Raw genomic sequence first — 72,089 nt, 5'->3', positions numbered from 1 at the left:
GGGTCCTCTACGAGCATTCCATCGAACCTTAACAATTGGTATCTTGTTTTGCTTAAGTCTTTTAACCTCACGATCCATTATTTCGACGGGTTCTTCGATGAATTGAAGTTTTTCGTTGATTTGGATTTCATCTAACGGAATAGTGAGATCTTCTTTAGCAAAACATTTCTTCAAATTCGAGACATGGAAAGTGTTATGTACAGTCGCGAGTTGTTGAGGTAACTCAAGTCGGTAAGCTATTGGTCCGACACGATCAATAATCTTGAATGGTCCGATATACCTTGGATTTAATTTCCCTCATTTACCAAATCGAACAATGCCTTTCCAAGGTGCAACTTTAAGCATGACCATCTCTCCAATTTCAAATTCTATATCTTTTATTTTTATGTCAGCGTAGCTCTTTTGTCTACTTTGGGCGGTTTTCAACCGTTGTTGAATTTGGATGATCTTCTCGGTAGTTTCTTGTATTATCTCTGGACCTGTATTCTGTCTATCCCCCACTTCACTCCAACAAATCGGAGACCTGCACTTTCTACCATAAAGTGCTTCAAACGGCGCCATCTCAATGCTTGAATGGTAGTAGTTGTTGTAGGAAAATTCTGCTAACGGTAGATGTTGATCCCAACTGTTTCCGAAATCAATAACACATGCTCGTAGCATGTCTTCAAGCGTTTATATCGTCCTTTTGCTCTGCCCATCAGTTTTTGGATGATAGGCAGTACTCATGTCTAGACGAGTTCCTAATGCTTGTTGCAATGTCTGCCAGAATCTTGAAATAAATCTGCCATCCCTATCAGAGATAATAGAGATTGGTATTCCATGTTTGGAGACGACTTCCTTCAAATACAGTCATGCTAACTTCTCCATCTTGTCATCTTCTCTTATTGGCAGGAAGTGTGCTGATTTGGTGAGACGATCAACTATTACATAAATAGTATCAAAACCACTTGCAGTCCTTGGCAATTTAGTGATGAAATCCATGGTAATGTTTTCCCATTTCCATTCCGGGATTTCGGGTTGTTGAAGTAGACCTGATGGTTTCTGATGATCAGCTTTGACCTTAGAACACGTCAAACATTCTCCTACGTATTTAGCAACATCGGCTTTCATACCCTGCCACCAAAAATGTTTCTTGAGATCCTTGTACATGTTCCCTGTTCCAGGATGTATTGAGTATATGGTTTTATGAGCTTCTCTAAGTACCATTTCTCTCATATCTCCAAATTTTGGTACCCAAATCCTTTCAGCCCTATACCAGGTTTCGTTTTCCTGAATATTAAGATGCTTCTCCGATCCTTTGGGTATTTCATCCTTTAAATTTCCCTCTTTTAAAACTCCTTATTGCGCCTCCTTTATTTGAGTAGTAAGGTTAGTGTGAATCATTATATTCATAGATTTTACTCGAATGGGTTCTCTGTCCTTCCTGCTCAAGGTGTCGGCTACCACATTTGCCTTCCCCGAGTGGTAATGAATCTCAAAGTCATAATCATTCAACAATTCAATCCACCTACGCTGCCTCATATTCAGTTGTTTCTGATTAAATATGTGTTGAAGACTTTTGTGGTCGGTATATAATACTTTTGACCCCATATAAGTAGTGCCTCCAAGTCTTTAATGAAAAAACAACCGCGCCTAATTCCAAATCATGCGTCGTATAATTTTGTTCGTGAATCTTCAATTGTCTAGATGCATAAGCAATCACTTTCGTTCATTGCATTAATACACAACCGAGACCTTGCTTTGATGCGTCACAATAAATTACAAAATCATCATTCCCTTCGGGCAATGACAATATAGGTGCCGTAGTTAGCTTTTTCTTCAATAACTGAAACACTTTTTCTTGTTCATCCTTCCATTCAAATTTCTTCCCTTTATGCGTTAATGCAGTCAAGGGTTTAGCTATTCTGGAAAAGTCTTGGATGAACCTTCTGTAGTAACCAGCTAGTCCTAAAAACTGGCGTATGTGTTTCGGAGTTTCCCACTTTTCAACAGTTTCTATTTTTGCCGGATCCACCTTAATACCTTCTTTGTTCACTATGTGACCGAGGAATTGAACTTCTTCCAACCAAAATGCACACTTTGAAAACTTAGCGTACAATTCTTCCTTCCTCAATACTTCTAAAACCTTTCTCAAATGTTCACCGTGTTCTTGGTCATTCTTTGAGTAAATAAGTATGTCATCAATAAAAACAATGACAAACTTGTCAAGGTATGGTCTACACACTCGGTTCATAAGGTCCATGAACACATCTGGTGCATTAGTTAAAACAAACGGCATGACCATAAACTCGTAATGACCGTAACGTGTTCTGAAAGCAGTCTTTGGAATATCATCTTCTTTCACCCACATTTGATGATACCCGGAACATAAGTCAATCTTTGAATAAACAGACGAGCCTTGTAGTTGATCAAATAAGTCGTCGATTCTCGGTAGTAGGTATCGGTTCTTGATGGTAAGTTTGTTCAACTATCGGTAGTTGATACACAACCTGAATGTACCATCTTTCTTCTTGACAAACAAAATAGGAGTTCCCCACAGTGATGTGCTTGGTCGAATGAAACCACGGTCTAAAAGTTCTTGTAATTAGCTTTGCAGTTCTTTCATCTCGCTGGGTATGAGTCTGTAAGGAGCACGAGCTATTGGTGCAGCTCCTGGTACAAGATCTATTTGAAATTCAACGGATCGATGTGGGGGTAATCCCGGTAATTCTTTCAGAAATACATCAGGAAATTCTTTTGCGACGGGAACATCATTGATGCTCTTTTCTTCAGTTTGTACTTTCTCGACGTGTGCTAGAACAACATAGCAACCTTTTCTTATTAGTTTTTGTGCCTTCAAATTACTAATAAGATGTAGCTTCGTGTTGCCCTTTTCTCCGTACACCATTAAGGGTTTTCCTTTTTCTCGTATAATGCGAATTGCATTTTTGTAACAAACCATCTCTGCTTTCACTTCTTTCAACCAGTCCATACCGATTATCACATCAAAACTCCCTAACTCTACTGGTATCAAGTCAATCTTAAATGTTTCGCTAACCAGTTTAATTTCTCGATTCCGACATATATTATCTGCTGAAATTAATTTACCATTTGCTAATTCGAGTAAAAATTTACTATCCAAAGGCGTCAATGGACAACTTAATTTAGCACAAAAATCTCTACTCATATAGCTTCTATCCGCACCCGAATCAAATAAAACGTAAGCAGATTTATTGTCAATAAGAAACGTACCCGTAACAAGCTCCGGGTCTTCCTGTGCTTCTGCCGCATTAATATTGAAAACTCTTCCGCGGCCTTGTCCATTCGTGTTCTCCTGGTTCGGGCAATTTCTAATAATGTGGCACGGTTTTCCACATTTATAACAAAATACATTGGCATAACTTGCTCCGACACTACTTGCTCTGCCATTACTCGTTCCGACACCATTTGTTCCTTTCGTTCTGTTAACCCCTGGTCCGTAGACCTCACACTTTGCCACGCTATGACCATTTCTTTTACACTTGTTGCAAAATTTGGTGCAGAACCCCGAGTGATACTTTTCACACCTTTGGCATAGCTGCTTCTGATTGTTGTTGTTGTTGCGGTTGTTATTGTTGTTGGAATGATTGTTGTAGTTGTTGTTGTTGTTGTTGTTGTTTTGCCGTTTGCTGTAGTTGCGATTGTTGGGATAGTTGTTGTTGTTTTGGTGACTCTTATCACCGTTTTCCTCCCACTTTTTTTTGACTAGCTTCACGTTGGCCTCTTCGGCCGCCTGTTCTTTAATTCTTACCTCAATCTGGTTCACTAGTTTTTGAGCCATTCTACATGCCTTTTTTATGGAGGCAGACTCGTGTGAACTTATATCTTCTTGGATTCTCTCCGGTAACCCTTTCACAAACGCGTCGATCTTCTCTTCATCATCTTCGAACGCTCTCGGACACAATAGGCACAATTCTGTGAATCGTCTTTCTTACGAAGTAATATCTAATCCCTGTGTCCGTAACCCTTTAAGTTTTGACTTGAGCTTATTGACCTCAGTTCTAGGACGGTAGTTCTCGTTCATCAAGTGCTTGAATGCTGACCACGGTAGCGCGTAAGCAGCATCTTGTCCCACTTGCTCTAGATAGGTATTCCACCATGTTAACGCAATACCTGTGAAGGTATGCGTAGCGTACTTCACTTTGTCTCCTTCAGCACACTTACTTATGACAAAGACCGATTCAACTTTCTCAATCCACCGTTTCAATCCGATTGGTCCTTCGGTCCCATCAAATTCTGAAGGTTTGCAGGTAGTGAATTCCTTGTAGGAGCATCCTACACGATTTCTTGTGCCGTTAGCTGTATTGCTAGATTCAGAGTTATTGTTGGTATGTAGCGCGGCCTGTACTGCGGCTATGTTTGAAGCAAGAAAGGCACAAAATTCCTCTTCGCTCATATTCAAGGTGTGTCGAGTAGTCGGTGCCATTTCCTTCAAAAATAGTCAAATTAAACGAGTTAGTCATATAGAATATCAAGAGTAGTCAATAGTATTTCGTAGCATAATATGAACTTATTTATAAAAGCTCTTTCTTCATATTAGCGTTTTATACTCTTTAATTTGGGTAGTACCTACCCGTTAAGTTCATACTTAGTAGCTAATATACCATTTCAACTACTACAATTCTATATGAAAAACTAATCACAAAAAAAAAAAAAAAAAATCATATTCAAACCTTTATATAATAACTTGCAAACTTACAATACCGATATTTTACATATAGCATGAAATATAGCACATAAAACTTTGATACAATGTAGTTGCGAAGATAATTCTAGTTAATAAATAAGGCGTTCAGCAAAGGCAATAAAGACACGTAATTCATACGTCCAGAAACAAGTCATGCATTCTGGTTTTACTAATACCACTTCCCATCCTTGGTTTTGTGGAACATAACCGTTGTGACCGATAGTAAGACAATGTGTTGTAACGTCGTCAAAAGGATGAAGGTTACGTAATGACCAACAGTCTCGTAATAACCTAAAAACCTCATTTCTTACCCCAATTACTGACTCCGTCACTTTTGGGAACGTTTTGTTTAATAGTTGTAGCCCGATGTTCTTATTCTCACTTTAGTGAGAAGCGAACATTACTAACCCGTAAGCATAACCTGCTTCTTTATGTTGCATGTTAGCCGCTTTTTCTAAATCACGAAGTCCTATATTTCGATATATTAAGTCAAAATAATTTCTTAACCCGTTGCGTAAAATAGCATTTGGGTTCCCCGCAATATACGCGTCAAAGTAAACACATCGTAACTTATGAATTTTCCAATGTGATATCCCCCATCTTTTGAATGAAAGCCTTTTATAAACCAAGGCATTTTTGGAACGTTCTTCGAATGTCTTACAAACTGATCTCGCCTTAAATAGTTGTGCCGAGGAATTCTGACCGACTCTAGACAAGATTTTATCAATCATGTCTCCGGGTAGGTCTCTTAAAATATTGGGTTGTCTATCCATTTTGTGTTTTTATACTGTAAAATAGACAAGAGTTAGATTCATAAAAAAAATACTTATTAATACAAGCAATTTTTACATATATCATAAAGCATAAGCACACTATATTACATATATTACACCACACAAATACAACTATCTTATTCCGACTCGCTCGTTTCTTCTACTTCGATTTTGGTTCGTTTTGCCAAGTTTCTAGGGATATATGATGTTCCCCTAATACGAGCCGCCGTTTTCCACATTGGTTTAGAAAAACCTGGTGGTTTAGAGGTTCCCGGGTTATTGTCACAACTTAAGAAATACGGGTGTTGACGATACATATAAAGTTCATCGGGTTTGGAATCAAATTTCTCTATTTTTATGCCCTTTCCCTTATTGTTCTCTTTTGCCTTATTAAATTGTGTTGGGGTAATTTCTATAACATCATCGGAATCCTTGTCGGGATCCGATTCATCGGAGAATTGGTAATCCTCCCAATACTTTGCTTCCTTGGCGGAAACACCATTGACCATAATTAACTTTGGTCGGTTGGTTGAGGATTTTCTTCTACTTAACCGTTTTATTACTTCCCCCACTGGTTCTATTTCTTCTTCCGGTTCTGATTCTTCTTCCGGTTCCGACTCTTCTTCCGGTTCCTCTTCGGGAACTTATGAATCAGTCCACGAATCAATCCAATTTACATTTGACTCTTTATTATTATTAGGTGAGTTAATGGGACTTGTTCTAGAGGTAGACATCTATCACATAATATCAAACACGTTAAGAGATTAATATATCACATAATATTCACATGTTTAAAATATATAGTTTCCAACAAAATTTGTTAAGCAATCATTTTTCAAGTAAACACAGTCGAAGTCCAGACTCACTAATGCATCCTAACAAACTCGATAAGACACACTAATCTAAAATTCTAGTTCTCTAATACCAACGCTCGGATACCAACTGAAATATCCCGTTCTTATTGATTAAAAACGTTCCATATTAATTGATTTCGTTGCAAGGTTTTGACCTATATATGAGACTTTTTTCAAAGACTGCATTCATTTTAAAACAAACCATAACCTTTATTTCATCAATAAAGGTTTAAAAAGCTTTACGTAGATTATCAAATAATGATAATCTAAAATATCCTGTTTACACACGACTATTACATAATGGTTTACAATACAAATATATTACAACGAAATAAGTTTCTTGAATGCAGTTTTTACACAATATCATACAAGCATGTACTCCAAATCTTGTCCTTATTTAAGTATGCGACAGCGGAAGCTCTTAATAATCACCTGAGAATAAACATGCTTAAAACGTCAACAAAAATGTTGGTGAGTTATAGGTTTAACCTATATATATATCAAATCATAACAATAGACCACAAGATTTCATATTTCAATATACATCCCATACATAGAGATAAAAATCATTCATATGGTGAACACCTGGTAACCAAAATTAACAAGATGCATATATAAGAATATCCCCATCATTCCGGGACACCCTTCGGATATGATATAAATTTCGAAGTACTAAAGCATCCGGTACTTTGGATGGGTTTGTTAGGCTCAATAGATCTATCTTTAGGATTCGCGTCAATTAGGGTGTCTGTTCCCTAATTCTTAGATTACCAGACTTAATAAAAAGGGGCATATTCGATTTCGATAATTCAACCATGGAATGTAGTTTCACGTACTTGTGTCTATTTTGTAAATCATTTATAAAACCTACATGTATTCTCATCCCAAAAATATTAGATTTTAAAAGTGGGACTATAACTCACTTTCACAGATTTTTACTTCATCGGGAAGTAAGACTTGGCCACTGGTCGATTCATGAACCTATAACAAATATGTACATATATATCAAAGTATGTTCAAAATATATTTACAACACTTTTAATACATTTTGATGTTTTAAGTTTATTAAGTCTGCTGTCCTCGTTAGTAACCTACAACTAGTTGTCCACAGTTAGATGTACAGAAATAAATCGATCTATATTATCTTGAATCAAGCCACGACTCAGTGTATACACGTCTCAGGCTAGATCACAACTCAAAGTATATATATTTTTGGAATCAACCTCAACCCTGTATAGCTACCTCCAACATTACTGCATATAGAGTGTCTATGGTTGTTCCAAATAATATATATACATGGGTCGATATGATATGTCAAAACATTTGCATACGTGTCTATGGTATCCCAAGATTACATAATATATTAGAATACATGTATAATACAATATAAGTTAGCTAGGATATGATTTGTATAGGATTGTTAATATTTCCCGTAGCTACAAAAATAAAAAATATCCAATCTTGTTTTACCCATAACTTCTTCATTTTAAATCCGTTTTGAGTGAATCAAATTGCTATGGTTTCATATTGAACTCTATTTTATAAATTTAAATAGAAAAAGTATAGGTTTATAGTCGAAAATATAAGTTACAAGTCGTTTTTGTAAGAGGTAGTCATTTCAGTCGAAAGAACGAAGTCTTGATGACCATTTTGAAAAACATACTTTCACTTTGAGTTTAACCATGATTTTTGGATATAGTTTCATGTTCATAAGAAAAATCATTTTCCTAGAAGAACAACTTTTAAATCAAAGTTTATCATAGTTTTTAATTATCAAACCCAAAACAGCCCGCGGTGTTACTACGACGGCGTATGTCCAGTTTTACGGTGTTTTTCGTGTTTCCAGGTTTTAAATCATTAAGTTAGCATATCATATAGATATAGAACATGTGTTTAGTTGATTTTAAAAGTCAAGTTAGAAGGATTAACTTTTGTTTGCGAACAAGTTTAGAATTAACTAAACTATGTTCTAGTGATTTCGAGTTTAAACCTTCGAATAAGATAGCTTTATATGTATGAATCGAATGATGTTATGAACATCATTACTACCTCAAGTTTTGTGGATAAACCTACTGGAAAAGAGACAAATGGATCAAGCTTCAAAGGATCTTGGATGGCTTGAAAGTTCTTGAAGTAGAATCATGACACGAAAACAAGTTCAAGTAAGATTTCCACTCGAAATAAGATTGTTATAGTTATAGAAATTGAATCAAAGTTTGAATATGAGTATTACCTTATATTAGAAAGATATCTTACTATAAATAAGAAAGATTTCTTGAGGTTGGATGATCACTCTACAAGATTGGAAGTAAGCTAGCAAACTTGGAAGTATTCTTGATTTTATGAAACTAGAACTTGTAGAATTTATGAAGAACACTTAAAACTTGAAGATAGAACTTGAGGGAGATCAATTAGATGAAGAAAATTGAATAATGAAAGTGTTTGTAGGTGTTTTTGGTCGTTGGTGTATGGATTAGATATAAAGGATATGTAATTTTGTTTTCATGTAAATAAGTCATGAATGATTACTCATATTTTTGTAATTTTATGAGATATTTCATGCTAGTTGCCAAATGATGGTTCCCACATGTGTTAGGTGACTCACATGGGCTGCTAAGAGCTGATAATTTGAGTGTATATACCAATAATACATACATCTAAAAGCTGTGTATTGTACGAGTACGAATACGGGTGCATACGAGTAGAATTGTTGATGAAACTGAACGAGGTTGTAATTGTAAGCATTTTTGTTAAGTAGAAGTATTTTGATAAGTGTCTTGAAGTCTTTCAAAAGTGTATGAATACATATTAAAACACTACATGTATATTCATTTTAACTGAGTCGTTAAGTCATCGTTAGTCGTTACATGTAAGTGTTGTTTTGAAACCTTTAGGTTAACGATCTTGTTAAATGTTGTTAACCCAATGTTTATAATATCAAATGAGATTTTAAATTATTATATTATCATGATATTATGATGTACGAATATCTCTTAATATGATATATATACATTAAATGTCGTTACAACGATAATCGTTACATATATGTCTCGTTTCAAAATCATTAAGTTAGTAGTCTTGTTTTTACATATGTAGTTCATTGTTAATATACTTAATGATATGTTTACTTATCATTATATCATGTTAACTATATATATTACCATATATATGTCATCATATAGTTTTTACAAGTTTTAACGTTCGTGAATCACCGGTCAACTTGGGTGGTCAATTGTCTATATGAAACCTATTTCAATTAATCAAGTCTTAACAAGTTTGATTGCTTAACATGTTGGAAACACTTAATCATGTAAATAACAATTTCATTTAATATATATATAAACATGGAAAAGTTTGGGTCACTACATTACTTGTGTTACTGATCAGTTTCTGATACAGAATCTAGTTTACCGAATCTTTACCAAATCTGCTACAGTACCGAACCACTTACCGAGTCTGCTACAGTACCGAACCAGATACCGAATCTGACATTTTGTTAGATTTTTGTAAATATTTCATCCTAGATTTGTGTAATACCGAATCTTTACCGAATCTACCTCAATTTCAAGATGTCTACTCAAGATACTTTGATCATTAGATCAGATTCCCGTCCTCCAGTGTTGTTTGATGGAAGTACACTCAGTGGATTCACCGTATCACTCAGTACATAGACTACAAGGGTGAGAAAGCAAAGTACATATGGGCTTCTCTGAGAGATGGTCCAGTTGTGGATTATCATCCAGATACTGGTATGCCAATTCCAGTCTATGAAGTTTCTGGTGATAAACGTGAGAGAGCTTAGGGTGACATAGAGGCAAAGAACATTGTTATGCAAGCTATCCCGTATGAGTTATTTGAAAATGTTGATATCAACACCACATCAAAAGATATATGGGATGAGATCAAACGACAGCAAGAAGGTTACGACATGTCAGATGTTACTAAGCTGAATAAGGCTCTGAGATTTTATGAAGATTTCAAGCAGGAACGCGAAGAATAACTCAAGGATACCTATCATCGTTTCAATGGTGTTCTCAATGAGTTGAAAAGGTGCAAGATCATAAAAGTGAATGCTGAAGTCAACATGAAGTTCTTCAAAAAGCTCAATGATGATTGGCTTCCTTATGGAACCATTGTTCGATCTACTAAAGAGATTGATAAGATGACTTTTCATGAGCTTGTTGGAGTTCTTATGCATTACCAACTTGAAGTGTCTAAACTTCAAGAAGGAAGGAAAGAGTCATCTCCAAGTGATCCTCTTGCTCTCATTGCCAAAAAGAAGAGCAAATCATTTACAACTTCCAAAAGCTTGTCCAAGAAAGTGCTTGTTGAAGAGTCAACTGATTTTGAAGAGTTGAATCTCTCTGATGTTGATGATTCTCACCTTGAATTGGTCAAGATGGCAGCCATGTTCACAAAAGCCTTGAACAAACACAAGTTTAAAGGCAAATCAAGCCATCAACGCAAGAACTCATCGTCTTCCTCTTACTACAAAAAGGCTGATCAATCAAAACAACAACGTGCTGATGATTCCAAGAAGGATGATTCAGTATGTTTCAATTGTGGCAAAGCTGGTCATTACTCTCGTGAGTGCAAGATGCCTAAGAAAAAGGATGCAGCTTACTACAAGAAGAAATGTTGATGGCAAAGATTGTGGAAACAGGAGGAGAGCTGAAACCGGTTGATGATACTTGGTTTAACTGGACTGATGATTCAGATTCAGAGGTGGAACATGCAAATGTTTGCAAGGTAACCAAGCTTATCAAAGCAAAGGAAGCAATAGAGAATTCTGACTCAACATCTGATGATGATGAGGTACAATCAAATGAAATCTCAACTGATTTTATCAAAATGCAAAATGACCTGATGAAGAACTTGGTCTCAATGTCAAAAGAAGTTAAAGGTTTAAAATCTGAAAACAAGGTTTTGAAAGATAAAATCAAACTAAATGAGACCAAACCTTCATCATCTAAACTATAATCGGAGTTGGAAAGATTGAAAGTCCAACTCAACTCTACGGAAACTCAGTTGGAAGATTTCAAAAAGTCAATTCATCCGATTAAAGTCGAAAGGATTGATTATCATCTAAAATCGGAACAACTTGCAGAAAAAGTTCAATTTTTAGAAAAAGATCTTTCTGATTTGAAAACTCAACATAAACCCACACTTTCAAAGTTAAACAAGAAAATTATTCAATTGGAAAACACCATAATTGAGAAGAACACTGAAATTTCTTCATTGTCAAAAGAGTCTTTTCAGGAAAGCTCAACTTGCTCGATATGAGGAAAAACTCTATCGTACAGAGCAATCTAAAGCTATCATTGATATGTAACTTTCAAAACAGACAATTTTCATGAATAGACCAAAAACGATTCATGGTGAAAAGTGGGGGTTGGGTTATGAAGATCCTAAGATTTTAGACAATGCTTCCAAAAAGATTTCAGAATTATATCATTCTGATTACTTTCAAGCTGGTTTACCATCTCATTTTGTGCATGCTTCTGATGCTGATTTTGATGATATTATTGTTAATCTCAAATCTAGAAAATATCATCAAATTAGCTTAATGTATGAGAAAATCAATGCTAAAATGGGTAAATCAAATCCTGATTTCTTGAAGGAACTTGTTGAAACTGAAAAGAATATGCACCGTAAAAATTATGTGCCTAAGCGTAGACTGGTTTATATCCCTACACTCATGCTAGAGAAATACATTTTAATGCTTGAGAATGAAGTGTTTAACAAACCTAGTTCTAGCATTATTACAATAGATGAGGTGTTTGATGAACCAACTTTTGATGTGAAACTAATTCTACCGGTCTTACTTGCATGTTCTGATGATGTTTTCTGTAAAGACCTAGCACATGAACTAACTGTCTTCTTTGAGACAGAATCCCTAGGTCAAACTGCTTTAGATGTAAAGGTAGAACCACGAGAAGAACCACCTGTTGAAAACTTGATAGACTTTAACACAACAATTGATCCTTTGAATGAATTCTATGCAAGCATACCTACTGTACGAATTTTGAGTCGTAAAGTAGATATACTGGAAAAAGAAAATGTTGAATTGCAACTTAAGTGTCAATCATTAGAACAAATCTTGCTTTATGTGATAAATTGCCTCCACTTTCTAAGAAAGAAAGTACTTATGATTTTAAGGAAGGTGAAGTGGTAGTTTCTGCTGAGAAATTATGTCTTGAGATTAAAATCTTAAAATAAAAGATAATTCAACTGAAACAGGCTAACACACTTAAGCAACCATCTTCTGTTGAAACCAATGTGTCTGAATGTGTTGGTGGTGGTGTGGGGTCTTCATCAACTTCTCAAGCTCAACAGGTTTAAACAGAATCAGAAACTATTTCTATTCATGATGATATTGTTGACAAGGAACCTGAGCAAGTCATAATTCCAATTATTCAATCAGAGGCTGAAAGTGGACCGGTAGATGAGGATTTGAATTTAAGTGATTTCTATCTTGAATAAATAGATGATGATGGATTTGTCGTTCTAAGTAAATTATCTGCAGTATCTTCTATTCTTGAAGATGTAGAAATTGTGGATGAAGGGAATCCTGATCCGGTAACGGAAAGTGATGACGAAATGGATTCTACTGATGAAGATGGAGATAATCTTTTTGTTAATCCAAATGATGATGACATCTTTAATCATATTAAAGAAGATAATGCTCCAACAGATGACACAACAAATCCTACAGATCATTCATCAAATTCTACACCATCATCAAGTTCAAATCCAACAAATGCAAATGAGAGTTCAACTTCTGGTACCTCTACTTCAAGTGAAACAGTGAATTCCAGATTCAAATACAACAACGGTATATTCTTTAAGAATCGGGAACAAAGATTGTTATTGGGAGTTGAACATGATTTCATAACGTTACGAAACACATTCATCGAGGAAAACGCGTATAAGATCTTCCGCATTCACGAAACGTCAAGACGTAAAAGGTTTACCTATATAGGTTCACGATTGCTTCCAGTAAGTGAAAGAAACTGGTATGAGTTTATGTGGAGAAAACATATCAACAAGAATGAAGATGATTTGTGGCTTCAAAGAAAGTATCGTATTTCAGAAGTGTTAAATATTACTCGAGTTGGAGTAGAAATAAGTGAGAAAAAAGACATCATCAGTCAGTTCCACGTTATTAGAGAAGATGAGAAGGAATACAAGTTCACAGAAGCTGATTTTCAAAATCTACATATGCTTGACATCATTCACATCTATAATGAGACGACCCGTCCTAATCCATAAGAACGAATACACTAACATATGATTACATCGCGAGGTATTTGACCTATATATGATACCTTTTATAAACATTTCATTCGTTTTAAAAGACAAACTTTCATTACATCGAAGGTTGACTGGCATGCATACCATTTCATAATATCCATCTATAAATGATCTAATCTGTCATTTACTTAATCATAATCTTTACTGAACTCAACGACTTGAATGCAACATCTTTTGAAATATGCCATGACTGACTCCAAGTAATATCTCTAATATGAGCAAATACACAGCGGAAGATTTCTTTCATACCTGAGAATAAACATGCTTTAAAGTATCAACCAAAAGGTTGGTGAGTTCATTAGTTTATCATAATCATTCATTTTCATCATTTTAATAGACCACAAGATTTTCATTTCCATTTCTCATAAATATACGTCCCATGCATAGAGACAAAAATAATCATTCATATGGATTGAACACCTGGTAACCGACATTAACAAGATGCATATAAGAATATCCCCTATCATTCCGGGAAATCCTTCGGACATGATAAAAAACAATATCGCAGTACTAAAGCATCCGCTCCAACGGATGGGGTTCGTTAGGCCCAATAGATCTATCTTTAGGATTCGCGTCAATTAGTAGACTGGTTTACTAATTCTTAGGCTACCAAGCAAAAGGGGCATATTCGGCTTCGATCATTCAACCATATAATGTAGTTTCGATTACTTGTGTCTATTTCGTAAAACATTTATAAAAGCAGCGCATGTATTCTCAGTCCCAAAAATATATATTACAAAAGCATTTAAAAAGGGGGCAAATGAAACTCACAATACTGTATTTTGTAGTAAAAATACATATGACGACATTGAACAATGCAGGGTTGGCCTTGGATTCACGGACCTATATCATTTGTATATGTATTAATATACATAGTTGTAATCGAACAATATATATAAATTTATTAGTTATATACTTTTTATATTAATAATATATATGTTTCATATATTTATTTTGTTATATAAAATATTACTTTTCGTTATATTATATGTATTAAATATATTTTTATATATGTGTATATCATTTGTTTGTTAAAAATAGTAATTTTAGTAATACAATAAAAATGATAATAATCATAAGACTTAATATTACTAAATAAGGTATTATTGTTAATAATTATATTAATGATATTAATAATGATATTTATAATAATAATTGTAAAATATAAATTTTTTTGGTTAATGATACTTATAATAATGATTTTAGTAATTACCTATTAATAACACTCATTATAATATAAATAACCATACTTATAATGATAATAATAAGAATAATGATTATGATACTTATAATGATAATTGTATTACTAATAATAATTATAATACTAGAAAGAATACTAATAAAAATGTTATTGTTCATAAAATGATACAAGTATTAATTTTTTTTTAATGATAGAAATATTAATGCTAATAAGATTAATCATAACCCTAATATTGATATTAATACTATATTAATAATAATGATACTTATTAATACTAATGATAATATGGTCCCTAATGTTTATATATATACTTATCATATTAGTAGTAATAATAATTGTAATACTTATTAATAACAATAATCATAACAATAACTATAACAATAACAATAACAATAACAATAACAATAACAATAACAATAACAATAACAATAACAATAACAATAACAATAACAATAATAATAATAATAATAATTGAAATGGACTACCTCATAGAGTTTTTTTAAAAAAATAGCCCTTGTTGGACTCGAACTCGTGACCTTTTGCATACCCGCAATAACCCTTTAACCATCCTGCCAATCCAGCTTTTCTGGTATTAAACCTAATCTATTTTTATATAACTATTATCTAACCGTTATCCTTTCTTCCTCATCCTAACTCGTCAACCAGAGCTCCTAACCACCATTTTAATAACAATTTTATTGGTTTAAACTTGAAATAAAACAACACGACTGGTTTAAGAGTGATTTGTAATCAACAGAACTTAAAAAAAAAAAATTAAATACCCACTGTGCAGTTAGCGAAAATTAATTATGAAGTCAACCATTGATCTTGATTTCTACACGGTTTTAGACAACGATTCCTACACGTAAAAGGTAGCAAATGACTCCAGGAAACTTTCTGACACATCAATTGATCCTTAAACTTTGAAACAATTTAGAATTTCATAATGAACAAAACGTTTGACTTTTTCAATTTGAAGTTTGACTCGAAAATTTGGATTCGATAGAAAAAAATTGGAGTTTGAAATTTTTCAGATAGTTTAAGTAGATAATTCCTAACAACACTGCATTTTTAGATTTTGAATTAAGATTTGAAATCGGGCTTTTAATAAAATGAATCAAGAACAGAGTTTTGAACTGGGTTCTTCGTATTTCTATTGAAGTTCAACAATTTTGAAAATTGTAAATGGTGTTAGAAATTGATAGTTAATAATGTACGTTTTACAGATATACTTTAACACGTAATATAATCAATTCTTGTAGTAATTAAAATCGACAGGAAGCATCAACTCGTACCAAAAAAAATAAAAATAATATAAAGAACGATCCCAATCGTACTGGATTTGTTTTGTTGTGGTAATCTGATATCGACCTTTAACAAATTTGAGACAACAACAAAATTTCAAAACGGTTTGATGGATGGATATATATATATATAACTGATTTGGATATATGCGTATGTTTTTATATATTTATTATTAATAATTAATAATTATATTTATATTATTAATGGTAATTATAATAATAATACTAATAATAATTATTTTTATATTATTTATGTCATTAATAACTAATAATGATATTAACTATATAACATTGATAATAATAATTTTATCCATGATAATAACACTACTTATTTTATTTAAAAAAAATAATAATCATAATGTTAATTAAAATCTTACTATTAATTCTAATAATAATGATATTAATAATGATAATGATAATATTAGTAATTATAACATCTTACATGTATTAACCTTCATATCTATATAATATATTGAAGATAATAATTTAGCAAGCAGATATTAATATTAATGTTAATAAATATAATAGAAGTAATAATAACATTATTAATATAATATTTATGTTTTACTTGTAATTATATTTAATATAAAAAATTAATAAATTTTACCATTTTTACTAATTATAATATATTGAATCTTTAATATTTATTATTTACAATATATATAACATTTCTTATGTATGGAATTTATATATATATATATATATATATATATATATATATATATATATATATATATATATATATATATATATATATATATATATATATATATATATATATATATATATATACATATATATTTACACATAATTGTTCGTGAATCGTCGGGAATAGTCAAAGGTCATATGGTTTCATGTAAACTGTTCCAAAATTTTCGAGACTCAACATTATAGACTTTGCTTATCGTGTCGAAATCATATAAAGATTAAGTTTAAATTTGATCGGAAATTTCCGGGTCGTCACATATAACTACCACAGTATCATCACCATTCGACCTTTTGCTAAGGCTCAAGCTTTGGAAGCTGTGAAAAGATACATGATGGAGACAATTAAACTGATGAGACGTGAAGATTTTCAAATTGGTCTCGAAGCGAATAGGAAAAAGATTCGAATTACTTGTCCGAATCAATTTACAGAGGGACTGAAGGATATGGGAATGTTTCAAATGCAATTCGATCTCGAAGGGTTTGTAATTGTGAATTCTCAGAAAGAAAAAGTGTTCATCCACACTGAAGAGTTAAACAAATACTCTGATGGTACACTTAAGGCTGTACTGGAGTATCTTAAAATTAGTCAAAGCAAGTTTGATGACATTGACATGAAAATGGGTCTTGGAGAGTTCATAAAGCATATCAGAGATCATCTGAAGCTCCGGATCCGTACAAAACAGTTTGAGATTCTTCGTGGCCAAAGAAAAAGAAGGTATTTTAAAGAAATGGATGAATATCCATTACATGAGGGAGATCCAAGAAAAGCGTGGGGCGTCTGGAAACCTTCTAAGAAAATTTTAGAAAATCAAGTAGAAGTTTCAAAACCAGATGACACACGATGGAAACTAACGTTTGGACCTCTCAAGATTACCCAATAGGATTATATTGTAAATTTCACATTTAACACTAAGGGGGAGATTGTTAGTACCCCGAAGTTGTATAGTGTTAATGTGAAACATGCTTAAACGAAGGTTCCTTAGAAGAGGGCTATATAAGGAACATATGTAGTCCTAATTAGATAGTCATTGCATTGTAAACGAGTTCTAGAGGCTTTGGAATGTAAATCTTATTGATTCTCTCTCATACCGAGTCTCCTTCATACATACCGAATCTCATTTTAACTTGTCTCTTCTTCTAATCTCAACATGATCTGACCTATCAACCATACCTAGTACAAAAAGCTGTCTTAGGAATATCCTCTTCCTTCATTTTTAATTGATGATAACCCGACCTCAAATCTATTGATTCTCGGCAATTGGTATTTATTCTTGATAGTGACCTTACTTAATTCACGATAATCTTTACACATTCTCATCGTACCGTCTTTCTTTTTCACAAATAGAACCGGAGCTCCCCAAGGTGAGCTACTAGGGCGGATGAAACCCTTATCAGGTAAATCTTGTAATTGTGTCATCATTTCCCTCATTTCTAATGGAGCTAATCGGTAAGGTTCTTTATCAATCGTTGTAGCTCTGGGAATTAATTATATTTCGAAGTTCTACTTCTCGTTCGGGAGGAACACCGGGCAATTCATTTGGGAACACATCTAAATATTCATTAACTAACGAAACATAACTCGACTCAACAACCTTCTTTGAATCATCTATTACATGTGCCAAAAAATCACAACACCCATGGGATAAGAATCGCTTAGCTTTAGCATAGGTACATATTGGGAAAACACGTCTAGCCTGTTCTCCCGAAATCCAAATAACTTCCCATTGGGTGCTTGAACTAGTAGGATTTTCTTTCGGCATAAAATTATCCATTCATTGTTATTAAGACAATCCATACTTACAATCACTTGAAATTCTCCCATTTACATGTGTATTAGATCTATAACAAACTTTTCATCATCTAAAACAATTTCACACCCTTTATACACACTATAGACCATAACAGTTTTATTTTTCGCTATCTCTACTTCTAATGGGTGTTCTAACATACTTGGGGTCAGGTTAAAGTGCTTACAAAAAGAATTCGAAACAAATGACCTCGTAGCACCGGAGTCAAACAAAACACGTGCAGGTATAGAATTTACAATAAAAGTACCTGACACCACATCTTGCGATTCTTTGGCTTCAAGAGCGGTAATTTGATGGGTTCGGGCTCTTGGTCGACTTTCATTTACCATCGGTTCCATCTTAACCTCTTTCTTGACACCACCACTTGCCATGTCCTTCTTATACTTGAGACAATCAACTTGCGTGTGTCCCTTTTAGAAACAATAAAAACATGTCTTGCCCTTGCTAGGGCAATCCATAGCTCTATGACCCGGATTCCCACACGAATACCAATCAATCAACCCCGCCCTATATTCACCCGCATGATTTTTACCACATCGATTACAAGTTTTTACTTCTTTACCACCACCCTTTCTCGTATTGAAGCCCCCTTTTGACTTTTGTGGAGACCCGGAATTAAACTTGCCTTTCTTCGGGCTCATACCTTGGGATGATTTAAAATCTTAATCAAGTTTTCGTTTAAGGGAAACCTTCTTCTTAATCTCATTTTCTCTCACTAGGGCCTTATTCATTAGGTCTTGTATATGCCTCTATCAATGAACTCACTTATCTCGGGATTTAACTTCTCGTGATAGTGATCCATTAACAATTTTGGACTAGAAATAAAATCAGGACAAAACCGAGTCTTATCATTGAATTCCGCATTAAACTCAGTCACAGACTTACTTCCATGCTCTATATTCATAAACTCGGATTTCAACCTACTAACTTCGGCAGGTGGCGCAAATTGATCCATAAACATCTCACGGAAGTTTTCCCAAGAAAATTTTATGGCTATCTCCCGCCCGTGTGATTTGACTATAAAATTCCCCCCTCATAACCGCTCCTTTTAAATTGGTGAGCCGTATAAATCACTTTCAATCGTTTAGGGCACGAGCACAACAGAAAAGTTTCCTCTATTTCATCAATCCACTTTTGACTTACAATCGGGTCTACCTTACCATGAAACTCAGGCGGATGACAATTCGCAAAGTTCTTAAACTCGAAACGTTCCTCTTTCTTGTTTGTAACTTCACCCTCATTCCCTTTAGGTCCACTTCCCTTTTCATGGTTCCGGGGGGGGGGGGGGGGGGGTTATTTTCCATATAGGTTTGGAATTTGATATCCAATTGATCATAAATTAGTTTCTTGATCTTATCCAAAAGAGTCGGTGTATAATGAACTAGGGCTTATCCTATTTGATCGGACAAATCATTAACATAAAGGGCTACAGAAATTTCCGCTCGTGAGGTTTCGATGGACTCACTTGATAGAGTGTGAACGAACTCGTCATCCTCATAAGATTTTTTTTCCTATGGAGCATGGCACAATCCCATAAACATCAATCATGCAAGTCCTAAACCGCTTATTTACAACAATGATGGTTTAAGCATAGATTACCTCTATAGTGGATTATCCAAGTCCCTTAAACCATAGCTCTAATACCAACTTATAATGCCCGTAACTCAATAAAAATGATCAAGAATTCTTTATAACACACGTGCGGCACCCTTGAAAAGGGTGCGCGATGCACATTTTATGCGGGGCGCGCGGCGCACACGTTGCCTTCCCATCCGCTGTCTGCTTTTTTGCTTGTTTGTGATCTAAGCTAACTATCTAGTGACCTTATTCGTTGCCCTCTTGCACGGATGCAATTCGGGAATACTAAGTCACTCTTAACCCGCCCAATTTACCCCCTATAAACTCATCTTGTTCTCTAGCACTTCCTTGACCACTTTTAGCTCCTTTTTCTTGATTAGCACCTATCATTGAGCTAATCTCGTTAAATATACAATAGACTAATCAACTAGATTACCTTTAAACTAGTTAATCTCTTACACCTTCATCTAAGCTATTTCATAAAGACAACAAGTTTAGTCTCATCACTTAACTCATCACATTCATCTATCTAACACTTTTCAACTCTTTCACACATATTATATTCTATCCTTTAACTTTCATGTCAATCTCATATAACAAGAATTAACCATTTAATCTATATGTTCAAAACATTAACTACTACATTTCTTTCATCAACATACAAACTTTTCCTTCTTTTAAGCAATTCAACAAACATTTAGTGTGTACAAGTTCAATTAAGCTTTCAACATGGTCAAATTTATCATTTTCATCACAAGTCTTGTTCTTGTACAAGTTTGTGTACAATATATACCTCATACATCAAACAAATCCAATTTAAGTACAATACAACCAAATTTCATGTTAGAACCAAACCTCATAAACATAAGTATTCAAATCGACTAGAACTTCCACAAGAATACTTAAACATGAAGTTAAACTTTCAAAATGTATAAACATCTTGTTAAACCATGATCTAAACACATTTAAGCATACATTTAGTTCAATTTCAAGTATAAAATTCATACCTTAAGCTTTAGAGTATAAGAACCATAATTGCATACAAGAGAAATTAAAAGAATATTTCACTGCTTCTACAAGGATTTATGCACTCCTAATTACTTGAATTTGTGTTTACATGACGTTAATTCTTCCAATTTTTGAAGGGTTTTCTCTTCTTGCTCTTGTTCTAGTCGACACTCTCTCACACACATATAATATTTCTGTATTTGCAACTGATACACAATTCATCCTATTTACTAGTTAATTGGTAAAAATTTTGGCCTTATTACACTTTCTACCCTCCCCACCAATACTATAATGATGGAGGTCCTTTTTTTAACTTTGAATCTCTAGTCCTTAACAACCTTTAACTAATGTTTTTTAATAGTTATTCCTTCTTATTAGAAAAAGCATAAAACACATATATTCATAAATAAATTCTCATAAAATATTACCTTAAAATTTTGGGGTGTCACAATTCTGCCTCTTCACCAGCTTTATCTAAAGCGACGAATTCAGATTCCGTCGTGGATCTAGCAATAAATGTTGTTTTGACGATTTCCACAATATAACAGCGCCTCCAAGTGTGAACACATACCCACTTTTTGCTCGAGAATCATTTGTATCAAATATTATGTTTGCATCACAATGTCCTTCTATCACAGTACCACTGCAGGATATCTGTTATAATGCAGCATGATATGCCTGGATTAGTAAGTTTTTATGTGTCGTTAAGCATAAGACAATCGCATATCAGGCAGTATTTAATAATTTATATAGTTGAGGTTTAAATCTAACTATCACTTATATTCCTAAAAGGGTAGTAGCGGATGTATGACATATGGTCTTTCGTTAAAAGAGAACAATGCAGTAGAAAGTAAGCGTCTCTTCATAATTGAGTTTCTATCTTAGCGGAATAAAAATGAGTGATTTGGGTTTTTTTCAAATATAATAAAAGACATGAATTTAAAATAAGCAGAAAGATAAGCAAATTTAAATTCAGATTATGGAAAGGGTGCTTGCTATGATTTCATTAGTCATTATTTATGGGATTATTATTGTCGAGATGCCTGTTTTAACTAAGTATTAGTGATTATCAAATGTGATGTTTGACCATAAGCCCTACTAATTTCTTAGTATGTCACCGGTGATTTAGATTTAGGGATTCTGATTAGACTAACTGATATCTCACCCTCGACGTCTACCTAAGACCTAAGGTAATATAAACGGCTATTCTTCGATTCTCTAGAAACTTGCTAGGCAGGTAATAGCCATGTCGTGAGCTATCGAAATGGGTTACCAGCCTATAAAAAGTCTAACAGTTCTTAACATTAACAGAGGTGGTCCTATATAATATCTTAGCTAAAACATGATAAAGCGATATGCATTCTTAAGTAAAGTTCTTTATAGAAATCTTGTTTGGTACTAAGGTGGGTGTTACTTAGTGGGTACACAATCTTAAATAAAGCAAAACGCATTCTAACAGTGAAAAGTGTTGAACATCTAAAGTGTCACTTAGTGGGTATTAAGGAGGATGTTAATTCCTTTCGTCTTTGTTTTAGAAAACTGGTTTTTGAAATATTCAGTTACGATATATATTTATATATTTGCTTTATTATATCAGATCAAAGATACTCTAGAATTAGGTCGAGGTACGATACCTAAGCATATACTTATTCCTAATTTCAAACCATGTTTTATAAAATTGATCGATGGTATAATATACTTTACTTATTCGTCGGGGTATTATTTATAGTAACAAGTGAGTAAAAGTATTTTTATTATCGACACTTGATGTGTGCGAGGGGTAGTACGAAATAGATTATATTTTACTACGAAATACTATTAAATACGATACAATTTACACAAGTTATTTATTTATCTATTGAATGGATATACCTAAACTTTGCTACAACACTTATAGGCAGTGTACCTAATCGTAGAGTAGTGTAGTTTTTAGTAAGTCCGGTTCATTCCACAGGGATCTAGCTGAGTTTAACACTATATTTATTTTAAACTATATTTTTATAAAAATATATATATAAGTAATATTATTATTGTTATAAAAGAATGGTTTTTACCGTTTAATGACCGGTTTCTCGATTTTAAGTCTTATATCACAAATAAAACCTAATACAAAATATAACTTAATTTAAAGCGTAAAGTAAATGACGATAATTAAAAGTGCGATAATTAAAAGATATAAGTAAAGCATAAAAATAAAAGTGCGATAATTTAAAGTACGATAAATAAAATGACAATAAATAAAAGTGCGATGAGATATAAAATAAAGGAATTATGCTTATTTAAACTTCCTTAATCATGATGTTTGATGTGTTGATTTTAATTTATTACCATGGGTTAATTATCCTTTGTTCTGGTTTATTTGATACGTCCATCTGGTTTTTGTCCATAATGGTCCATCGGTCATAAATATAAAGTGCGAGTGTCCTCGTCAAATTACCCTTATACCCGAAGTTAAATATTCCAACTAATTGGGGACTAAAACTGTAACATGGTCTTAATACTTTATTAATGATTACACCAGGTTATCGACTGTGTGTAACCCAAGGTTTTAATACGTTGTTAACAATTACACCAAGTATCCTTGAATGTAATCCACTCCTGTTTTAACGAGTCCATTGACTATTAATCCATCCCCGTGTCCGGTCAAATGAATGATTATTATTATTTATAAATATCCCGCCCATCGTATCCGATCGAGTGTATGTGGTTATTTATAAATATGTCAAATTGTAAATCTCTATATTAAATTAAAGAACTATCATTCAGTTAAACAAATATAAAGCCCATTAATATCCCATAGTCCAATTTTCACAAGTGTCGGTCTTTTGTCCAAACCCCAATTATGGTCCAAAGCCCAATAATCCCGTCTTAATATTTAGTCTAACATCATGATTACTTCGGCTAAAATAAGCATAATAATAACTTAGCTACGAGACATTAATTTAAAAAGGTTGAACATAACTTACAATGAGTATTAATCGCGTAGTGTTACACGGACAGAGTTTTGACTTACAAACTCTTAAAACATTCGCTACCATAACCTTATTATTATTAACTTAATATTAAAATTATAATTATAAAATATAAATATAAATATAAACTGAGAGAGTGAGAGATAATATTGATGAAGGTGTACTCAAACTCGGCAGAAAACGTTCCAATTTATAGGACTTGGCAAGCTACAGTAAGCCATGCGATTGCATGGGTTTAAGCCTTCTTGGCCATGCGATCGCATGGCCGCCTTCCACTGGTCCAAATGATTCCAAAACGTGGGCTGCTGTGATTTATTTAATATATACAATATAATATATATAATTTTATATAATTATATATATATATATATATTATATTATATTATATTCTTGTGCATCGTTGACTTGTAATTTTAGCTCCATTGCGTCGCGCATTGATAGTTGGTTCAGGTTTCGGTTACGGATTTTTGAACGTCCTTTTGTACATTTAGATATCTTGTACTTTGCATTCCGCGGCTTGTACTCTTGTAATTTTTAGACGTTTCTCATCAATAAAATGAACCACTTGGATTGTATCTTGTGCGTTTGAGCATTTTGGTCATTTGCATCTTCGAATCGTCAAACTGTCTTTTGTCTTCACCTTTTATTATACAAACGAATATCACTTGTAAATAGAACAATTACAACTAAAAGCTTATCTTTCTTGAAGGATAATGCTATGAAATATATGTTCGTGTTTAGCATTATCAAATATTCCCACACTTGAGCGTTGCTTGTCCTCAAGCAATATAGAACTTGAATATAACTTTACTAGAATCACTTCTTTATTCTTCACACTTTGTTCATCAGCGATTTTGATATGGCGGTATGAACAACGATAGTAACAATGTGGTTTACAGTCCCACATGACTATGAAAATTTAGATCCTTAAGGAAATTAGATCTTTATGAAAATATTTGATCTTTTTGAAAATACATGCTAGATTTTACCCTAGACAAGTTTTTCGGAATAACCCTTCACCGGTGTTCGCAAATTGTTTTTGTGGGTTTTGTGGGTTTCTGATTTAAAAATTTTAGCTCAAAACTTATGGTTTTGTGTCACCCACTTGCTAATCCTTGTATTAGGAAAGCAACACATCCAGTTTACTTGCTCCGTATATTACCTTTCGGTAAACTACCATCCGGTTGTAAAGGAAAGCGATGAACAAGAAACTGTTAAGGAAACGTCTAATGACATGCAGTTAATCATGGTCTAAAACGTGTCGGATACAATTATTATCCTTTGTTGGAGCAATAGTAAAGATCACCCTATAGTTTTTCGATCTGGCACAAGGTCCTGTCTTCAACCATGCTATGCAACCACCGTTCTTACGGTTGACACCCGATTTGGTTCAGGTGACCTAATGAATTCCAGGTGAATTCCTAGGATTTTACGTTCAATGGTAATGAACACATTGAAAATGGGTTTTCAGAAAACAAATCGGTTTGTAATTTTGATCAAAATATTTTCTCGTTCAAGCTCGAGTTTAAATATCATTGAATTTCATGAGTTTGTAATTCTCATTCTTTAAGGTCAATATCAAGGATTGAGTAATATCAGGCTTAAATGCTGATTTTTAATCTTTAAAGGAGATTATCCTTTATGGGGTCTGATTCATTAGTCTTATCAAGCTAATTTGCACGGCGCCCTCCCCATTTTACGAGACAGATCCTCTTATGGTTAGGATAAGTCTGACCACTTGGCGACCCTGTTTGATGCTGAGGTCCGTGGATTTCCTGCTGATTTTAGAGATGACTTTTCTAGATTTTTCATCAACCTACAGATGGTCTGGACGATAATTTCCTTACCTAAATCAAGAAGCGCGTGTGTTTTTCGGAAGACTTTACTTCCTTCATTTCTTTTTCCGAAAGACTTTACTTCCTTTTAAATTCCATTTATATTACAATAAACTGGGTAAAACTGATTAATATCGTCCAAAACAAAAATATCTTCAATTATTTGTACAAAAATATGTGATATAAGTTCTAAATAACTTGGTAAATTTTTCCACACTTGGATTTTATTTTTCTTTCTTTGCCTTTTTATTCTCTTCTATTCCATTCTAAATGAATTCAAGCATTTTGGGTTATTTCTCAATTTATGTCCTTTCCGAGGTAACCATAATTTCGATGTTAACACCTAGTTTTATCGTTCATAAATATGTATAAACATGATTTTGAGTTCATTTAGTTGAAAATTTTTTAAAAGTTTTACTAGAAGTGGGTAGTTAGTATATAAGACTAGGGCTGTTCTTTATTATCAGAGAGCACTAGATTCTAATACAACTACTACTTTATTAGTAAAATTTAACGGTGGCTATTAAACCAAATATATAAGTCAAATGTTTAAAACCGAAAGAATTTAATCCCTTCCCAAACTTAAGATCTTGCAATGCCCTCATTTGCAAGAAATCAGTAACAATTTAAATTATTGAGGGTGATTAGCGTAGAAAAATGATTAAAATTTTACCAAAGTTTCCAACATATTGTTGTTTTTTTGAATGATAAATGGTGCACATCATTTGTTCATTCATGCAGTTGTTATTTCACATATATTTTGTATCTTGTCGTCAAAATTAGTTGCTTTTGCTGAACTTATTGCCATCTTTGAAAGTTCGCCGTTTTACCCTGTTGTGTACAATTGACAATATACATCTAATACTAATATATACATGCATGGTAATTTGAAATGGGACTTAATATCCCACTTTCAAATTATAAATATGAAATATTAGTAACAAGATAATAAAAATGTTAAAAATTACATAAAAATATCAAAATATTATATATTTAAACATAAATAGATAAAAATGATAAAAAGATAAGAGATCACCAATGGAACTGTATCAATCTGGATATGGATTCCAGTTCATGTCATCGCTCGGGTTCCATGGCTGGTGATAGGTGTCCTGATAGGCTTGGTTGGGGTCGTACAAGTTAAAGGGTAGTCACATATCAGGCTGATGTGGTGGATAGTGTGCAGGTCGAGTCAGAATGTAGTTATGTGGTACCTGACATGATAACTGGCTCATGATCTGGTGCTGATGAATGGCCCAACTATCATGCTGGCATTTCCTAGATTGTTCATACACATCTGCGGCTCTCCACTGCTCATAATGACAATGCCTAGCCTCGTTAATCATTTCTACCTCATCTATACGCTGGAAAACATCAGTATAACTATCCCTAATGACATCCCTAATGTCATCTGCTTCCTCCATCTCCTCGTCCGAACCCCTCTCTACTTGTGGATGGGTGCCATGATATGGTATTGGCCTATTGGATCTCCGAGATAGTACGCGTGCACCTTGATAAACCTGCAATCCTATACTCTCGGCTTGTCCCCCAATCTCGACCATCGGACCCCCTTGCTCTTTATCTACACCTAAATACTCTCCAATGAGAGTAACAAAAATACCTCCCCTATAATACTTCCTGCTTGCATTCCCCCAACAACTTTAGAAAGATAATGGCCAACGCAATAAGGAATATTAACAAAGCTCCTCGGGTCTCGAATATACTTAAGGTAAAATAAATCGTTTAAGGTCATTTTCTCCTTGTTTCTACACCGTTGTGTAATCGAGTTCGCTAAAAATCTATGTATTACCCGGAGTTCTGCCCTGTCAATATCTAAATAGGAGTGTCTTCCACCCCGCGTAAACTCCCTAAATCTTGACATATGCCTCCATATGATGTTAGCGTCAAAATTCCTATCTACTCTTTCACCTTCGGCAATTAAACTATTACAATCAGGTGTAATAATCTCAGTGGGGGTGTAGATTAGTAAAGCCCTAGCCATGTCCAACATGGACATTCTGTACATTGTACCTCCTAAAAGAAATCTAATAAAACTCTTATCTTCTAACATAATAACCTGATTATTTAACTCTATAGTGCTAAGCAATTCAACACACCATTCTCTATATATAGTTCTACGTGTGGTAAATAGACGGATCCAGTCATTATATATAGAGTTACCATACCTCTGAACTAGTAAACCTCTAACCGAGTCGGCTAGGTCAACCGCTTCCAAAGGCTCCCAATCGATTACCCGAGGCATTTCAATATTTTTGTGGTAAAGGATGTGCATGTTCTTTTGAAATTTTGGGTACTCTGTCCAATAACGATCGAATCTTAGGTTGGGATGTAACTGTTGTTCATCGATAAGTGGGTGCGTAATCCTCTGGTGAGGCTGAAATTGACAATAATGAGTGTAAAACAATGGTTTCGGCTCATGATATGGTAAATGTTGATCTTAGTGGTATTGCTGCTCTTGTTGTGGCTCAGGTGGCATCTTTGGCTGTGGTTCTTGTTCAGGTTGTCTAGACGATGATGCACCATCAGTATATGTATTTCTCTGCAAAACACATTAAACACAAAATTTTGTGCATCCAAATATGCATTAGTGTTAGCAAAATAACAAATTAAAACAATTACAATAACATGTTTAATCCAAATTAAACCTATACACATTTTCATAATTTTAACAATTCTACACTTTTTCAAATAAGCATATATGAAAATGTATACAATGTTCATAAGCATTCATCTCAAATAACATGTCAAAATAATCATTATTAGCAATTAAACAAGTTTCAAATGGCATTTATATCAAAGTAATCAATTTCATGAATTTTTAGACTTAAAAAATCCACTTTGATGTTCAAAAATCATGTTTAGGATCATTTAGAAATCTAAACATGTTACACTACTTAATTTAGCGCTAATTCATAACAAAAATCGTCCATAACCTCTTTATATCAAAAAGCCCCAAATTGCTCAAGAACACAAACCCTATATTTCTAAATTTTTTGAAGTTTAAGGCTTCAAATCATGACAAATAGCATCAATCTAGGTTATATATGCATAATATACTAACAATGTAACTCTAATTAAGCTAGAAATCATCAAAATTAAACTAGGACAAATAGTTGTAATTATCACTAAAACTGAGAAATTAAAGAGTTTGGGGATGAAATTTTTACCTTTTTGCTCCCAAATCCGAAGAAAGTCATGTTTATAGCGGATTGTAGCAAGAAATTTGGTGAATTTTGGTGAAAAAATGGTGAAATATGAGAGGGTTTTGGAGTGTGTTAGTGTATTTGTGTGTGTGTGTTGTGAGGAGCAGAAGACCATCTCGTGTTTTTATCAATCTGATCAGGTCAGGGTTCCCATGCGATCGCATGGGTTTCCAGTGCAAACCCCATGCGATCGCATGGGGGTACAAGTTATATATATATATATATATATATATATATATATATATATATATATATATAACCTTCAACTATTAAAACAATTAATTAATTAATTTAAAATTTTGTTTTCCTTTTTAAACTGAGGTCGTTTCGGTAGGTTCACCTAGTTCGTCCCTCGAAAAATTTTAAAATTTGTCATTTTAAAGCGTTGGTTTTAAAAGCAAAGATTTTTGGGTTTTTTAATGTTTTTGGCATACTTTAGATCAATAAAATTAAAAATAATGATAATAAAATTTCTCGTCCCGCCCTTGGGTAAAGCAATTTCGGTTCAACGACCTAGTCTTCAACTTACGACGAACTTTTAGAAATCAATTTTTTTTACTTAATGAAATAAAGTAAATTTTATTTTTAAATTCACACCAAACTTAAATTTAAAATGCATATTAATAAAATTTCATATAAATATTATTAATATATACATTACTTTTACAAAACTTATATTTAAAATAATATAGTTATATATTAATTTTTTAAAAAAAAAGGTAAAAATAAAAATAAAAATCTTTTTGGTCTTTTATCCCACTTTAATCAATCAAATATTTACAAAAATATACGTCTCTCTTTTGGGTAAAGTAATTTCGTCTATATTAGCTAGTTTTACTCCTGACGAATTTCTGAAATATTTTGAATTGATAGATTAAAGATATTTATACCTTATGAATAAAAGGTAAATTTCGCAGTGATGAATTAAATTTTTGTATGATATCAATAATTTTGGTTTATTATACCTAATTTTATTGAATATCAATTTAATACTTTATAGCGAATGATTCAGCGTTCATTATCAGAAGGTTAAAAGCAATAAAAATAAAATAAAAACTGTACATACTTACCTATGATATAGAATTCTCAGAGACCTGCTTTCGTCGACTCATAGGAGATTTTTTCGATTTGGTTGTCCATTGCTACATAAGCGTATCCACGATTTTTCAATAACTTTTCTTCTAAACATATGAACGGCCCTTCTCTGCATAAAGTAACGAACTCGGTATTGGAATGTGTTTGATTGTTCGAACATTTCCCTTCATGTGACCATTTTCCGCATTTATGACATCGTTCAAGGTGTCGTGCTCTTCTTTTTGTGGCGGATTTTGATTTTCCTTTACCAAAATGTGTCTTATTATGATCTTTCCTGAGTTCTTTTCTTACTTCGTCCATTTTGCCTCTTATGAATGATACCAGTTCATTCGGGAAAGTGTTATTATTACGTTTAGTAATCATAGCGTGTAGTAGTAGACCATGGTTCAAATCAAAGGAATTCTTCATCTCGTAAAACCTATAAAATAAAAATTCAGAATGGAGGGAGAAGACTAGTTCTTTAGGGTCTGCTAGGGAAAGACCATTCGGATTCCATTTTCAAGAACTACACGAAAACAGAAAATCTAACTCTAGACAGCATTATATTATCCTTAAAAGATTCGATTCTCCCCACACTTTGTTAGCTGTGGTGTCGAACTTGTGATTAACTTCATTATCAACTTCCATCGGATCATGTATGTAATGTTTAACTCTGTGACCATTAACTTTAAATTCAATCCCATTTGAATTTATCAACTCTATTGTTCCATATGGGAAAACTCTTTTGACAATGAATGGTGCAGACCATCTAGATTTCAATTTTCTAGGAAATAGCTTGAATCGTGAATTGAAAAGAAGAACTCAGTCTCCTTCCTTAAATTCTTTTGAATTTCTGATTCTTTTATCATGCCATTTCTTCGTTCTTTCCTTATAGATTAATGAATTTTCATATGCATCATGCCTTATTTCTTCTAATTCGTTTAGTTGACTTAATCGTAAACGTCCAACTTCATGCAAATCAAGATTACATGTCTTCAAAGCCCAAAATGCTTTGTGCTCAATTTCTACTGGAAGGTGACATGCTTTTCCGTAAACGTGTTTAAAAGGTGTGGTGCCAATTGGAGTTTTGTAGGCTGTTCGAAAAGCCCAAAGTGCATCCTCCAATTTCATCGACCATTCCTTCGGATTTGATCCTACAGTTTTCTCTAGAATACGTTTTAAAGCTCGGTTGGTATTTTCAACTTGTCCACTTGTTTGTGGATGATAAGCAGTGGAGATTTTATGAGTTACTCCATATATTTTGAGAACTTTCTCAAGTTAATTATTACAGAAATGTGTACCCCGATCACTTATTAAAGCTTTCGATTTCCAAACCTTGCAAAAAGATGTTTTAAAAAGTTGACTACAACTCGTGCATCGTTAGTTGGGAGAGCTTGTGCTTCCGCCCATTTAGATACATAATCAATGACAACGAGAATGTAGAGATTATTATGAGATTTTGGAAATGGACCCATAAAGTCAATACCCCAAACGTCGAATACTTCACATACTTGAATGACATTTTGTGCCATTTCATCATGTTGACTTAATTTTCCACCCCTTTGACAAGCATCACAGGATTTACAGAGAAGGTGTGCGTCTTTGAAAATTGTAGGCCAATAGAGTCCTGCGTCGTAGACTTTTCTTGCTGTGAGTTGAGGCCCATAATGCCCTCCTGTTGGTCCTGTGTGAAATGGTTTAAAATTTGACTAGTTTCATCCCTGAATACGCTTTGGCGGATTATTCCATCGGGACAACTTTTAAACAGATGTGGATCTTACCAAAAATAGTGTTTTATATCACTAAAGAATTTCTTTCATTTTTGGTACGACAACCCTTTTTCAAGGAATCCACATACTAAGTAGTTTGCAAAGTCTGCAAACCATGGAATTTCACTATAATCGATTTTCAAGAGATATTCATCAGGAAAGTTACCTTGTATAGCCGATTCATTTAGAACTTCTAATTCAGGATTTTCAAGACGAGAAAGATGATCAGCGGCGAGATTTTCTGCTCTCTTTTTGTCTCGGATTTCAATATCGAATTATTGTAAGAGTAAGATCCAACGGATTAATCGTGGTTTGGCATCTTGTTTTAAAAATAGGTATCTAATAGCAGAATGGTCGGTATATACCACCATTTTAGCTAGAACGAGATATGAACGAAATTTGTCAAAAGCAAAGACAATAGCAAGGAGTTCTTTTTCAGTAGTTGTGTAATTTGTTTGTGCTCCTTGTAACGTACTAGCGTAATAGATAGGTTGAAATCGTTTTTCAATTCTTTGGCTAAAACGGCTCCCATTGCAAAATCACTTGCATCGCACATGAGTTCAAATGGTAGATTCCAATTTGGAGTTATCATGATCGACGCATTAGTGAGTTTTTCTTTAAGAATATTAAAAGATTTGATGCATTCATCCGAAAAGATGAATGGAGCATCCTTTTCAAGAAGTTTATTCATAGGAGTGGCAATTTTAGAAAAGTCTTTTATGAAACGTCGGTAAAAACCGGTATGTCCTAGAAAAGTCCTAACTCCTCTAACATTGGTGGGATGTGGAAGTTTAGCAATTACATCTACTTTAGCTCTATCCACTTCAATTCCTTCCTTTGAAATTTTATGACCAAGAACGATGCCTTCTTTAACCATGAAATGGCATTTCTCCCAATTAAGTACTAGATTTGATTTCTCGCATCTAATAAGCATTCGTTCAAGATTAATTAGACATGATTCAAAAGTATCACCGAAGACTGAAAAGTCATCCATGAAAACTTCCATGCATTCTTCTATCATGTCGTGGAAAATCGCCATCATGCACCTTTGAAAAGTTGCAGGGGCGTTGCAAAGTCCAAATGGCATGCGTTTGTAAGCAAAAGTATCATAAGGGCACGTGAAGGTGGTTTTCTCTTGGTCCTCGGGTGCGATTGGAATTTGAAATTATCCGGAAAAACCGTCAAGAAAACAATAGTAACTGTTCCCGGCTAACCTTTCCAACATTTGATCAATGAAAGGTAAGGGAAAGTGATCTTTTCTGGTGGCGTCATTTAATTTTCTATAATCAATACAGACACGCCATCCTGTTACAGTCCTAGTAGGAATAAGCTCATCTTTTTCATTTGTGATGACAGTGATGCCACCCTTCTTAGGTACGCATTGAACTAGGCTTACCCATGGACTATCAGAGATTGGATAAATTAAACCTGCATCTAGCAGTTTAATTATTTCTTTCTTAACAACATCTTGCATATTAGTATTTAGTCTTTGTTGGCATTGCACATATGTTTTATGACCTTCTTCCATAAGGATTTTATGTGTACAATACGAAGGACTTATACCTTTAATGTCATGAATCTTCCATGCAATAGCTGGTTTATGAGCTTTTAGCACAAAAATAAGTTGAGATTTTTCATTTTCCGTAAGAGAAGACGATATTATTATAGGTAATTCAGATTCACCATGTAAATAAGCGTATTCCAAATGGTTTGGAAGTGGCTTTAATTCTAATATCGGTGGTTCTTCTATCGATGATTTGTATCGATATCTGTCTTCCTCTTTCAGCATTTGAAGTTCTTCTGTTGGTGGTTCATATTCATTAGCCGTGAGTGTCGCTAACATTTCAGCTTCATCAATTGGTTCAGTTTCTTCTCCTAAAGAACATTCTCCTGTTCCTGGTAATTCTGGAAATTCTTGTAACAATTCTTCATGTGAATCTATAGTTTGAATATAATAATATGTATCATCTGCAGATTGCGGTTGTTGCATGGCTCTATCAACAGAAAAGGTAACACTCTCGTCCTCCATACTTAGGGTCAGTTTCTTACCAAACACGTCTATTATTGCTTTAGCCGTGTTTAAGAATGGTCTTCCTAATATAAGAGGAACTCGAGAATCTTCTTCCATGTCTAGAATAACAAAATCTACTCGAAATACTAAAGTACCAACTTTAACTGGCATGTTCTCCATTATCCCTCTAGGATATTTTACTGATCGATCGGCTAGTTGTATGCTTATTCGTGTTGGTTTCAATTCTTCGAGGTCTAGTTTAGCGTATAGTGAATACGGCATAATATTTATACTAGCACCTAAGTCTGTCAATGCTTCTATTGAATTAAGACTACCCAGAAAACATGGAATTGTGAAACTTCCTGGATTTGATAATTTTTCTGGCAGCTTATTCAACGGCACTGCAGAACAATTAGCATTCATTGTAACAGCTGAGAGTTCTTCCATTTTCTTTCTATTTGTGATTAGATCTTTCAAGAATTTAGCATATGTTGGCATTCTTGAAATCACATTAATGAAAGGAAGATTGACATTTATTTGTTTAAACATATCCAAGAATTTGGATTGCTCGGCTTCAAGTCTTTCTTTTCTCATTTTACTTGAGTAAGGAAGCGGTGGTTGGTATGGTTTAACATAAGGTTTAGCCTTAACTGTGTTATCTTCATTAACCTTTTCAACTACCGGTTCTTTTTTCTTTCTTTGCTCAGATTGTGGTTCCTGTGTAGTAGAAATAGAGTCATCAGAAATTACAGGCATTTCAGGTGGTTTAAGTGTAATACCACTTCTTGTGGTAATGGCTTTAGCTGTTTCATTTTGGTGGTTAGTATTTGAATCGCTAGGTAGACTCCCCGGTTTTCTTTCCTCAATTAACCTTGCTAGGTTACTTACTTCTTGTTCCAGATTTTGGATTGAAGCTTGTTGATTTCTAAATGCTTGAGCATTTTGTTCATTAGTTTGTTCCTGAGATGTGAAAAATTGAGTTTGAGATTCAACTAGCTTCGACATCATATCTTCTAAATTTGGCTTTTTATCATCGGTTTGTGGTGGTTTATTTGAAAAAATAGGTCTTTGCTGATTGTAAGTATTGTTAGATACTTGTTGATTGCTAGGACCTTGTTGGTTGTTGTATGGAACATTTCGGTTATAATTTTGATTTTGATTGTAGTTTGGTCTTGGCGGTTGATAATTATTTTGATAATTATTTCATGGCCTTTGGTTCATGTATGAAACATTCTCTCTTTGTTCCATTGTTTGTTCAATACTGAGACAATCTTTTGTCAAATGTGGTCCTCCACACTGCTCACAACTAATTAGTATTGCGTGAATATCTTTAGTCATCTTTTTCATTCGTCTTTCAAAAGCGTCTAACTTTGCGGAAATGGAATCAAAGTCATGGCTAGAATCGGCTCTAGCCGCTTTAGATGAACGAAAAATATCTTTTTCCTGGTGCCACTCATGTGAGTGGGAGGCTGTGTTATCAATAATTTTGTGAGCTTCAGTTGCGGTTTTTGAAATGCCCCGTCCTAATCCATCTGGACGAAGTCTTCAACAGTTGGTCCCATTGCGAGGTTCTAACCTCTATATGCCATGAACGACTCCATGTAATATGAGCAAATGCACAGCGGAAGGTTTCTTTAATACCTGAGAATAAACATGCTTTAAAGTGTCAACCAAAAGGTTGGTGAGTTCATAAGTTTATCATAAAACAATAAAATTTATTATTTTGATAGACCACAAGATTTAAATGATGCATGGTACAAATGAGCCTGAATCCTATACCCACCTGTAATGTACATGCGATATCTTTTAAATACAGTACACCTTTCTCGTGTACGAAATCATCTTTCATAAATCTTAGTAACCGTACACATATCTCGTGCACAAAAATAACATACACATAACCTGTGTATAAAATCATTCTCTCGATAGATAACATTCATATCAATTGGTAGCAATTATCATGTTCACATAATTTAATGGTGGTAATTATCATGTCCACATAATTCTATGGTGGCAATTATCATGTCCACGTAATTCAATGGTGGCAATTATTATGTCCACATAATTCAATGGTGGCAATTATCATGTCTACATAATTCAACAATAATCCGCAGAACTTCTGTCTGCATAATAATTCATTCGAAGAATGTTTTGCTTGTGTCTATCTCGTCAAACATTTATAAAAGCATTTCATGTATTCGCAGTTCAAAATATATTTTCAAAAGCATTTAATAAAGCAGTTATAAAAACAGCGCATGTATTCTCAGTCCCAAAAATATAAAGAGTAAAAGGGAGCAAATGAACTCACGCATATAAATATTGTAAAACAGTTAATAAAGCATTTACATGTATTCTCAGCCCAAAAACATAAAGGGTAAAAAGGAAAATAAAACTCACCATAATGTATTTTGTAGTAAAAATACATATGACGTCATTTATCAAGTGTAGGGTTGACCTCGGATTCACGAACCTATATTAAGTATATATATTAATACACATAATCGTAATCGAACAATTTATTTATTATTATTATTATTAATTGTCACTTTAGTGAGTTATATGGTTCATTAATAATTTAGCTATATTTATTTTATGTATACTTTAGATAAATAATGTTGAAAATAATTATTTTAATGTTAATAAAAATGATGATAATAATAATAAAAATAATGATAATAGTAGTAGTTTTTAATGTTAATAAAAATAATGATAATAGTAGTAGTTTTTAATAAAGATGAAAGTTTAATAATAATAATAATGAAAATAATAGTTTTTATAATAATACTTAATAATAATAATAATAAAAATACTAATAAATAGATAAATAACTACCTCAAGGAAGTAGCCCTAAAAATAATGCCCAGGTCCAGGTTTGAACCCGCGACCTCTCGCTTATTGTAACATCCCGCATTTTTCCGTTAAATTATTTTAACGCCCGTCTTTTTCTTTTTAAATAATACCCTTCGTATCTAGATTCGTATCCTTTGTTATGTAACATTTTAAATATTCTCGTTGTTGGAAGATAACGTCTCCCGTACTCTCGTGGAATTTAAAATAATTCGTTTGGTTAATTCACGCACCCGCACCCGAACTAGAGGGACCATTTTTGCCAAGTGATCAAAGGTGTGACTAGGTCAACTAGTCAACACCCTTTCTCATCCATTCATTCATTTCCATTTTCATTTCCATTTTCCTTTAACACTTTCAACTTTTCTTTCAATCTTCATCATCAAGATTCATCATCCATTCATGATCTAGCAAGCTTCAATCAAAACAAAATACATATTTGGAATCCTCTCTTCATCCTCTTCAATTTGATACCGACTTCATCTCTTTTGGGTAACTTTCTAAAATCACTAATTTTATGTGTTCTTGAGATTTTTGAGTTATAAAGTTGTTAATTAGTGTCTATGGCTCATTGTGATGTCGTGTATGTAATTTGTATGCTCGATTCGTTGTTTTTGGTGTAACTAGTTCAATATGAAAATTACTTGCTAAATCCTTGATTTTGGATGATCAAATGTTGTTAGATTGTTAAAGTGCATGTTTTAAAAGTGTTACTAGTATCATTAGTTTCGTTTTGATGTATAGGTTGATTAAGGAAACTCCAAAAACATGATTATTGATTTTGTGATGCTTGATTAGGGTTTGCTAGTTCTTGAGATGAATTTTTGGATGCTTGAATGCCATGGAATGTTAATTGTTAGTGTTTTGTTGCAACGTGTGTTTGATTACCTTCGAAACGGCATAACATACATGTAAGTTGGTTGCCCGAATCATAAAATGCGTTTTTGGAACTAGAACTTTGATTATGAGCATTTAATTGCGGTTTTTGGTTGTTTAAAGTGAAAGTTTGATTGATGATATGTGTTTAGTTGCATTCCTCGTCAAAATACCTTTCCAACGATGTATAATAGGCGTTATAAGCGTTTGCGGGTCAAGTGTTGTGTTAGAATAGGTTTTGGCTCGTGTACACTTTTGAAAAACAGAAAATGCCTGCACAGAGGGTGGCGCGGCGCGCCCCTTCCCCGCGCGGCGCGCAATCTGGCCTGGCCAGATTCTGCCCACTTTGTCCCTTTTCACGTAAAATGTTTGACTAGCTATCGACCTCCGGTTCACATGAAACTTGTTCTAATATACTTGTATATGAATAATTAGCATAGAAAAATAGTTCGGGACCCGACCCGAACGCGTTGACTTTTTCGTTGACTTTGACCAAGTTTGACTTTTAGTCAAACTTAACCAAACTTTTATACAATCATCCTAACATGCTTTTATACTTGTTTCTTGTATGAAACTTGACAACGTGATTCACATGCTATACTTAATCGAGTCGTAACGAGCCATAGGACTAATTGAACACATTTCACCCGACCTTGTGTCGTAACCGGTTAATTGATATAACTTACTTGTTTAGGTCAAGGCTAAGCAACTTTCATGCACACGTTTACTTGTTGAAGTACCTTTATACTCGTGCACTCGAGGTGAGATCATAGTCCCACCTTTTCAACAACTTTTATACTTTTAAATCGTGGGCTGAGAAAACATATACTTTGTTACATCTTGTACTACTTACTTTTATGTTTTGAACACAAGTGTGAAAACAAACATTCCACGTGCGAGTTAGAACAAAAATGCCTCAATTCGATTATCATTAGTTACACTTGCAGGGTGTAAGCGAGAACTTATATTGTGTGGCCATACGGGTTTAACAAACCCTCATTCGGACGGTTCGCTACCGTTATGCGGATGAAATATATTTTTATGTTTTAGTGTGGGTTCTAGCACTGTGTGATGGGGTAACGTTGGTTAAGTTTTGATAATTGAGTGCTCGCGTATAACAACACTTTTGGAATGCAAATGATTTGGATAATCTACGTATGGAAATACAAAATCTTGTGGTTCAAAAACAACGTTTAATACTTACTAAACCTATGATTTCACCAACGTTTTCGTTGACAGATTTCTATGTTTTTCTCAGGTCTTGCACGATATGTGATACATGCTTCCGCTCACTATTTGATACTTGCATCCGATGTCGAGTATACATGCATTTCATGGAGCGTCTTTTGACTTTACTTTAAACCGTGTCGCCTAGATTTCAATCGTACTTATAACGTTGTAACTTAACTTTTGGTTGAACAATTCTTGTAAACTTTGAAACAATCTTTATTTTGAAATGAAGGCGACATATTTTGGTCGAACGTTATCTTAAAGACTTATAATCAGGTAATGGGACCCACGTAGCCGACGCCGTCACTTGACGATTTGTCGGGGTCGCTACAAGTGGTATCAGAGCCTTGGTTGTAGGGATTTAGAGTTCATTTGTGTCCACCCCGAGTCATAGGGTACATAGGTGAATCTAGACTACAACCGGCATATAGACTGAAGTAGGGATTACTTGACTAATTGTGCATTTATACTCGAACTCTTCTATCATATCTAACTCGTATTCGATCTTAATCTTAAGTTGATAAATTTTGTTGATGCGCCACCTTGACTTTATGAAGTAATGTTAAATGCACATGAGAATCAGGGTAATATAATTTCCGGGATTATATTACGGTGATTCACATGGACGTTCCGACATTATGACATAAAGAATTTAAGGCGAGTCAAGGAAAATTTTCTCTACATCATCTTTCCCTATCATGATTAGTATTATTGAGAATACTAATCAACGATATTCTTGTGTCTTGAAGGAACAATGCTTCCCCGTCGCGGACCACGTAATGAAACTTCCGAACAAGCTTTTCAACGCATGATAGCCACCGCCATAGGTGCGGCTATGGCTAGTATCTCCTCCGACATCAATAACAACCACAACCACAACAACCATGGAGCCGGTAATTCAAACGAGGGTTGCTCCTACAAAACTTTCATGGGGTGCAAACCTCACACCTTCGATGGGACCGGAGGACCGGTTGTGCTCACCCGATGGTTTGAGCAAACAGAAGCCGTTTTTAGCATAAGCAGTTGTCGGGACCAAGACAAAGTCAAATATTCCACCCACACTTTTTCCGGTATCGCCCTCACATGGTGGAATACGTATGTGCTGTCGGTGGGTATCGATGAAGCCCACACACTCTCATGGGCCGACTTAAAGAAAAAGATGATCACCGAATACTTCCCGCGCGAAGAGACCCGTAAGCTCGAACACGAACTAAGAACTTTAAAAGCGGTCGGGAATGACCTAAAGGCATATAATCAACGATTTTCTGAGCTATCCTTGATGTGTCCAAACCTCGTGACCCCCGAACCTCTAAGGGTTGAACTTTACATGGATGGTCTTCCCAAGAGCATCAAACAAGGAGTAATGTCATCCAAACCCAGTAATCACCAAGAGGCCCTGAATATGGCCCGTCAATTGATCGAAACGGTAGACGAGATTGAAGTGCCGACACCTAAAGCCGAGGATGAGTCGGGTGACAACAAAAGAAAATGGGAAGCCCCCCAATCGAGTAACTACAACAACAACTTTTCCAAGGAACCTCTCACCCCCGTCGGCAAGAAAAGTTATGCCGGGACACGACCTTTTTGCAACAAATGCCACAAGCATCATTTTGGTGAATGTGGCAAGCTAATTTGCCATCGGTGCCAAGGTAGTGGTCATATTGCCAAGTATTGTGGAAGTACCGCCCCCGTCACTCAAAAGGGGCCCGACGCACCAAAGCCGAGTATTTGCTACAAATGTGGCCAATCGGGTCATTTTAGGAATGAATGCCCAAAGAATAAAGCAAAAACCAACGCGCGCCGTTGAACTTACAACATCGACACCTAGGATGCCCGAGACGATGATGGACTAGTCACGGGTACGTTTCTTCACAACAAACCATATATTTCATACTTATTCGATTCGAGTACCGTTAGACGTTTTATAACCAAGGATTTGACTCGTGCTCTTTATATTCCACCTCTTTCCCCCAGATACTACTTAGACGATTTAAGCGACCAACGGAAAAATATTGTGTGCCTATAAATATTATCGGAGGATATACGTTAAGAAATTGAACTCGACACCAATAGAACTAAGGAACTCAAAACCTATTCATTAAGGAGAAATTGTTGCCCTACATTTATGTATAGATTATAGTGAACTAAGTAACTTTCGGTTGGAAACCAATACTCTCTTCCTCGTATCCATTACCTCATGATTATTTGCGTGGATCCCGTGTATTCCAAATCGACCTCCGTTCTGGTTATCATCAATTGGGGGTTAAGGGAGACGATGTCTCCTAAGCCATTTCCGAACTCGCAACGTTAGTTGTAAATCTCTCTTAGTACCGTTTGATTTATTTAGGACTCCGTCCGTATTCATGAACCTCCTAAACCGCGTATGCAAATTCATATAGACTAATCTGTTATCGTATTTATAGATGACATCTTAACTTATTCAAGTAAAGAAGGAAAACGAACAACATCACCATCTTAAGCTCGAACTTTTGAGAAAAGAGCAAATCTATACCAAATTCTCCGAGTGAGAATTTCTGTTGAACGAAGTCCAATTTTCTAGACCATGATGTTAATGGTCAAGGCATTATGATCAATCTCGAAATCAAGCCACATGTAATCAGGAAACTCTCCCAACTCAGACTTATATTCGTAAAAATATTAGATCTCACCGGTTGTTACCGAAGATTAATTTCTGACTTTTCTCGTGTGTTATCGCCAAGAAAAAGCCGTGCGCCTGCGGGCAAAGCGGACAATATTGTGGTCATGTTAAGCTGGGGTGTTACAGAATGGTATCACACGGTGTCACACGACTTTTAAACTCGTTAACTCACTAAGGAAAACTCTAAACCTCTCCGTGTTCGAACCTTGAGCGTGATTCTTCACACCAATATTTCTAGTTAAAATCGTATAGCAACAGATGGAACTCGAACATGGAAATATTTCTATTTGAACGCCGAAAGGCATACTCTCTCGACTAAAAAAAAAAAAAAAAAATAACTAAAATTCGTTATTTTACACGAAGAATTCGAATACTAAATTGTGGATCCGATCAAACTTCTCGTCATCACGTACCACACTACATACCTCTGTTATTTCACCGTCACCGTCTAATATTACTGGAATTTAAGATAACACACAATCCAATGATACTTCACTCTTCTTTGACTTAACGCCCTTGTGTTTCTGATAATCGGTCAACTATTATTCAACCCCGAACTATACAACTACGTGTACTACCTCGTTTCTCCTTCAGACTTCAACTTTTGACAACTAGAGGCACGTTATGGCAACCTCGAGATGCAAGCTCATCCTATTCTAAGTCCTCATTTCACTCCTATCTTTATCGCTCGCATTTCCGTTTAAAGAAATTCCTCATATTACCTAAGTATTCGCCACGAGGGTGAATAGTCCTAACGAACATTTTTTTTCGAACCCTAACTAACTTGTTCAAACGTATCTTAAGAGATTCTATTCCAACATGGCGTATCTTTGTCAATTATTCCGTATCGAAATACTCGTTTCACTTCTAGTTTTACAAGAAACCCTGGAGACCCGCTTAGACATGAGTACCACGTACCACCCACAAACCGATGAACCGAGCAAACGAACGATTTACGTCTTGGAAAGACATGTCACAAACTCGTATTGTCACCTTTAGTAGATCACTCGTACAACAGTAGTTACCACTCGTGTGTTCACACGCACTTTCCGAAACCCTATATGACCGCTAATGTCATACCCCTGTTCATTTAACCAAAGCATGTGGCAAGCAAATCACCGAATCTGAACTCCATCAAGAAACAACAATTGAGATCGTTCAAGTCCGAGAAGGGCTCGAGACAACCCATTGTCGCCAGAAGAGTTATACCAAACTTAGAGGAGAACCTCACCAAACCCAGTGTGTAACCGCGTAATATTGGGAAACCGCACCTTGGAAGGGTGTAATCCATTTTGGGAAATCGAGAAAGACTATATCCGCAATATTGAACCTTCTGAAACCTTGGGGCGTATTGGAACCGCTTCCTACCGTTTAGAACTCCCGACTCAATTAAGTTTCAGTTTACCCTACATTTCGTGTAACAAACTTAGAAACGTGTCCTGCGGAACAGGAGCGTGCAATCCTGCTAGATACATCAACTATCGATGACAACTTCTCTTCATAGGGAAAACCAGTTGAAACCGGGGATCGTAAAACCAAACCCAAATACAACGTAAAACCCTGACTATCCAACTCATGAGAACACTCAAGGACGTACTTTCACTTATTCATTGCATGGACAACATAAAGTCTCGAGTAAGAGATATCGACTACTACTTCCAACTAAATTTCGGGACGAAATTTCTTTTGAGGTGTGGATAATGTAACATCCCGCATTTTTCCGTTAAATTATTTTAACGCCCGTCTTTTTCTTTTTAAATAATACCCTTCGTATCTAGATTCGTATCCTTTGTTATGTAACATTTTAAATATTCTCGTTGTTGGAAGATAACGTCTCCCGTACTCTCGTGGAATTTAAAATAATTCGTTTGGTTAATTCACGCACCCGCACCCGCACCCGAACTAGAGGGACCATTTTTGCCAAGTGATCAAAGGTGTGACTAGGTCAACTAGTCAACACCCTTTCTCATCCATTCATTCATTTCCATTTTCATTTCCATTTTCCTTTAACACTTTCAACTTTTCTTTCAATCTTCATCATCAAGATTCATCATCCATTCATGATCTAGCAAGCTTCAATCAAAACAAAATACATATTTGGAATCCTCTCTTCATCCTCTTCAATTTGATACCGACTTCATCTCTTTTGGGTAACTTTCTAAAATCACTAATTTTATGTGTTCTTGAGATTTTTGAGTTATAAAGTTGTTAATTAGTGTCTATGGCTCATTGTGATGTCGTGTATGTAATTTGTATGCTCGATTCGTTGTTTTTGGTGTAACTAGTTCAATATGAAAATTACTTGCTAAATCCTTGATTTTGGATGATCAAATGTTGTTAGATTGTTAAAGTGTATGTTTTAAAAGTGTTACTAGTATCATTAGTTTCATTTTGATGTATAGGTTGATTAAGGAAACTCCAAAAACATGATTATTGATTTTGTGATGCTTGATTAGGGTTTGCTAGTTCTTGAGATGAATTTTTGGATGCTTGAATGCCATGGAATGTTAATTGTTAGTGTTTTGTTGCAACGTGTGTTTGATTACCTTCGAAACGGCATAACATACATGTAAGTTGGTTGCCCGAATCATAAAATGCGTTTTTGGAACTAGAACTTTGATTATGAGTATTTAATTGCGGTTTTTGGTTGTTTAAAGTGAAAGTTTGATTGATGATATGTGTTTAGTTGCATTCCTCGTCAAAATACCTTTCCAACGATGTATAATAGGCGTTATAAGCGTTTGCGGGTCAAGTGTTGTGTTAGAATAGGTTTTGGCTCGTGTACACTTTTGAAAAACAGAAAATGCCTGCACAGAGGGTGGCGCGGCGCGCCCCTTCCCCGCGCGGCGCGCAATCTGGCCTGGCCAGATTCTGCCCACTTTGTCCCTTTTCACGTAAAATGTTTGACTAGCTATCGACCTCCGGTTCACATGAAACTTGTTCTAATATACTTGTATATGAATAATTAGCATAGAAAAATAGTTCGGGACCCGACCCGAACGCGTTGACTTTTTCGTTGACTTTGACCAAGTTTGACTTTTAGTCAAACTTAACCAAAGTTTTATACAATCATCCTAACATGCTTTTATACTTGTTTCTTGTATGAAACTTGACAACGTGATTCACATGCTATACTTAATCGAGTCGTAACGAGCCATAGGACTAATTGAACACATTTCACCCGACCTTGTGTCGTAACCGGTTAATTGATATAACTTACTTGTTTAGGTCAAGGCTAAGCAACTTTCATGCACACGTTTACTTGTTGAAGTACCTTTATACTCGTGCACTCGAGGTGAGATCATAGTCCCACCTTTTCAACAACTTTTATACTTTTAAATCGTGGGCTGAGAAAACATATACTTTGTTACATCTTGTACTACTTACTTTTATGTTTTGAACACAAGTGTGAAAACAAACATTCCACGTGCGAGTTAGAACAAAAATGCCTCAATTCGATTATCATTAGTTACACTTGCAGGGTGTAAGCGAGAACTTATATTGTGTGGCCATACGGGTTTAACAAACCCTCATTCGGACGGTTCGCTACCGTTATGCGGATGAAATATATTTTTGTGTTTTAGTGTGGGTTCTAGCACTGTGTGATGGGGTAACGTTGGTTAAGTTTTGATAATTGAGTGCTCGCGTATAACAACACTTTTGGAATGCAAATGATTTGGATAATCTACGTATGGAAATACAAAATCTTGTGGTTCAAAAACAACGTTTAATACTTACTAAACCTATGATTTCACCAACGTTTTCGTTGACAGATTTCTATGTTTTTCTCAGGTCTTGCACGATATGTGATACATGCTTCCGCTCACTATTTGATACTTGCATCCGATGTCGAGTATACATGCATTTCATGGAGCGTCTTTTGACTTTACTTTAAACCGTGTCGCCTAGATTTCAATCGTACTTATAACGTTGTAACTTAACTTTTGGTTGAACAATTCTTGTAAACTTTGAAACAATCTTTATTTTGAAATGAAGGCGACATATTTTGGTCGAACGTTATCTTAAAGACTTATAATCAGGTAATGGGACCCACGTAGCCGACGCCGTCACTTGACGATTTGTCGGGGTCGCTACACTTATCCAATAACATCCTTAACCATTCCACCCCTTTCTGTTTCTAATTTACAGACCAAAGTATATATCATATATATATGGTTGTTTCTTCTGCTTCTTCTTCTTTTGAAAAAAAATATATCTATGCCCCAGCAAGGGATTGAACCTGCGACCTATCAGTTACAAACAAACACTTAACCATCACGCTGGTGCTTCCTTTCTGTTTTAGTTAATACCCTAAATCCTTTTATCCTAATTTTTCCTGCTGCTACATCTTCTTCATAGAATTAATAGGCTAGAATAACAACAATCATCATTTTCTCATCATCATCATTCATCCTATTGACAGATCATCATTATCATTAAGGTCACGTATCGCCATCATCTTCGACCTCGTCATCATGCATCGTTCTTAATCATCTTCATCATTCTAAACGGCATCTAATTCGTGATGCTTAACTTAACACAAACTCCACCTCTTGATATTTATATTTACAATCATCCCTACAAAAGAAAACATATCCCACTTTTTTAGTGAATTACATAATTCATGCTTCCACTCATCTACCCTATAATACTTCATCATTCTTAATCACACCACTTTTCATCATCAATTAACCATTACTTTCATCATTATCATATTTTTCCTACGGTTGCATTATGATTATCATTATTACACTAATCATTCTCCTAATCATAACCCCCATCTTGCTTCTATCTTCTCGGTCCAGTATCAAAACAACAACCAGATCTTGATCTTGGCCTAACAACATAAAGGGTATCTGCCCACAGAAAGAAAAAAAATAATAATAAAAGAGCCCAAAGTAGGAATATGATCCAAATGAATTTGACTAGTTTGATTAGTTTAGTTTACATCTAATCCGATTACATCTAGGTACGACTTATCATACTATAACCTGACCCTACCATTATCAATCAAACAAATTGGCCGACACTTTAATACCCATGCTTTGTATAATTAATTAAGTATAATCACAAGTATCACTATTGACACCAAAGAAATCTTGTGGGGTTGTCTAGATAGCCAGCTGTATGCACAAGTACACAACAATAACATAATGGGGTGTAAGTGCTTCGGTTACAGCAGAAGAAAGAAAGAAAAAAAATAATTGGATTGCTTCCATGTTGTTTAAATAAAAGAGAGATTAGAAAGATAGAAGACGGTGGTCGTGGACATATCCATGAAGGTGACAAGAAGAAGAAAAAGAAAAGAGAGAGGTGATCATGGTATTTGTGGGTGTTGATTCTTGGATTTAGATTTTAAGTACAGAAAGTTGTAGTAGTCGACCAGAAATTAAGTGGTTTGTATGGGTCGAAACCAGGAATTAAAAGGGTCGAGCAGCAAGATGGTACCCGTTTGACATGGTGTTTGAGGTGATCAAGGTCGATGGTTTTTTTTTTTCTAGTTGATGAAGGTGTTGGTGATAATAAATGAAGGCGATGATGGCGGTTTTGGTTGATCACGTAAAGAAAAAATACAATAATTTCAAAGGTTGTGGTGGATACATGGTTGTGATGGTAACTCTCGGCCAAGCTAATAGAAAGAAGAAAGAAAGATGAATAAGAGAGTAAGAGAGAAGGTGGTGTTTGCGAGGGTGACGGTTGCACATGGTGGAAGTGTTTGTGGAGCTCACAAAGGAGGATTAGAGAGGAGAGAAATAAAAAGATTTGTGATCGATGAATATGGGTTCATGAAGTAAAGAGGCGAAGAGAGTGGCTACTTGGTTTACATTCAAAGTGAAGGCTAAACGAATAAGAGGTGCAGGTGATTGTGATTTTAAGTGGGTTTGGTTGTTGTCCATCGATTTGCATTAGTATTGTGTCATATAGATGTTAACAGCCATAATTACAGCTAATTGAATTTGTTTGATAGCTTAATTTGTTCGACACAGATTATTCGTTTAGTACAGAAATAAATAAAAAGGAGATATCACAGCTAACTGATTTTGGACTGATTCCATTGTTTACAGTATGATTCGTACGAGTTTGGTAAATTACTCACAGTATGATAGTGAGTTGAAACAGAAGTTGGATTCATCTGATTGTATCTGAGTATGTTTATTTTATATATATATATATATATATATATATCTGTTGTTTAATATTACACGTATATATATATATATATATATATATATATATATATATATATATATATATATATATATATATATATATATACCTGTTTATTTATAATCCGGTATTTTCTATAATTATATGTATTTACATGTAACTATATTTGTATATATATTTATATCAAATTCTTGTTTTTTTTGGATAGTTTACTAATGTAATTATATTAATACTACTAATATTAATATTTATAACACTAATAATAATAATATATCTAATAATATTATTAATATAGGCTAATAATAATAAATGACAAGTAATAATATGATAATACTAACAAAAATGATGATTTTATTTACTAATAATGATAATAATAATAATATAAATGGTAATAGTAAACTTATTAGTGATACTAATAATACTAGTTATATTAGTATTATTAATGATAATAATAACATTAATAATAATACAATTTAAACATATTAAATTATATATATATATATATATATATATATATATATATATATATATATATATATATATATATATATATATATATATATATATATATATATATTTATATATATTTATTTATTTTAAGAATAACTTGACTATCCTAATTATTACATTCTAGTTAATTAAAGTATACTTTATCAAATCATAATATTATATTTTCTTATATTTATGTTTATATAATATATATACATATTTATTTACAAATAATTATTCGGGAATCGTCGGGATTAGTCAAAGGTCAAATGTATACATGAACAAAGTTCAAAGTTTTTGAAATTTAGTTTAACAGACTTTGCTTATTGGGTCGAAGTAAATAAAGATTAAGTTTAAATTTGGTCGGAAATCTCCGGGTCGTCACAGTTTTCTTCATAATGGAACCACCAGCTGCTGTGTCAATGTCTTTTCTTGTAGCAACATCGCATCCTTGGTAGAATATTTGTACTATTTGATAAGTGTCTAAACCGTGTTGAGGACATCCTCTCAACAACTTTCCGAATCTTGTCCACGCCTCATATAGAGTTTCATTTGGATTTTGCTCGAACGTAACAATTTCTCCTTGAAGTCTCACTGCTTTAGATGCCGGAAAGAATCTTTTAAGAAATTTCTCAACTAAAACATCCCATGTATCAATCGCTCTTTCAGGTAACGATTCTAACCAATCTTTGGCTTCTCCTTTTAAAGTCCAGGGAAACAACATGAGATAGATCTGTTCATCCTCAACTTCTCAGATTTTAAATAGAGTACAGATCCTATTAAAGGTTCGATGATGTTCGTTTGGATCTTCTTTTGGTGTACCACTAAATTGGCATTGATTAGTTACCATGTGTAGGATTTGTCCTTTGATTTCATAATCTGGCGCATTAATGTCTGGTTGAGTAATTGTATGACCTTGGTCCGTGCGTGTAGCTCTCATTCGATCCTCCATACTTAGAGGTTCCTGATTTTCCATGATTGAATTTCTTGAATCTGAATCACTAGAGGATTCTGATTTAATGGTTTCTTCCTCGACAATTTCTGGATGAGTAATTTGTAGTTCAGGAGGAAATATTAGTGGTTCAGGATCTCTGAATTGTCCCTGAATATCCTCCGGGTTCTCAATTGTGAGGTCGGGTTCAAAAAATGGATTATCGAAAATTTGAATTGGAGTACTTGGTCGACTAGATGATGATTCTAAAGAAAAATCAACGGCGACAATATTGGCTAGATGTCTTGATCGAGTTACAGGAGGTGAACGTATGAAAGGTGGTGAACATTTTGCTCGGTGCATTCACTGAATATGCTATTAGTTATAAAGATAAAAATTATTAAAGTTATCAAATTAATAGACTTTTCTGATTTTGCCCACGTTTCGAATAGCCAATAGATGCAGCAGGTAGCCAGAACCCTTTAAATCGGAAGCCCACAACTCGCCACTAACAAATTCAACTATTACTACGAACCAGAAAATTTTGGATGTCTATCAATTTAACCGCTTAAAATAATTTTTCGTCGAAATTTAAAGAAGATAAAAATCTATGTCCTAAAAACTAGAGCGTAGAAATGAAAAAGAAACAGCGCGTTAAACAAGAGGTCAAACAATAATAATAAGAAAGTAGAGCGTTGAAACTTAAAAGTCTAAAAACTAAATATTAAAACTTGCGTCTAAAGGTATTAAAGCTTAAAAGGAATTCTATATCCAAACCAGCAATAACTTAATTAGGCACTAAAATCTATTAATAACTGTGTCGCAAAATTCTAAAGCGCCTAAATCTTAATCTAAAGAAAAAGTACTTAAGAGATTTTACGGCAAAGCCTAAAAATCTAGAAGTATAAAATCACTACGGCAAAAACTAAGTTTAAAACTAATTACGAACGATAAATATACAAATTACGATTAAACGATAAAAATATACAAAATATAAAAATAAAACTAAAGCTATAAAAATACAATTTTATAAAAATATTATTTTTATTTTATAAAAATATTATTCTATATATTTAATAATAATATTTAAACTTAATATTACAAATTATTAATTAAAACTAGAAATATATATATATATATATATATATATATATATATATATATATATATATATATATATATATATATATATATATATATATATATATATATATATATATATTAATTAAAAACCCTAATTAGGTTTAATAATAATAATTATAATTAATTAAAACCCTAAATTCGTAATTAACACAGTCCAATGTTGTAGTCTGAGACTGCTCCGCAACTGCGGTATTCTGTATGAGAGGAGCTCCGCGACTGCAGAGTTATGCAGGCTCAGAATCCAACGCAGGTTAAAATTTGTTCGGCAGGTTCAGTTTTATATTATTTGAATTTTTTTTTCTGAATTTAATTTATAGAAAATATTATATAATAAAACTTGTATAAAAAATATTAGTTTTTTTAACTTTTAATAAATATAAACTTTTTAATTTAAACACTTAAATATATATATATATATATATATATATATATATATATATATATATATATATATATATATATGTACACATATATATATATATATATATATATATATATATATACATATATATATGTACACACACACACACACACATATATATATATATATATATATATATATATATATATATTTATATATTTATATTTATATATTTTTATGTTTAAAGCTTATTATATTTTTACAAAAACGGATTAAACACTTAAATTATTATTTTTTTTTAGAATATAGCATTTCGTTTCGGCGTGATGGTCCCCGGTAGCGGCGCCAAAAATACTTGATGTGTGCGAGGGGTAATACGAAATAGATTATATTTTACTACGAAATAATATTAAATACGATACAATTTACACAAGTTATTTATTTATTTATTGAATGGATATACCTAAACCTTGCTACAACATTTATAGGCAGTGTACTTAATCGTAGAGTAGTGTAGTTTTTAGTAAGTACGATTCGTTTCACAGGGATCTAGCCGAGTTTAACACTATATTTATTTTAAACTATATTTGTATAAAAATATATATATAAGTAATATTATTTTTCTTATAAAAGAGGGATTTTTACCGTTTAATGTCCGGTTTGCCGATTTTAAATCTTATATCACAATTAAAACCTAATGCAAAATATAACTTAATTTAAAGCGTAAAGTAAATGACGATAATTAAAAGTGCGATAATTAAAAAATAAAAGTAAAGCGTAAAAATAAAAGTGCGATAATTTAAAGTACGATAAATAAAATGACAATAAATAAAAGTGCGATGAGATATAAAATAAAGGAATTATGCTTATTTAAACTTCCATATTCATGATGTTTGACGTGTTGATTTTAATTTATTACCATAGGTTAATTGTCCTTTGTCCTGGTTTATTTGATACGTCCATCTGGTTTTTGTCCAAATGGTCCATCGGTCATAAATATAAAGTGCGAGTGTCCTCGTCAAATTACCCTTATACCCGAAGTCAAATATTCCAACTAATTGGGGACTTAAACTGTAACAAGATCTTAATACTTTGTTAATGATTACACCAGGTTATCGACTGTGTGTAACCCAAGGTTTTAATACGTTGTTAACAATTACACCAAGTATCCTTGAATGTAATCCACTCCTGTTTTAACGAGTCCACTGACTATTAATCCATCCCCGTGTTCTGTCAAATGAACGATTATTAGTATTTATAAATATCCCGCCCATCGTATCCGATCGAGTGTATGTGGTTATTTATAGATACGTCAAATTGTAATTCTCTATATTAAATTAACGAACTATCATTCAGTTAAACAAATATAAAGACCATTAATAACCCATAGTCCAATTTCCACAAGTGTCGGTCTTTTGTCCAAACCCCAATTATGGTCCAAAGCCCAATAATCCCGTCTTCATATTTAGTCTAACATCATGATTACTTCGGCTTAAATAAGCATAATAATAACTTAGTTACGAGACATTAATTTAAAAAGGTTGAACATAACTTACAATGAGTATTAATCGCGTAGTGTTACACGGACAGAGTTTCGACTTACAAAATCTTAAAACATTCGCTACTATAACCTTATTATTATTAACTTAATATTAAAATTATAATTATAAAATATAAATAAAAATATAAACTGAGAGAGTGAGAGATAATATTGATGAAGGTGTACTCAAACTCGGCAGAAAACGTTCCAATTTATAGGACTTGGAATGCTACAGTAAGCCATGCGATTGCATGGGTTTAAGACTTATTGGCCATGCGATCGCATGGCCGCCTTCCACTGGTCCAAATGATTCCAAAACGTGGGCTGCTGTGATTTATTTAATATATATAATATAATATATATAATTTTATATAATTATATATATATTATATTATATTCTTTTGCATCGTTGACTTATAATTTTAGCTCTGTTGCGTCGCGCGTTGATAGTTGGTTCAGGTATCGGTTCCGGATTTTCGAACGTCCTTTTGTACATTTAGATATCTTGTACTTTGCATTCCGCGGCTTGTACTCTTGTAATTTTTAGACGTTTCTCATCAATAAATTGAACCACTTGGATTGTATCTTGTACGTTTGAGCTTTTTGGTCATTTGCGTCTTCAAATCGTCGAATCTTTCTTTTGTCTTCACCTTTTATTATACAAACGAATATCACTTGTAAATAGAACAATTACAACTAAAAGCTTGTCTTTCTTGAAGGATAATGCTATGAAATATATGTTCGTTTTTAGCATTATCAATACTTCACAATTTTTTATTTATGTAGATTTCATACTGCTCCAGTGGTACTTACTACAATCGGCGTGCTTCCGAAACCACAACACTATGGATCTCATAAAGCTCGCATAACATTGTATACAATCATAGGTTTGACATTGATAGTTTCTCTACATTGAGGTTCGCGACGTCCCAATAATAAAGTTAAAAACCACGTTTTTTTTTGTTAAAAGCGATTTGAATTTATAAAAAACAATATTTGTCGGACAATATAGCACAATATCTCATCTTTATTTATCCGATAATAATAATTAAATAACTACGTCATATTAAACACACAAGATAACTACTCGCTAATCATGGCAATTCGAAGCATAATGATAAATAAAACAAAGATAGATAAAATAAAGATAGATAAAATGGAAAGAATCGACCGTAGAATTAATAGCGAGTTTCGAATATTACAAAAGGGTTGACAACTTCTGACAAACCCTGCTCCTTAGAATTTTCGTTCCTTAACTTTAGATATTTATCACTAATCTAGTGATAATATAACCAATTTAGAATTTAACTACTAAAAATAATGATAAGAGGATATTTAGTGAGATTTAAATGGAAGTATCTGTTGAAATGTGATTAGGAGTGGAGTATTTATGGAATTCGAAGTATTCAAAATTGCACATACCGTCCCTCCTAAAAATTGCAAACTAGCACTTGGTGTTGGGTGTCTGAATCTCGATATGTAGTTAATCCTCTGGCTAAAAATAGAATTAGAATTGGCATCTTGGAGAAAATTTCCCAGAACTCGATCCATAGGTGTCAATTTTGCCATTTTTTCCCGGTACCAAAGGGTACCCCCTCGGTTTTCTCTTCACCTCTCGATACTGAAACCATTGGTAGGTATCGGTTCCGAGGTCATCTACTCATGTAACGACCGATATGTTAGGCTCGGTTCCGGCACCTAGTGAGGGTGTCGGTTCCGACACCTTTAAGGTGTGTACCGGTCATTTTTTACTACCGATATTAGGTTCTTTGTTAATGATTAGTGTACTGAGGATTCATTTAAATTAAGAACTTGTGTAGATTTAAATTCTTAACTGTTATGGAGTTGACCTAAGTAAACGAGGTGGACTTTAGGATACGTGTTTGCCTTTTTATTTTACACCTATTTTCAGCCATTTTATCCAGGTCGCTAGCACCCAATATGCGTGCTGGAAACAAATATTTATCGTAGAAACCTTAACCTTTTTAGGAATAACCTAACCAAATTAAATTCTCATTCCTAACCCTATTTTTAGAAGTATAAATTCTTATTCATACTTATGAATTTTCATTTATCTAAACTTAAGGCTAATAGAATTACTCCCAACTTCGAGATCGGACTACTTATTTAAGATAAGAAGTAAATGCCAAATATTGTGAAATGATTGCAAACATATAACCACTACCATATGGCATAATAAGCATGGACTACTGAGGTAGCAAAAGAGTCCCAATGAGGGCCAACTTAGAAATTGCCAAATGTAAAGCTAAGTGCTAATCATGAAAGCAAGAAATGAAAAGTAAAATAGACCAATGAAGGCTAATAAGAGTGATGAGAGTGAGAGAAAAGAGTTCTAATGAGAACCACACATTTTTAAAGCTCTAGTTATAAAATAAAAGAGTTTAATGATGACCAACTATTATATAAATTTCATTTAATGAACATTAGGATCACATGTACTCCCTGTTTGGGTTCTATGATTAGTTCTTTATAACAACCCTACTTTTTCTGTTACTTCTGTTAACTATCTGTTATTTGTTTTAAAGACTATTACTTGAAACTTTGTGCATTTTACCTAATAAATACATGCTTAGTCCTTAGAGGATACGTAATAATATGTGATACATATTCGATAAGATAATGCTTCGGTTTAGAAGTACTTGAAATACGAACGTTTGTTGAAAACCGGGAAAACGCCTTCGAGACAACGAAATGAATAACAACTCGATTGTAACAATTATTTTATATAAATATTATGTTTTTAAAAATAATTAATCTGTTAATTTTTTTCATAAATTAGATCACGTGGTTTTGTTTAAACGATCGGTTAACGTTTCGGAAATTTGGTACGGTTAAACGACAACTAGAAACGAGCCCTACGATCACACGTTTTAGCAAAACAAGCCCATGGACTCACCCCATGGACCCATTCGGTCGAATACCCCCGCCCTACCCTTTTGTGATTTATTTTGGGCTCTTATGTTCACTAGTGGTCGATTGTGGTCTAATTAGGCCCTAAGTTAAACTTAATAAAATAGAAAACTGCATGTCATTTATCCCTAAGCCTAAATCATGCAGATTTCTCTCCTACTTTCTCCCTTGACCAACTACCACCACCACCCTAAAATCACCATCCAATTTTGCTTATTTGCTCGTGCTTCTTTGTTAAAATTGTTCCTTGCATCATCCTCTACGTGTAGACATAACCCATTCAATCTTTAGAGGTAAAATTCTTGTAACCCTAATTAATAATTTCAGTGTTTACACATGTATTCATGGTGATTGTTGTGAGAGATCATGTCCTTGACTAATTGAATGTATTTGATTGCTCGGTTTTCTCGTATATGCATTGTTATTGAAATTCGTTTTTAGGTCAGGCTATAACTGAAATTTTGACTTATATTCAGTATATTATATGTGTATAAATGGATTTATATCAAAAAACTATTCCATTTAGACTTAAGAATCACCTAGTTTCGATTAACGGTTCACCCGGTACGCTCGTTTAAAGTTTTCGGTTTGTATTTTGTGTGAAACTAATTTCTGGATGAATTTATTTGTGATATAGAATGTGAAATGTTCATTAACAGATATCTTATTAAAAATCACTCAATTTAGACTAATATATCACATGATTTGTATTCTTAAAACTCATTTTGTGCTCGTTTAATCATTTATGACAACTTTTGTTGATTGAAACTTAAAACAAATTTGTTTGGCTATTTGATTTAATTTCTGTAACACATGCGTATGAAATTTGAAAATTTTATGATTAGTAATTCACTTTTCATGCGGATATTGTATCCTAAGTGTTCCTAGATTTTGAGATAAATGCATATGAATATGACTACCCGAATTGGGACTGAATCTGTCCCGACTATACAGAAAATGGAATAACTTGACTTGTGTGATGAATTGAGTTTTAATCTTCTGGAATATGAATATTAAAATGTTAGGGAGCATATTGTATTACTATATCAACTTGTGAAACCTGGTGCATTATGTGATATATGAGTTATAATATACTAGGTCTATAATCTATCTAAATCAGAACATCAGACTTTGGATGGAAAATTGTACGAACTGGCTACACAAAAATCTTAGCACTTTTTACCAGTGAAACTTTGGGATGTTTGTGATCACTTCCCACTGTTCTTATATGTTTCTCATTTTTCCAGAATGAATGGTAGATTTTACAAATCTGACGCGCGAGCCGAAACTGTTATGTGTAATGTGTGATTGTAAAACGTGTTTATGCAAAGGTGAAAACCATATAGCCTAGGATTCTATAGTGATATGAACCTTAAATAATGACATGTAAAGCACTATAGGCATACATTACTTGATTTTTTTTTATGGTAGATTATTTGGTCATTAACGGACTGTTTACACGATGCGTAACCATAAACTACTGAAACTGCGAAACTGAAAACTAAAAGTGACCAATTAAACTTGGTTTAACTTATTCACCAATAATGCATGAACTACTGATGTGTTTAACTTAGGTTGTGTATCTTGATCAAGTTTGACTTTTGTTGACTTGCATGAACTTTGTTGACTATGTGTTGACTTTTACAACCTAATCGAGTCGGACTGCGAATTAGGACAACACACACCATGGATAAACATCTATTTGAGATAGACTTATGTGACCACATGATATTATATTTAGGTTGCATTACACGGTCATAACTGTCCGACATTTCTTTGGTTTTCCAATACTTATCAGAGCACTCAAGGTGAGTCTATAGTCCTATTTCCAGTTTTACTTGTGAGATGAGGTAACGTGCTACTTTCAAACTATTTTACAAGTTAGAAATGAGTACTTAAAAACTTATACATATGAGTTCTGTTCAGAAATCCCTTAGCTCGAATTCTATAGTTACTTTTGTAAGTGCGATTGATAGGGGTTTGACAGCCTCACTACTACATACTGTGGTGCTTATTACTTCGTAAACTGTACACATAAAAAAGTGTATACGTAGATGGAGTAAAGGAAATAGCGTAGTGTTATACTATTCGTGGTGTTAAGCTTTGTATTCAAGTGCTCATTGGAATGTATATACTTTTACAATATTTTGTACGAAATTTCATGGTCTAATACTGAATACTTAAACCTGTAGATTCTCTAACATTATTGTTGACATGTTTTGCATGTTTTGTCTCAGGTCTATAGACGTATAGCTTCCGCTGTAACTAGAGGTGCATGGCATGCTTTTTGGAGTTCTTCATGTTTTCTTAAAGACTATACTTTGGATATTCGCATTTAAAATTGTTTCTTTTATTAAATACTATTGTTTATTTACTACGGTACATTTGGGTATTTAATTACTTATGGGGACTTATGTTTTAAGTCAAACTTTTTATCAATAAATGTGAATTCTTTAGAAAAACGTCTCATATAGAGGGCGTAACTGTTACTGTAGGAACCAATGATTAACGCACCGTCAAATGGAATTTGGCGGGGTATTATGTTCTTATAATAATAAATATACTTTAATGATTAACATCTTTTTGACTTTGCATTTTGCTTCCGTTTTTACACTTGATATTGTTCATCCATGCTATGTTTCTCACGCAATATCTACCTCGTTTTGCTCTGTTTTCATGTCCAACGTGCTCAAAAAGTTAAGATCTTGGGATTAGTCGCGTTTTGAGTGCTATAGCAGTTTTAAGTGTGTATTTGGTGTAAAATTGACCATAGTGTGCAAAATGTATCAAGAAAACTGCAAATTGCTGGAACTAGCTCCAGAACGACATTCTATCAATTGAAAATGGCGTTCCAAAGTCAAGAACGACGTCGTACCTGGGAAAATACAATGGAAATGGAAACAGAAAAAGATGGCATTTAGAGATCGATTCAGGAATGACGTTTGTAACAAAGAGAACGACTTTCCACATAACGGGTCTAATATCGCATATTTTATACGCGTTTTCCTTAGCGATATCGGGCACATTTTGGTCCTTTTGGATACGATTTGGTGTTATTTCGATAAGTGTTGTGAAGGTTCGAGTTCTAAGACCAAGGAGATGAATTTTGAAGATATTTGATGGTTTTAATGATTTTCTATGGAAACGAGTGAAAGAGGTTGGTTTGATTCAAGTTTGGACGAATATTAGTGAGTTTTTAGCTCGGAATCAGCAAAAGAGGCCTGGAGCACCGCTCAGAAAGGTGGAGCGCCGCTACAGTAGGCTGGAAAATCAAGTCGAGAGCTTTTAAAAGGCCAGAAATCAAGAATACAGCATATGGAGCGCCGCTTCATATGTGGAGCGCCGCTCCACTTTCAGCCGGGGTCAGATTTTACCTATTTAAAGCCCAAATTTTTACCCTAATTATTCATTATTGCATCCATATGAATTCCAGCAGCTTTTTGACGAAAAAGGGTGAATTTTGGGGAACCTCAAGATCATTCTAACACATCAATCATTCCGGAAACGCGTCTCGATCCATTCATCATTCAAGAACATAATTTTCATTAGGTTTAATTCTTATCATCATTATGAATACTCTTAATTGTTTATTTGTGATTTTGGTTTTAGCCATGGTTGGCTAAGCACTTAAATGTTTGTCTAGATTGAATATTCGTATGTGTTTGGATGATACTTTAAAGTTTGATTTGATTAATGCATGATCATTATGAGTTTTGATTAAGAACCATTCTTGTGGATGTTGATTATTGTTACTAGGTTGATTAGTGATCTTGTTTGAACAAAGAAAACCCTGTTTCAATTTAGTACACTAGTTTTCAATTGATTTGTCTTAACCAATTGGGTGCTTATTAGACCAAGGGGGTAAACCGGGTAACAAAGATTAAATAAAATAGGGGTGAATTGTGTGGAGCGAACGCGTAACCAATTGAATCTTAATCTTATAATTAGTTAATTACTAAGTCACAAATGAAAGAGGTCTTTGGTGAAAGGGAACCCTAAGCCAATAAATCTAAGTTTGACGTGTTTGCTAAAAGAGAACTCTGGGTAAACCGACTCTGTAGTTGCATGTATTGATAAATCGAACTAGATCTTAATAACAAATCATCCGACACTGCGAATAGGAGATCTAGGCAAACATTCTTTTATCTATTGAATTCAAATATCTTTACTTTTAGTTGAGTCTGCATTTACTTTCCTATAAATTTTAAAACACAAAAATATTGTCTTTTACTTTTAAATCAATCTTTGATTTGGCTAATCGTTAAATAGCCACAAAATAAACTATCTCGTACTCTCAATTTTCATAGATTTACTTAGTTTATTTTTATTATTTACAATCTTAATTCTCACGTTTAAACTGTCCTTGGAACGATTTCGGAATTACCAACTTAATACTATTGCACGATCGGGTACACTGCCCGTTAGTGTGTAGTAATCTTTAAACCGGCATTTTCCAAGATAAATTATATACTAGATTTTAAACATCAAGTTTTTTGGCGCCGCTGCCGAGGACAGTTGTGTCGAAAATTAAGATTGTTATCTAATTGTTCTTAGTTTAGTTTAGTTTAGTTATAGTTTATTATTTCTTTTCACTTATTCTCAGTTCAATCGGTGCGTTTAATCAGTTGTTAGTTGTGATTTCGCCGATAACAGGTAGTGCATGCTACATACGCGTTCTTCTAATTCTCTGATTCTTCAACCATTTGACGAACCCGAAAGAGAGTTATTCAAAGCGTTAAGTCAAGAGCAACAGTCTACAGTGGATTCATCTTTTTCTTCGAGTACTAATATAATTAATTTGGGTAGTAGTTTCTGAGACTGTGGTGCCCGATACACCACCTGAAATCAGAGAAGAAGAAGAATCTTACGTTTCATTTGATCTTTTCGAGACTGAAGAGATGGCTGAACAACCAGAACAACCAAATTGTCCTCAGACTATGGCAAAAAAGTTGAAGGCCACCCGAGCTGGCCAAGGCATTTCGATTACTCAACCGAACAACACTCAGCCTTTTCAAATTACAGGTCCGATTCTGAGTTTGATTTCTTCTGACTGCAAATTTCATGGCAAGGATAGTGAGGATGCTAACGAGCATCTTCGTATTTTCAATGATGTTTGCAACTTGTTCAAGCTGCATGAGGTTGCCGATACTTTGATCAAGACAAGGAGTTTTCTCTGGACTCTTAAGGGAGAAGCTAAGATGTGACAACCCTGAAATTTCCAATCAAATTTAAACTTTATCTTTATATTATTCCGACACGATAAGCAAAGTTTGTTAAGTTAAATCTCAAGAATTTTAAATTGTGTTCATACATTCATTATAACCTCGACCAAATTCAGACGATTCACGAACCGTTATATATAAATAAATATGTATATATATGTATATATATATATGTATATATATATATATATTATAACTTGAGAATATTAATAAAGTATTAAACGTATAATACTTTACATGATCGTATTTGTTTCAATATGTTTATCGATGGAATTAGAAGATAATATCAAATTGTTGATTTATCAGATACATTATGATATGATTACGGGTCTATGTTATGAGGTCCACTGTGATTTAAGAAATCTATTCTTTTTGACAACATTCGGAAAATGGTAAAGTGATTTATAAGTAAGAACGTGAAGTGTAAATAACTTAGATGTTGGATATCGACAAGTTAAGTAACTCGATATTTTTCATTAAGATGATTTCATACGTTTATTTAACCTTTGAACTTTATCCCATGCTTCACCAACAAACTGTAATTTAAAAACTTGAAACCTATTATGAATATATATGATTCTATTTTTTTAAAACATTTTATGATATAACGATTTCCATTATTTTAACCTTTAAACAAAATGATTCTTAAAAATATATTTGGTTTTGGAAAACAAAATTATTATATTTATTTGATTTAGTTTCAAACGTACAAAAACGTTTTCAGTTTAAAAAGAACTTTATTATTAAAACGTATATAACTTTTATAAATATCTAGAACCACTTTTGACAACTCACTACTTAACCAGTATGATAAAGATAATGATATTTATATTTTATTTTATTAAATATATATAACGATTTAAATTAATATTATATATATTTATACGCGTATTATACGTACATAGTTTTATACTTTTACTATACTTAAACTTTACCTTTACTTTATTTTTACTTTACTTTAACTTTAATAATTCACTTTAATAATTCATACTTTAATAATTCACTTTAATAATTCACTTTAATAATTCATACTTTAATAATTCACTTTAATAATTCATACTTTAATAATTCACTTTAATAATTCATACTTTAATAATTCAAAAATCTATTATAAATAGAATTCAATAGGCTTCATTATTTCATAGAAACTTGAAAATATTTTTCTCTAAACTCTCTCAATCGATTTACATATATATATTTACTCCGTATTATTTCAAGATATTATTAGTATACATAAAATATTACGTCAGAGTGCTGTCCGAGTGATTTCGAAATTGTTTTTCAAGTGGGATTGGATTAAGGAAATTATGGATTATAGCTATGGAGGTGATTGGTATGGTTCATGGGTATGCTCGTGAGGTCAATATAGTGTTTATCATCTCCGTTGCGTCTACGTACCTTTCCTGCAATATTGAATCTCAATATTGATACGTGAGTACTCATAATTTAACTTTTACATACTAATAGTGTATCCCTGACTAGTGCTCGAGTATATAGGATTATGCATGTTTGTACTTTTGATATTGCCTTTAGTTAGATTATGTTGAATCCTGAATTAGTTATATATGCGACTGAGATAAGGTATAAGATATGCATGTCGTTGGAAAGCTAGCGAAAAATTAAGAACTTTTCATTTAGATATCGAATGATTTCGATGAACGGATTTGAAGTTATAGTCCATCGAATTTTTGTATTATTATTAAAAATGATTATTATTATCGTCGTTATTATCGTCGTTCTAGTTTTTTCTTATTATTATTATTATTATCTTTATTAATAAAAGGATTTATCATTAAAAATTGTTATTTTTTTTTTATTATTACTATCGTTATTATCGTTAAAGTTATAATTAGTATTATTATTATTATTATTATTATTATTATTATTATTATTATTGGTATTATTATTATTATTATTATTATCATTATTAATATATATATCATTATTTAAAAATGGTTATTGTTATTGTTATTATTATTATTACTATATTATCATTAAGATAATTATTAGTATTATCGTTAATAATGTTATAGTAACTATCATTATTAATATTAGTGTAATTAAAACAAATATTTGTAACACCTAATTATTTTGATTACTATTATTATCATTATTACGAACACGATATAAAAGACGATTAAAAGCTATTAAACGAAACGATTAGAAAATAATGGGTAAGAGTATCATGATGAAATTAAAATATTATAAGATATTGATTTAGATAAAATTATCGTTCTTATTATTTTTATCATTACTATTATTATTAAAATTATCGTTAGTATTAAAACTATCATTTTAACAAAAATTATCATTTTAATAGAAATGTCATTGTTACTATAAAATATCATTATTATTATTATTTTAAATAGAATTATTATTTTAAAGATAATATTAAAAATTATCGTAAATATTAAAGTTATCATAATTAGAATTATCGTTTTATCATAATGTCATCTTAGTAATTATAAATATTGATATTTTTATAATAATTATTATTATTACAAAATAATACAACTTTTACTTACTATCATTATAGATATTATTTTATCAAATAAATATTTGATACAAACATATTTTACTACGTGTAATAACTTACTTTAATAATACGTATCATATTATCTTTATAATATTAAATGAACCCTATAAATTTTATTACTTAATATATATAAAAGTATATTTTATTATATAAATATAATATAAAATTTTATTTATTAATAAATAAATTATATTATTTACTCTAATAAATCTTTTAAAAATATTTAAAAATATAAAACGACGATATTTAAACTATATATTAATCATGTATAAATTTTTGGAAATTATTTTGAGTCAAATTTACTTTTGTTGACTTTTGCATATTAGTCTCGAGCATTAGGATTGTGGTACACTATGACTTGACCTAATTTGTTAGACAAATATTGACCAACACATAAATATATATAATTAATTTAGGTTCGTGAATCCGAGGCCAACCTTGCACTTGTTCAATGACGTTATATGTATTTTTACTACGAAATACAGTATGGTGAGTTTCATTTGCCTTTTTACCCTTTATATTTTTGGGCTGAGAATACATGCGCAATTTTTATAAATGTTTTTCGAAATAGACACAAGTAATCGAAACTACATTATATGGTTGAATTATCGAAATCGAATATGCCCCTTTTTATTAAGTCTGGTAATCTAAGAATTAGGGAACAGACACCCTAATTGACGCGAATCCTAAAGATAGATCTATTGGGCCTAACAAACCCCATCCAAAGTACCGGATGCTTTAGTACTTCGAAATTATATCATGTCCGAAGGAGGATCCCGGAATGATAGGGGATATTCTTATATGTATCTAGTTAATGTCGGTTACCAGGTGTTCACCATATGAATGATTATTTTTTGTCTCTATGCATGGGACGTATATTTATGAGAACTGGAAATGAAATTCTTGTGGTCTATTAAAATGATGGAAATAAATGATTATGATAAACTAATGAACTCACCAACCTTTTGGTTGACACTTTAAAGCATGTTTATTCTCAGGTGTTAAAGAAATCTTCCGCTGTGCATTTGCTCATTTTAAAGATATTACTTGGAGTCTTTCATAGCATATTTCGAAGAACGTTGCATTCGAGTCATTGAGTTCATCAAAGATTATTATTAAATCAATTTATAGTTGGATAGTGGATATTATGAAATGGTATGCATGCCTGTCAATTTTTGATGTAAAGAAAGATTGTCTTTTAAAAACGAATGCAATGTTTGTAAAATATATCATATATAGGTCAAATACCTCGCAATGTAATCAACTATTGTGAATCGTTTATAATGTATATGAACGGGTCCTTTCAGTTGGTATCAGAGCGGTGGTCTTAGCGAACCAGGTCTGCATTAGTGTGTCTAACTGATAAGTCGTTAGGATGCATTAGTGAGTCTGGACTTCGACCGTGTCTGCATGTCAAAAGTTTTGCTTATCATTTCTAGTCGGAAATCATCTGCTTATCATCCATAGGAAATTACCTGCTTATCATTATTAGTCTAGACACGTCTTGCTACATTAATTGCATGAGTAGTGTATAGACAAACTTCATATCTTAGCGTATCTGCTAAATCATATCTTATCGTATCTGTTACTTTAAACTTTACCTGACATACCCCGCAAATTCCTCCGTAATCTATGAAATCTTTTGATCTCTATATATAGATATCCTATGTAAATAGAATACCACCCGATAGCCGAAAAATCATTTTTATATCGAAAATCCTTTATCCAATCGTACGAAATGGAATTTGTCATCAGTTCAAGTCACTCGGATTCCGAAATGGAATCTCACTCAAGCTCCGAAAGCAGTGTGACCGGAATGGATCAACCAATCAGTCATCACCTATTCTGGATGAATTGGGGATGGGTTCGTAGCCTCCTCAATCATTGGAAACAAGAAGAAGGCGATCCTTTCCATCCACCACATTGCCCTCTTGGCGAAGAACCTGAAGCACTTACCGGCGAACCTGTTCGAGACACCATTTTCTCTCTCATTTCCAGGGTATCTCGTCACGATTATATACTACATCAAATTCTAGATTTTATTTATCCGCTCGTTCCGACCGACAATCATTCTGGAATAATAGAAGAAGTCAACGAACTTCGCGCTCGGGTAGTGGCTTTGGAGAATATGGTGCAGAGATTACAAACACCAGCAGCAGCACCAGCAGCATAACCAGTACCACCATCATCAACGCCAACAGTACCATTACCACCTCCAACCACAACCGCGTTGTAAACCTCAACTTCACAATCTGTCCCACGAGCATCAACGTCATACGCACCATAGATACCAAGGAGTACCAACAACAATAACTGACGAAGTATTAATTCATAACTTCATTGGAAAAACATTCCGCGGCGATTATATAATCTCTAAAGTCTTAGAGATTATCTAATCTAGCCCTAACCATAAATCAGTTAAGCGAACCAAAATGATAGAAAGAAGAGTAGAAACCCTGACAAAAATGGTGTGTGATTAACAAGTTAAACTTGTTTTACCAACAGCATCAACGGTACCGTCAACGTCACCAGCATCGTCAGTACAGTCAACATCAGAATCAACAACACCTATAACATCACAAACTCCGTCAGTTCAAGAATCACTGTGGACATCATTACGAATCAATAACGTGTATATTGTATCAACAAGTTATGAAGAATTAACTCATTCCCTCTGAAGAAATTATATATTATATATATATATATATATATATTTTGAAATAAAAAAACAAATCTTTCCGTGCTAAGCTATTGTGTGTGAATCTTAACTACTCAGTTAATTCATATTACAAATATACAATAATGTACGTCCCTCACCCGCGACTTAACCATCGTTAACTACAATCTCTGTCTCAATTCAACAAATTCCAATTCCTAATAAATCAAGTATATATTTGATTTTACACTTCATCATTGATGTAACCGAAACTTTTCAGATAACATCATTCGTACTTTGCGAAGTTCACAAGAATTTAACGAAAACCAACATCACTTCTCAACAAATAACGAAGTATTGATTCATAATTTCAATATTATTAAAGAAATACTTATGTAACCTCTAAACCTTCAAGGAATTATTCAATTCTAGTTCCAACCGTAAATTGAATGAGTTTAATTTAGTATTAACTCATTAAAATCTATGTTACATCTGAGGAGAATATATACATATATATTTTCATAAAGACTGTAATAAAATTCTTATGTACAAAATATTAATTGTGAAAATTTTTTAACGGGTAGGTAATACCCGAGAGATATATATAAATTCACAATTAATATGTTACATTCTTCGAATCAGATTAAGCAAATTATCAATTATACTTCCTACTTTCACAATAATATACATTCTTTCATAGAAATCAAAACAACCATACTCATTCAAACCCAATTACGTATTCTGATTTTAAAATCTCAGAATTCAATTCGAGATATAACCGGTACCATTACTTTTAGATTCCTACATCTTTCAAAGCTATACTTTGACTTCAAAAGTGTGTTAGAACATCAAATGTATACAAACGATTACAATCTATGTTCAAACCCTTCGAAAATCTCTGAAGACACTTCAAATAATGAGCAATCGAGATGATGATCCAACCACATATTACCCACAGTTATGTACTTAAAAAGCTCTCGAAACCAAAGTCATAATTCAACACATATCTGTGTCAGATCTTTTGGCATTTATTAGCAAAAATAACCTTGCAATTTCTTTGCAAAGTAGCAAATTATATCACAGCTCCAGCAAGACAACTTCGATTTTTTCATTCGGAGTAGCCTTATCATAATTTTGATATATGTGATTACCCTTTTGTTACCGGAGAACCTTTCATATTCCACCACATTAGAAATAAACTTACCAACAACTTCACTGATCTTGGGCATTCCGAAGAATCTTTATATTTATCGAAACCTCATCATTTACTCATTTGCCTCTTGTAACGAGAATTGTCATACGAATCATTGGGAGTTAGCAATCAGTATTTTGAAATCTCACAGCATGTTGACGCCAACAGTTATACATAACGTCTATTTCCAAGGCTTACATACTTCGAATGTGAAGTCTCTGAAAAACACTCTGAACCGCGAACTAGTTCTCGAAATGCTGATGAAGCAACAAAAACTGTAAATGACCTTAGCAGTAAAAAGTTTGATGATAAAGATTAGTGTATTAACAAAGCTCAGAAATAGAGAAGTTTTGGAACTGGAAAACGGATTGAGCAAAGTATGAACGAGGCTGTGGACAAATCACAAAGACTGAACCTGCCTTCAAAGAATCCAAATGATTCAGTGTCTGCTGAAGTCATTAACGAATACCTTGCTCCTGACACTAAACCCTTACAGACAATATTCTTCATCATCCTCTGATATTAGAAATTCTAAGATATTATCGTATCTTTATTTATAAATATCCTCCATATTTCTGAAGATATTTCCATAACTATTCTTATCTGGAATCATTTATCTCTTTGCGCTATCTGTATTACATCAAAAAGGAAACTGTTTAGTTCCTATACTCTGTAAACCTTTGAGTTTAAAATATGAATGTTTTTGAAGTAGTGTTGAAAACTGAAGCATGAGTTAGTATAATATAATGACACTTGATCAACGTGATTATATTATAGTAATGCATGCTGAGTTTCTAAATGGAACGTGATGATTCACAGATCATAACATCATCATGTGCCATGTTATACGACTCTTGTATTCTATTTAACCTCTAAAATATCAAGAAAATATTTCTTGATGATTCGGCCTTTTCCAAGGTATTCTAGTAATTTGACAAGTCAAGATCGTGCCATCACAATTTTCTTCCTAGAACATTAACAATGTTCATTCCGAAAATCATATTTGTGAATTGTGGACCATTACAAGCGGTGCTTAATCGCAAGAAGAAGAAACGAAAGGACAAAACTCCGAAATAGAAATTGGGGTATAAATTGCAGCAAATAAAAGAGAGCATTAACTGTGGATGACAATGATTATAGAAGATAGAAACAGAGACTTTGAAATATAAGGGAAGATATAAAGCCCAACGACAAACCAAAAATTATAAACCATATATATCGATGCATATAGCAATATAAAGGCACGGGAGAACTAGAAACACTATAAACCCAAGAGTATAGTTGAAGTAAATAGATTCTTCCGACGGTAGATGAAAAAGAAGAATGACTGATATGAAAGTTATAAGTATATCGAGAATCAGAACTAGATGGAGCATATTGATGAATACTTTAAAATATGAGTTGAGGGGGAAAGAATAGAAGGTGATGAAACATGACTAGGAACTTAGAAATCAACAGATTTAACTCACACAATGACGGAATAAGTGAATCAAACCCTCTAGTGAATAGGTTAAGCTTTTTGTGATTAATTTAGTCATACCACAACTAAATCAAGTGTGATTAGATCAACACCTAGAGCTATTATTCACCACCTGGGTGATTTGGGTTGAGAGAGAATCGGAGGAGCTCACCAGATCTGAGTGTGTGTAACAAATGAGAGGCTTAACCTAAAAATGAAGAACATAAGACTTTATATACCCCTGCTGTTGACTCACCCGTATGATTCATCCATCACACATACGAGTTGGCTTCATCAGCCGTACAGGTGATCACTCACTCGTGTCTTCTCATTTAGATTGTAATTGTGACTTAGCTCAGCATCAACCGTGCGTATGAGCCTGTCAGCCGTATGAGTGAGGCTTCACTCGGACGTCTGACTAAGTCTAACATAGTCAAACATCCACATCTCGTTCCTGCAGTTGCTGTAACCACATACAAACACAAATAGGATAATAACGAACGATCATGGTGGCCTGTAAACTGTTGTACCTGCAATGGACGTGGGTAGATGTCTAGGGACTTGCATAAAATGCATCAACAGAAGGTGTGAGTTGTAAGAAAAGGAAGGAGGTGAATTTATAATAAAATCTCCGACCGAACAATTAAAATGGATTATCGCATTTAAAGCGGATCCTAATTCCTTTTGTTACCGGAGAATCAAATCTTATTACAAACATTTTCTTCAAATCCCTTGAAATCTGGAAATCAATCATATCTACATCAAATGATAAGATGAATCTACACTTACTCATTTCACTCTTCTATGTTAGCTTCATTCGTACTCTTCATATAAATGGATTGTTTATCCAAATTATTCGCTGATTATAAAACTCTAATTTTCAGCCAGTATGCATCATGAAAACATACTTATTATCATTCACGACCTTTTCACTCAAATTTCGGGACGAAATTTCTTTAACGGGTAGGTACTGTGACAACCCTGAAATTTCCAATCAAATTTAAACTTTATCTTTATATTATTCCGACACGATAAGCAAAGTTTGTTAAGTTAAATCTCAAGAATTTTAAATTGTGTTCATACATTCATTATAACCTCGACCAAATTCAGACGATTCACGAACCGTTATATATAAATAAATATGTATATATATGTATATATATATATGTATATATATATATGTATATATATATATATTATAACTTGAGAATATTAATAAAGTATTAAACGTATAATACTTTACATGATCGTATTTGTTTCAATATGTTTATCGATGGAATTAGAAGATAATATCAAATTGTTGATTTATCAGATACATTATGATATGATTACGGGTCTATGTTATGAGGTCCACTGTGATTTAAGAAATCTATTCTTTTTGACAACATTCGGAAAATGGTAAAGTAATTTATAAGTAAGAACGTGAAGTGTAAATAACTTAGATGTTGGATATCGACAAGTTAAGTAACTCGATATTTTTCATTAAGATGATTTCATACGTTTATTTAACCTTTGAACTTTATCCCATGCTTCACCAACAAACTGTAATTTAAAAACTTGAAACCTATTATGAATATATATGATTCTATTTTTTTAAAACATTTTATGATATAACGATTTCCATTATTTTAACCTTTAAACAAAATGATTCTTAAAAATATATTTGGTTTTGGAAAACAAAATTATTATATTTATTTGATTTAGTTTCAAACGTACAAAAACGTTTTCAGTTTAAAAAGAACTTTATTATTAAAACGTATATAACTTTTATAAATATCTAGAACCACTTTTGACAACTCACTACTTAACCAGTATGATAAAGATAACGATATTTATATTTTATTTTATTAAATATATATAACGATTTAAATTAATATTATATATATTTATACGCGTATTATACGTACATAGTTTTATACTTTTACTATACTTAAACTTTACCTTTACTTTATTTTTACTTTACTTTAACTTTAATAATTCACTTTAATAATTCATACTTTAATAATTCACTTTAATAATTCACTTTAATAATTCATACTTTAATAATTCACTTTAATAATTCATACTTTAATAATTCACTTTAATAATTCATACTTTAATAATTCAAAAATCTATTATAAATAGAATTCAATAGGCTTCATTATTTCATAGAAACTTGAAAATATTTTTCTCTAAACTCTCTCAATCGATTTACATATATATATTTACTCCGTATTATTTCAAGATATTATTAGTATACATAAAATATTACGTCAGAGTGCTGTCCGAGTGATTTCGAAATTGTTTTTCAAGTGGGATTGGATTAAGGAAATTATGGATTATAGCTATGGAGGTGATTGGTATGGTTCATGGGTATGCTCGTGAGGTCAATATAGTGTTTATCATCTCCGTTGCGTCTACGTACCTTTCCTGCAATATTGAATCTCAATATTGATACGTGAGTACTCATAATTTAACTTTTACATACTAATAGTGTATCCCTGACTAGTGCTCGAGTATATAGGATTATGCATGTTTGTACTTTTGATATTGCCTTTAGTTAGATTATGTTGAATCCTGAATTAGTTATATATGCGACTGAGATAAGGTATAAGATATGCATGTCGTTGGAAAGCTAGCGAAAAATTAAGAACTTTTCATTTAGATATCGAATGATTTCGATGAACGGATTTGAAGTTATAGTCCATCGAATTTTTGTATTATTATTAAAAATGATTATTATTATCGTCGTTATTATCGTCGTTCTAGTTTTTTCTTATTATTATTATTATTATCTTTATTAATAAAAGGATTTATCATTAAAAATTGTTATTTTTTTTTTATTATTACTATCGTTATTATCGTTAAAGTTATAATTAGTATTATTATTATTATTATTATTATTATTATTATTATTATTATTATTGGTATTATTATTATTATTATTATTATCATTATTAATATATATATCATTATTTAAAAATGGTTATTGTTATTGTTATTATTATTATTACTATATTATCATTAAGATAATTATTAGTATTATCGTTAATAATGTTATAGTAACTATCATTATTAATATTAGTGTAATTAAAACAAATATTTGTAACACCTAATTATTTTGATTACTATTATTATCATTATTACGAACACGATATAAAAGACGATTAAAAGCTATTAAACGAAACGATTAGAAAATAATGGGTAAGAGTATCATGATGAAATTAAAATATTATAAGATATTGATTTAGATAAAATTATCGTTCTTATTATTTTTATCATTACTATTATTATTAAAATTATCGTTAGTATTAAAACTATCATTTTAACAAAAATTATCATTTTAATAGAAATGTCATTGTTACTATAAAATATCATTATTATTATTATTTTAAATAGAATTATTATTTTAAAGATAATATTAAAAATTATCGTAAATATTAAAGTTATCATAATTAGAATTATCGTTTTATCATAATGTCATCTTAGTAATTATAAATATTGATATTTTTATAATAATTATTATTATTACAAAATAATACAACTTTTACTTACTATCATTATAGATATTATTTTATCAAATAAATATTTGATACAAACATATTTTACTACGTGTAATAACTTACTTTAATAATACGTATCATATTATCTTTATAATATTAAATGAACCCTATAAATTTTATTACTTAATATATATAAAAGTATATTTTATTATATAAATATAATATAAAA

The sequence above is a fragment of the Rutidosis leptorrhynchoides genome, chromosome 3, assembly GCF_046630445.1.
Source record: "Rutidosis leptorrhynchoides isolate AG116_Rl617_1_P2 chromosome 3, CSIRO_AGI_Rlap_v1, whole genome shotgun sequence".
Lineage (NCBI taxonomy): Eukaryota > Viridiplantae > Streptophyta > Magnoliopsida > Asterales > Asteraceae > Rutidosis > Rutidosis leptorrhynchoides.
This window is presented reverse-complemented; position numbering follows the sequence as displayed.